Here is a 72,089-nt window from a genome sequence, read left to right on the forward strand (position 1 = left end):
GGCTCAGTAGACTTTTTCTGACATTTCCCAAGAAAGTTAAAGTAATTTTTTGTATTTATTTAATTATTAAGATCTGTAAATGTTCTTAAATGTTGATCAGGAAAGTTGGTTTTTTCTCCCCTCATTAAAGAATATGTTTCTCGTCCTGGCCAGCTGATCAGGCTAATCCTTAACTCCTTCTGCTATGGCTCATCAAGACAGAATCTCTTATGTGTGCATTAAGCCAGACTCTCTGAACTGTGTAAATGGAAATGTGCAATTTTGCATGCAGCTGTCTGAATGTATTATTCCTATTAAACAAGCCACCCTCTTTCCTAGGAGTGTCTTGTTGTCACTTTGAAATGCAGTTAAATAAGAGAATCCTGATACATCACAGAAATAATATATCATGGAAAAATTAGAGTTGTCTGCTTCTCATCTATTCCTTTGTGCTTTTTTCCCCCTGTGGCAAAATTCTTACATGGAATTTCAATAGGACCTTAATAGTTGCTCTAGTAAATAATTTGGAAAAAGGGCAGAATCTAAACTTTTGGTTGTTCAGCAGCATAACTGCTGGCTTCTAGATGCAGGTCAGAATCAGTCCCAGTGCTAGCTGGGTTTGCACAGCAACAATTTAAGCAACAGTTTTATCTGGTGAGGGAAGAGCCTCGATAGACAGTGGTGTCATTTGTTCTTGCTGTGCTTTCATGTGAGCCTGGACCTGCCTTATTCGACCTTCCAGCCGCAGAGTCCATTCCTGGCGAAGCCTGCAAAGAGAGTACAAGTGCTTAGCAGTTATTGAGCCAAATCCTTCAAATGTATCCAGGGCTTTTCAGCAGGGTCGAAGCTTACCTCTCTTTCATCACCAGAGCACTTGTCCTGTATTTATTTACCAATTACACATCCCTCTAGCTTGCTAGATTGGGAATGCAGGGGAGAAAAGGATAGTGCTGATATTATCAGTGGTTGACATTGCTGGATTCCAAATGAGTCAAACAACTGCTGAAATACTGTCACTGTGAAGAACTCTGTTTTTCCCTCTGGGGTATTCTCAAAGCCACACAGATGTACTGCCTATGCAGTAAGGTCATTCAATGTGTAAATTAAAAAATGCAGTTTTTCCTCCAACCTCTCAAGTTCTGCTGTAAAATGTTGTGGAGAAGAGCAGGCTGAACTTAAAATATGCCCTTTTGGATAAAAAAGAAAACGAAGTCAACTCTGTAGACCCTGTACATGTTAAATGAAAGGAATTGATGTCACATGCAAGAGGAGCCACATAGCTTCAAGACACTCGCATAGTAAAAACAGAAGGGAAAATCTCTAGGGACCACTGCAAGATATTGTTGGCTGGGCTGTTTTCTGAAGAAAATGTTATGAAACATCTGACCCAGCAATGTTATAAGATTAGATATTATATGGTGATGCGACATGCATCACAGAATATATGAGGTTTTAAATTACCTTTGGTGTGGTGTAAAGAACAGCAGCCAATGATTTCATCTGAGAATAACTCAGCAGTAGCTCTTTCACATGGATGCTTGTGTTATCTGATTCGGAGTTTGGTTTTACATTGTGTTTTAAACTACCTAGTCTTCAATATCCTTTTGTGCATATAGATAAGCCTCAAATGAGAGGTGAAGTGAGTTAGGAAAAATCTGCCATTGAGAATAATGGTGTTTCTCATCAATGTCCTACTGTCAAAAAAGGAGCACTCACTTTTATGTAAAACCACACTATTCTCCCAAGTGCCTCTTACATGAGGTAGTGGATATGTATGTTTTGTATTGATAGTGTCTATTCCCTCCTGAAAGTATCACTTTTTTTCAAATTATAGAACAGTTTGTGAACACCGGGCTTTGACTGGGCTAGTGACTTTGAAGGAACCTGGCTTGGGTCTATTTCAGTTGTGATGGGTCAGTTATGACATATTGAATATGTAAGTTAAAACATATTCAAGGTTCTTTCACAACATCTCTTTCTTCAGAGTAGAGTTTTTAACATTTTCAACTTTGTGAAGTCAAAAATGTTATCTAAACCACAAATTGCATTTCATTTGCACTGTCTTCTCCTGATAGTCTTTTGTGATCTAGGGTGATAAATGTTTCCAGTGAAGCTGAACACTTTCCTGGATTTTATTATACATGTTTTTTCTCCAGCAGTTTTGTGATTGGGATTTGAAAATACTACTGAACAGTTGGAGTAGGATACTGGAAGAAGGATTGTCCACATCCGACTTTTTTGAGATACAAGGCCTGCCCAGATCTTGATTTCCAAGTATCTAAATGATGACAGTACTTCCTTCTTGGGGACTGGGGTCAAAGTACCTAGAATTTTTTCCAAGAAGTAGTCCTTTAGCAGGACCTTCCAATTTGTTGAAGTCAAATTAGTTTATGTGAATGTCCCAGTTTTGAGAATGGTTTATGCAGAAAACCTTTGTTAACTTCAGGAGAAAAGCACAAAAAGAAGCCACATGAGACATGGTATTTCTTGTCCTCTGTTTCTGCCCATTAGTATTCAGGGAATTTATTCAGTGTGCAAGAGACCCTGGTTTAAAGTTCTGAGTTTTCACAAGTTGAACAAATACTTGAAGCAGTCCATCACACTTGTGCAGAGTTATCTGTACCACAATACAGCTATATAGCTCTCTCTGTAGGCAATTCCTGTTGTTTTATACTGCTTTGTAAAGCTCTCCCCTCCCCCAAACTAAAACAAACAATAAACCCCCAAAACAACAAAAAGCCCACAGCATTTTCCATTGAATGGGAAAATCTCATTGTGTCATTTTTACCTTTGGGTTTATATGATGTGAAAGGCTGTTAAATATGACAAAGGTGCCACAGGATTTTTATTCTACAGATTAGGTGGGTGGTTGTCCCTTTAATGTAATACTGTTTTGTTTATTTGTGAAGCTCTATCAGTTCCAGGTAAAATTCCTGCTATTTTCTGGCTGTCACTATCCATAATTCCAAAGTGCTTTATTTTTTCATGGCAGTGCTCCAAGGCCTTTGAAGAATGCTCATGAGGTTTAGGGGTGAGGGGTGTCTGAGTTTCCATGCAGAAGAGCCATGGTAATATGAGACAAGCAGCTGTGAGAGGAAAAGTGCCAAAGACCCAGAACACAATCTGTGCTATGAATAAAGCAGTACAATAACAGGTTACCTTATTTTAAAACACGTGATGACATGCCTTGCTGTCTTGTGGAAAAGAAAAAATACCACTTACTTGTTCAGGGCACTTTTGCTTAGCCTAGACTCTTCAGCTTCTTGTTGCTTAGTTTGCTCTTGGATGACCTTTTCCCAGAAGTTCTTCAGCTCTTCCGCATCATGACCACCCATCCTGTGGTGTCTAGAGTTCGTATGCTTGCTCATTTTCTGAAAAGCAATTTGGAGGTCAGAGCAGTCAAAAGCGTGACCTGAGGCAGATATTCTCTTACTTAGCCCCTTGAAATTTCATTCTCGGGAAGTGCTATTAAAATAAATTATGTCGCCTGAAAAGAATAGGTAACTGGTGTGTAGTCTGCCTTGAACCAAAATATAAGGCATTGAAACAGGCCTTAGGTGACAGCTGAATGGCATAACGATATTTTTGCTGCTGAGTAATGACTGTGCATGGCACAGTTCACTGAAATATTGTGGATGCCTCAGTATGTGTGATATTTTAAGTAATTTTAGAAGAACTTGTGAAAAATACTTTCAAATATAAAGCCATTGTCACTGGAGTTCAGATTAGATGTGAAGGACTTTCCTATTTTCTATCTTCCATATTCTTAAAACAGATCATAGATGCTTTATCTCAGGGAAATGCACCACTCCTAAATGATTCCTTCCGCTACTCCAAATGATGTCATGCACAAAATATACAAGGGAATTATGAATCTGAATTGAAACACGCAGAGTGCAAAGCCCTGGGGAGCTTGTTATGGTATTGTTCTATTTTTTATCAAAATTTAGTCTTAAATGCTTTTAAAAGTATAGCTCCTTGAAATACAGGGATCAGTTCCAATAAATGATGACAGAAAATAGCCTACTTTGTCCTTGCTAAATGCATGCTATTGAAACATTAAAATTCACATCATGTCTGATGTCCTTGCTGATATTACTGTATTGTGTTGATTATCAGATGGTAGTGGTACTTTGAAAAGTTAGGTTCTGTAGCCTATTTCCTGAATCAGCCTTCTCCATTAAGTCCCACCAGAAAGTAGGAGGATACAAGAAAGAAAAACCCCAAAAACCTAAACTCCAGAGTTTTCTGTGACTAGATCAGCACTTAATTTGAGGGTTGCTATGAAATAAATCCCTTGCTTCCTTGCATTTACCTGTGTTCTGCTATCATTAAATACTTTTGTCAACACGCCACTCTGTAATGGTGATGAATTAATGCCTCATAGACCCTGATATGGACTTGTAAATCTTCTTTCTTGATGATTTCATACTTTAGGAGCTATTCTTGATAAACACAACAAAGACTATGCTAATGTAGGCCAATCTGAAGAAACTTTTGCTTTGTACAGTGCCGTAAAGTAGAAGATCAGAATAAACGTAAAGGACTGTCAGATGTAATACAATTAATGCAGATTTCTGAAAGATTACGATAAAATACAGTATTTGAAACTCCTGGCATCTTAAAAGTAAGTTTTAAGCTAAGTTCTGGGCATCTTCCTAAATTGAATATTTTAGATTTGTCATAATTTTCATGTATCATTTTTTTAAAAAAGATCGGTAATAGCAAATAATTTTGCCAAACTTGGCACAAAGTCTGGCTGGAATGGAAAAACTATTTAACAAAAAGAAAAATCTCTTTGAGATACATTCTTTTTCCATTGAAAATCCAGTTGCTTAAAGACCAGCACAGCCCTACTGGAGTGATAAGCATGATCATGTAATATAACCTTCCGTGTGATGGAGTGCCTTGAGAGGTTAGAACACTGGTCCTCTTCACAGCAAAGCCAGCAAGAGCTGCACTATCACAAAAACAACCAGATATTTTTCTCTGAGGCAAACAGCATTTTTCTAGTGTTTCCCTTGATTTGGAGTGGGGGTGCTGTAGATGCAGCAGTGTGATACAGCAGCAATTGTTGCATTGGTGTGGATAGAGCAGTTCTACTAACACCTTTTGCTAAATGTGTTGTGTTTGGCAATGAATATGGTCTAAATGGGATTATGGGTAATGTTAATAAAGCTTTGTCTCACTCTGAGGTCCCAAAATAATAGCATTATTTAAGGCATCATCTTGCAAAAAAGTATTCCTGTCACGGATGCACTGGAACATGCCCTATCTGTGTCCTAATTCCATAGGCCTTGAGCAGTGTTAAAATAAATGCTCTGGTAATAGCTTGTTACAGCAAGTGATGGAATCTGATTATTTCATCATTCCTGGATCAGCAGGTCACATGGGTCTTTGCACCATTTAGAGGCTCTTCTATCACTAGCAGCTGCCCACTTGACACTCTACAGATAATTATCCCATTGCCTCAGAAGCCAAGTGCAAGTTGCTGACAAACTGAATCAGCGTGCCCTCCAAACCCTATTATACTTTGCCTCATATAAGAATCTGCCATAACACATTAACCTTTAATTAGAGATTAAATTTTTATGATTATTAAACTTCTAGTTGATGTTCTCCAAATGGTACAAAGAGGATCTCCAGTCTTTATCTGAGATTTAAATTAGTTAGATTTTGGGGGGTACATCAGCATTTTGGCTGCCTTAAGCTTTGTCTGCTCCACTGAAAAGAGCACATTGTGATCAGAGAGGTGCCCAAAAGATGGAGGTAGTTCTGCAAGTTTCAGTCTGCTAGGTTTGTGGGTTTTTTTGCAAGACATTTGCTATTAGTTCCTAGGAATGCCAGTGACAGTTAATATTTCACATGGTATTGCTGTGGTCCTTGCTAAGACGGATTCTTGATGTAGAACTTTTGAAGACAGTATTGTCTACATTGCTGGCCAGCCTCTTTCATGGTATGATGTGTGAAAGCATCATATTTTTCAGCCTGGCATTACGACATCTAGGTGTAGAGACTAGGGTTCATGTGCACTGTAATACCTGCTTTTCTTTATGCTAATTGAAAGATTCTTCTTAGGAGCTTGGTTTGAATTTCTGAGTAACCCTTTGTATAAAAAAAAATCTTTATTATTGCTCTATTGATAACATTTTTGTTGATGTGTGATATTTTATTTTTTAGATGTCCCAATAACCTAAACTAAATTTACACTGGCAACTGGACTTAATACTGTCAAAGTTTCTCTTGATTCCTTCACTCAGATAGCTCAGGGCCCAGTAACAAGTAGAACAATTAGATTTTCCCTGTAAATAAAAAGCACACTTTCTTACAGTCACTTGGCCAGTTTTGTCTGGGTGGAGAGAGGGCAAAGAAAATAGGTTCATCATTCCAGAGATATTACAGTAAAGTCAGGGAGGTGTCTTTCTGACTCCTAATGGCAGGTTGTTTCAACATGTTTATATACTGATATGAATGTAAAATAACCAAGAGCAAGCACTTCTATTAATTTAAAATTATTCATTCAGAAGACTTGAAATATTGTAAGTATCATTTATGAACCGAAAATTTATGCTATAAAACTTTCTGCAATATATTTTCTATGAAAGGTTACTAAAATGTGTGTAACACTGGCGCAAAACAGTCTCTTATTAAATATTCAACTAAGATAGTTAAGGAAGAACTATGATTATATAGGTTTTGCTGTCCTACCTGCCCATATGAAGTATAGTTTACTGCTCTTTTAGAGAGCCAAGCTGATAAAACAACATTTAAATTAGAATGAAATTAGATCTTGGTTAAAGTGGTTTATGCATTTGGCAGCTCTGAACCTCAACTGTCAAAAACATGAAAGTATGTACAAAACAGTTCTTACAGCATTCATCATTTACAGAAATTAATTTATATGCTACCATATTATTAATTTATGGAGAATGTCCACAAGAAGAAGTAATTGTAAAAACAAAATTAATGGCACTGTAAAAGAAAAATCTCCTACATTTATAATCAAACCATAAATCAGAGGGCCATGCAGCAATCTGTAAGACAGCAAATCACTTATGAAACACAGCACCTACATATAATACATTGTTTTAAACTCATAAAATCATAGAGACACCGACTATGCTGAATTGAAAGGGACCCACAAAGATCACTGAGTCCAGGTCCTGGCCCTGCACAGCACCATCCCCAGGAGTCACACCATGTGCCTGGGAACATTGTCCAAATGCTTCTTGAACTCTGTCAGGCTGTGACCACTTCTCTGGGGATCCTGTTCCAGCGTCCAACTACCCTCTGGATGAAGAGTCTTTTCCTGATAATCCAGCCTAAACCTCCCCTGATCCAGCCATTTCCTTGAGTCCCCTTACTGGTCACAAGAGTGAGGAGGTTGATATCTGCCCCTCTGCTTCTCCTTGTGAGGTCACATCCCAGAGACAGTTTAGAGGAGGTTTGAATTGTGAATGATGAACAGCTTTCCCTCTACAGACTTATCCCATAAAAGGGGAGAAAATTTTGCTTCTAGCTGTAAGTCATATGCACAACTTTTGTTCACTGACAAAAAACTAGTATAGAAAAAGCCAGTGGTTCAACCTTCTCTCATTTAATCTGATCTGCATCTGAGTGTGCTTTGGTAAGGTGTTAAATTAGTAGGTTCCCACACGTTCTGGTCTTAGTCCCTGCCTCGTCTGCATGTATTGAACTAATGCAATCTCAGTCTACCTCTGCTGAGGTAAAAAAAGGATTTTTAAAAAGTATCCAATGCAAATAATTTCTTTTCTGCACACTTTGTAATTTCTACATTGGACTCTTTCTGGAGAAATTTTAAGAGCCAGAAATGGCTCTTGATGTTTTGAACAAAATTGCTATTTGGAGTTACCCTTATGTGAAATAAACAAGCATGAGAAGAAAATATTTTCTAAAGTCTCAGGAGCCATTTTTTTTACCTTTTTAAATCTTTCTATTTGACACATGTCTTAAGATATCTATAGTTGTTAAAATTCAGTGTTTTATACAAACAGACTTGTAGGCAAAATATTTGTGCTTTTGCTTTTTAGTGAGAAGTATTTCAATATATTCAGTAAAACTGTTAGTTGAACATATTTGGAGAAAAATATCAATGTGATTTTTAGTCTGAATTATGCATAATTTAAAGAATAATTGGCTTGGCTAACAGAAGGAAAACCACTTTATGCTTTACATTACCAATAATGTAAAACAATATTTGAATATTTCCAAAGTTTATTTAGAAAATTTTTGCTGAAAGACAGTCTTTAACAATAATTATATTTTCTATATGTATATATACATATCTTAAAAATATTTCCTTTCTAAAAGATGGAGATAAGTCTAATTTTAACTCTTTCCATGAATCTGATGATTCAGCCAATTTTAATATGGAACATAAGTATATTCCTGGAAGAATTTCCACAGTCACTTCAGAGATTTTTTGGTGACCATTGTAAACAATGGAAAGATTATCTTTGACTTTAACTAGACTCAGTCCCTTGGGTCATATCATGACCATGAGCTGGTTTATCTTTGTCAGGACGCTAATTAATATCCTATTCCTTTTGCCCTTCACCAGGGTTTGTTTGCCTAAGCATGGAATGTTTTCCAGCATTATAGATCTACTACAGTACAGTTCGAAGCCTGTTTTTAGTGGTCCTTAAAAATTTTTTTAAAAAAGCTCAAAGCTCTGAGAAGTTTTAAGTCACACATAAAGAATGCATAATTTTGATGAGTATCCACTTACATGTTCCTTTTATGGTGGTTTTCCTTTCAGTTGAAGTGTGTGTAATACAGAAGTTCTTGTAATACGAAAAAAAGATAATAACAAATAATAGCTTAATAACTCAAGTTATGACTAGAGTAAAATGAAACAGTGGAAGGATACTTATATTTTATAAATCACAGAGGATCAAAATAATTTTCTAAAGGTATACTGAAATATACAGAATTCCAGAATTCCCTCCAGGTCATGGAGGGAACAAGAAGAAAACATTGTTCAAATTCATATGATTTAACAAAACATATGTATATCCATATGTATTAACAAAATTAATGTATATCCATGTATATCTAGGCAGGTTTAATAATCAAGACAGGAAGAGAAAATCTTATTTTGGCCAAAATACAAGAATATAAATGCTTACTTTGATTGTATAGTAGCTTCCTCTTCTGTCAAAGTGTGGTTTTCTTGAGTGATTACTGAATCATGTCAGTTTTACCCCTGGGTTCCCCTTTTCAAGAGAACTCCAACTGCCAGGAATAACTGATGAAATCTTTTCATCCGTCACTCATTTTTATTTGGGAGTGATGACATCTGCTATTATGAATTAGCTTAATGGCAGCAGGGGAAAAAACCCCAAACCCACAGTCTCATTTTGTGAAGCCTGCAACACACCACGAGTTATGACCAGACAGTTACAGGGCACAAACTCTGAATACCACGTTTGATCTGTGCTATAAATTTTGGCAGGTGCCACTGATGTCATAACTTGGCTCTGGAGAAAGTTACTCAAGTAAGATCCCACAAGTGTGGATCACTGTAGCATAACCTCCATAGGACTTGTGAGAATTCAGCACCATCCTCTCCAAGAAAAAGGATAGATCTGAAGAGATCATATTGAATAACACATCTTGTCTCACGTTCGTGCTTCTGAGTGACTGACAGATAAATAGATTTCTTTTCCACCTCTTTTGAAGTGTTGGTCTGTAAAAGCACCTGGTAGACTACATGACAGGATTCCAGCTAAGCTGTTAATACACTCAATAGTGCAGGAATCTGACCAGCTGCAAGCTGAATCATAGTGTATATAATTTTTTACCGAACTTAGCAATTCCACTTCTTGCACATATTCTTCCTTCTTCCACTGGCACTCCTGGGTGAACAGAAAACACAAGCGAGTAAGGTGCTACTTACTCTGACAAAGGGAGAGCAAATAGGGACAGACTTTCTGCTCTCAGTTTTTTTTTTTGACAACCTGAATGCATAACCTTTTGGTAGTTTGGCAAGTTCCACCTTGAATTTAATTATACTTCTTACTCCAGGTATTTTTAGTGAAAGCTTGCTCCAGGCATTTCTGTGCCAACTACTGTAAGTTTTCTTTTAATCTAAAATCTGAATGTATTCAAGAGACAAGTTACCCTTCTCATGTCTTCAAGCTATGTAGGGCAGAAATCTCTTCCCCTCTCCTTCCTTGTTTTGATATTACAGCATTTAAGGACTTTGGAGTCTTCTCATACTCATTCTCTGGATAGAGAGATAGGTATCATGACTCTTTTCTGTGGTCTCATTAAACACAAGCACTGAGAACAGTATGTCACATTCCAGCTAAGTATTAGTCCCTTGTATGCCTCCTTATTTTGTTTGGATAGCACAATTGGAATCTAAAATAACTTTCATCTTTTCCAGAGAAGTACAATGCTCATTACAACTTTCTAATTGATTCATGCACTCATCTAGTTCTCCTCTTATTTTTTGCAACTTACAAGGTTCAACTTATGGCAGAACTTTTAATTAGATCTCAAGCTCACAAACTGCCTCTTGTGCTATTTTCTCTATTCCAATCCTTCCAGTAATATCTTTCTTTTGTTTTTGAAATTCAGTTCTCTATGCTTATGACAACCTTTCTGTTCTCCAGAAAATTTATTTAACTCACTGCTTCATTTTGTGCCAAATGCTGTTGCTCAAAACATTGTTTCTAAGACAGCTCTGGATAAATTCCTTTTTTAAACTTCTCACAGTTAGGGAGCTTTCACTAAAAGATGTTAGCTCATTTTAACAACTTCTAAATTTAAATAGATACATTCTGGTGAGATCATAAGAAATAAAAGCTGGTTCCTCCATAGAGAAGAGAAGAAGGGTAAACAAGAGACATGCAGTCAGCCTTATCTCCTAACATAAAGAGTAACAGGTTATTTATTGTCTGCTGGATGTGGTTAGTAGACAGTGAGAAAGGAAGAGAGAGGGAGATTGCAATGTATCATTGAGTATCCTTATAGAATCCATAATTAGTTCAGATGAACAGCTAAATTAATTTTTCCACTAATCAATCAGTAAAACCTCAGCATTGCTACTGTTAGTGTAGGTGATCCATGAAATGTAACATGAAGCTGGTAAATCACCGTTCCAGGACAGACTGCTCTGACTGATGGCTGATCCTGAACCCTAGACAAATGCCCAAATTGCTGATGATGGTGTCAGACTCACAGTTTCTCATCTTAGAGCTGCTCCTCTTCATATAAATAATGCAGAACTCTGGGCTTGAGAGGCAGTACCAACAGCATTGCTTGTTTGATCTCCTGTATGTCTCAGAGGTGCGTTTTGCACTTTCCAAGACTATCAAATATATTGCTCATATTTTCTCTGCTAGGTATCCTAAGGCATACTTTTTCATGGCAAACAAGTTATGGAATTTTTTTGAAAAATCTGAATTTCACTACAGCCCAGACATAAAACAGATCTTGAAATCCCACTTATATTCTTGCGCTGAAACTGCCCCAGTTCAACATCTCAGAGAACTCACACACAGTTCCACTGTGCAATGTCAGTGGTGCCTAGTGGTAAGAAAGCATAAGAAAGACTAGGGAGAGGATGAGGCTGCAGCAAAGCACACAAAAATAATCAGAGATTTTTGATCATTGTAAATAAAGTGACTGAGAAATGGGAAGCAAGACTGATTGATCACTGCAGTATCAGTCTGATACCATGTAGAGATCAGCAGTATAGTCTACTCCAGCCTTCTTGCTGTTCAGAGTCAGTTGAAACAATGTTATGTGACTTTAGAAGCAGCATAGATTTTCTCTATAGACTTGTCAGACAAATCAATATTTTGAGTAAATTATTTCAAGTTTATAAAGCACACAGACACCACTATATGATCAAAATTTTACAGCCTAACTTGACAGTTTCAACTAAGAATTTGACAAGTCTGCAGTGTAGCTCTCACAGTAAGGCTCTGACAGTTGCTTCTGCTCATTTGTAATGATTTAAATCTATAGGTATCAGATAATGTTGTCTTGCACTGACACAGCCTTTGTTAAAAATGACTGTGTTTTGGATGCTGTATTACAGTAATTCACTTTGTTACCCTTTCACCACCTTGTAATTTTTGCCAGTTGGAGCCGATATAGTAATTTATATTTCTTTTGCTTTATGTGATCTATCGATGCTGTCAATAAAATGCTTGATTGCATCAGGTAACTAAAACTTATCCTTCATTAAAAGGAAGAGAATTAATTTGTTAAAGTCCATTGAAGATTTCAGTGGGCAATTAACTACGGTGATGCCCATATAGTCTAACACTCTACAAAACATATATTTCTTTCCCTCTGTTTTGCTTGGTCATATACACTTAACTACCAGAAAAGGAGGTAGCCTAGTCTCAGATTTTTTTACTTCCATTTCCTTATCAGGACTGTTTGTATTTTGTCTACTGCACATTATTTTCAAGCATGCAGGGAAGACATCAAAAGAAATGAAGGCTAAGTTGGGCTACAGCAGCTGATTCCTGATTTTCACTCATATAAAGCTACTGCCAGCTTGCAGAGCCTGTAGCACATGATGTAGTCTCCCTCATGGAAGGGCTCCGTAACTGATTCAAGGTGCACGAAACAGTCGATGCGGGAGGTCATGATGAAGTATAGATGGTACTGCAGGTTTTGTAAGGTCTAGAAAGAGCTCTTCCTGTGTTATGAACTGGTTTAACACAGAAGGTTTAAGACAGAAGACCAAAGAAAGCTAAGCCTCTGTGAACAAAATGGATCAGACCCAGAAAAGCTTGAAATATACTTTAAAAATGTGGTTAAAACCAAACGAGGTTAGATGTTGCTGCCAAAAAATTGAAAAGTTTTATTTAATAGTAAAAGAGGCAAAGAGAAAGAGAGAAAAAAAAAAGAAAGAGAGAAACAGAGAAAGAAGAGAGTGTGGGGGGATGGCAGGACAGGGAAAGGGTGATGGGGTTAGGTAGAAAAACTTCTGAGGGTCCCAATGACTTCTCGTTGCTCCCCTCCACCTGGTGTTCTTGAGGCTGCCCTGCGGCTGCCGTGCCCCCACGGCACACGGACTGTATGAATCCCGGGCATGGATGTACCTGTGGGCACTGGGGATGTCCAGGCGCCTCCCTTGCAGGCCCGGTCTGACGGCGTCCCTCGCGGCGCTGCGGCTCTGTCGCACCGCGCTGCCGTGCCCCGGGCGGGCTCTGGGAGCCCTCGGGGGATCCTGTGGCGGCCCACGGCACCCCCGGGTCCTCGGTGTGCCTGCGGCTGCTCCGGGGCGAAGGGGCCCCTCGGCCGAGCCCTCTGCACGGCCGGCATGGGCGGCCACGGCCCCTCAGCAGAGGCCTTTTCCCCACAGCCCAAAGCCTCTCCCGCAGCTCTGTGTGAGCCCTGTGCGGGCCTGGCAGCTGAGAGCCCTGTCGCTGTGCTTTCCCTTCCCAAGGTGCTGAGCTTGTGCGCTGTGAATTGATTCTCCTGCCCCAGCCCTAGTTGTTACTTTATTTTTCTTCATCAGTGAGCGGTGTAGGGCCTCAGTCAGGGCCCTGTTCAGGGCATGGTGGTCTTCTCTGCAGCTTTTGTAATACAGTTTTGGCGTAACAGGCAAAAGTCCTTCATGAAGATGTTTAAGTCATGAACTATAATATTTTAGTATTCAATGTACTGTCTCGACATTTTTCTTCTATCTTTAGTACTCAGCAAATGCAGCACCAATTACACATTCAGGAAATTTCTGTGGCGACCACTTGCTTAATCTTGTCTTCCACACTTTCACCTATGCTGTGCTAATTGTCTTTAGTTGTCTGACTTTAACTTGAAGGGTCAAGCTTCTTTAAGCTTGAAAATCAGGATGATCTTCAACTAGACAGAAAAACAATCCTCAGGGGTTTAAGGGTTCTTATTAGATATTGTCTGGGGACAATGCTGCTAATGGTAGGGTTTATTTGAATGGTCTCTGTCTGCACCAGATAGGGAGACACAGTATGAATAATCTGTGGCATAACATGCCAGAAACACTGAAAAGGTAGGGGGGGGTCAAGGTAGAAGCACTTCATCTGGCCCTGTGGATGATATCGCTAAGCTCATGCAAATAGACATCATGCTAGAAGATGTATTATTATTTCATCTGTATAAGCTGGAAAGTATTTATCTCTAATGAAGTCAGGCGTATTATGTCACAGGTCCTATATTACGTCACATTTCCTGAAGAAATGTAAAATGATTGTCCAAGATAAGCAATTGGACTAGCCTGATATCTTGAACATCAGGGCTGTATGGTGTAATACTACTTGATCTACAGCTTAAAGAAAGGTTTGTCTGTGAAATGTGCAACAAAAGTTTAGGAACAGAAAAAGTCCAGAATGGAAGACAACACAGTGGTCCTATGTGAGGGAGATTGGAGGGTCCAGAGGGGAGTGAAAATGATGTAATACCATAAAATCAATATTTGTGACAAAGCTAATTGAAATTTGGCGTGAGCAAACATGAGGGGACCAATATAAAATCTGCTTGGGGTAGGAAATTACCCTGTCAAATTCCTTCGAATTATCTGATTTTGCAATCTGAGTTTACAGCTGGTCAGTGCTATGCACTGTGGAATTGTATTACTGGAACTGAAATGTTGACTTTACAATCCTAAGGAAAAGGAGTTTGGAAATGCTCTCTCGAGAGGTTGCATCAGGCTACCCAGTTTGTTCAAGATTCACTCTTAATAACTCTCCAAAGTAAAGAAGCGGGTTATTATACCCATAAAGTCTGGAAAAAGATCTGGTATATTTCAGCTGGCAGTGTGAAAGAACTTGTATAAGAACAAGTCGATGTTTTATTCATATTAACATGTTCAGATCTACTACTTACATTGTGACTTGCTAAAGAAGTAGTGCAGTATTTTCCTTGTATTTTTAATTAATTAGTTAATAAAAAATTCTGTTGGTATATTATGGAATTTTAACACAACTTAGCTTTGTGGTATTTGCAACCTTTTAATGTTCTGATAGCATGATAGTCACTTCATGGACTTGAACATTCAAATTTTAAATAATTTCTAATAAATAACGGAGGTATTCCCAACTCCATATGACTTATTGCACTGAGCTGTTACTTTGATTTATTCCTCTAATGATTTGTCACATCCTACCTATGTTATTAGGGCACCAAGTTTTTCAGGACTATCTTTTAAATCAGAGAATGTAGCAAAATCTGTCCTTAGTCCTATTAGGCTGTTTGGTGCTTGACAGTGTAATAATATTTCTGTTTAAAAACTTTATTTCCTTTAAATAGTACTTAAATATTAACCTGCCTAAATCACTTGACTGTTGTCGAGAAATATCTTAGAGTTTAAACACACAGACAAATCATCCATGATCTCCAGTATTTTTTTCTACTTGTTATTTTAATCTGTTGCAAGAATGAAGAGCCGCAATGTTGCTTTAGAGCAAAAGGCAGTCTAAGTAAATTTCTACTGTGACAAGGAATGGATAAGAAAAAAACAACATTAAGAGAAAGCAATTGGTGGTGAGGCCCTGAAGTTCAGTCAGTGCATTTCAGGCTCTTTAGCAGTAGTCTATGACAGACTACTTCAATTCTGGTCTGAAATTCTCTCAGCATTTGTTTGATGTGTACTGGATGGGTTCTTAGAGCATGCCTGTTATTTTCTCTTACCTGAAAGTAAGTTCTTCATAAGTACCCTTTCATTTCAAGCACCAGTGCTGAAGAATACCTGAGTGTATTTGAATTACTGTTTGTTGTGGGCTAAGAAAGTGGGCTCACACAACATGAATGAGAAGATGTATAGAAAATTGCAACCCCTAGCAGCATGTTTATGTATCCAAGGTGTTGAAACATTTTCTTCCTTTTTTTCAATAGTAAACTGGGTTAATGACAATATATAAGAACACAAATTATGTAAGACTATAGTTTTCTGGCTTACAATTAATGCTGGGAATTATTTCTTTTCTTATGGGAACCTAGGATCAAAATGTCATTGCCTCAAACATTTTAAGTAAGACTGAACAAAGCACCACCAAGTGCACTGAAGAATCAGAGTAAAATGGGAGAAAAATGTATTAAATTACCCAATTAGTCTTTCCATTTATCATTTTTATGCTTCTGTACCCCTATATATGCTTCCTTTTACCTTTTATTTAATGACAGACAGACTCATGTGGAAGAGCCAAAAGCCATTCTGTGAGGCCCAAAACTGAATAATGGAAGGATCAGCAGCTGAGGCTTTTTACCAGGTATAGTATTTCTCAACTGGGTAAATGAAAAATACATTTTTTAGTTGTTTTTGATCTTGAATCTTGGCGCAAGATTTGATGAAGGAAATCTCTGACCTTAAATAATTGCAACAGTAAGACTGAAAACAAACTAATCAGGACTCTGAAATTGTGGGGAAGATGTGCTACTTTCAAAAAGCAGGCCTTCTAGGTGAAGCTGCTGTACTTTCTATAATCGTATTGCACAGCTGTTCAGTTACTCTGCCAGTTGCCATAATTTGCATTGCTTTTTTTTGAGGCCTAATGAGTACTTCTTGCAACTAAGACCCATCTTACTGAACATTGTCTGGGTACCTGGGTCCTAATTATTTTATAAACAGATACTGACAATGTTGAAATTTCTGGTGGGAACAAAGCTCATTTTCTCACCTTTTATCAGGGACCAGGATTCCTTCTTCCTCTATGGCAACACCATAAAGAGAGGCATGACACGGTAGGGACTCTTGCTTTTGGCTGCCATGCAAGTATCAAAATATACCAGAATAGCTTTCTATCCCTTTCTAAATAAGCATTAGGTATCTCAAGTTAGAAGGCATTTTGCTGCCAGCAGAGGATTAAATTTTCTGTCATGCCTTTGTTTTGGCTCACTTTAAAATAGAATGTTTCGTTCTAGAGCTTCCTACTACCTTATTAATGTCTCCTGGGCTTCATTTTTACTGCATTGCTCCTTTCTGATTTGATTCAACATTATCTGTCAATGTCAGAGGTCCTTCTGACACCCCGTTATGACCATTCACCCCTTCCACACCCCGGATGCAGCTGCACAGGCTGAGGCAGTGGCCAGCACCTCTTGCCTCAGCTAATTATCACCTCTGCCATGCTAGCAGCTACCTGCTGCTCCTCTGCTCTGCCAGATGCAATGCTGAAGGAATTTCCTGAGCTCAGTATCCAATGCACCCCGGAGGTTTAAAGAGTCAGAAGAGTAAGTCCCTGCTCATACACATGTTTTGGTGGAAGTGGTTTGGGGAGAGATCGCCTGAGAAACTTAGGTGGCAAGTTTGACAAGAGGAATGCTGAGGACTCTCACAGCTCTCTGTAGCCAAAACATACCAGTTTTATCCTGTGTTATCTCAGACATGAAAGAAAGCCTAGCTTTCATTAATGCTCTCATTTGCTGTCTCTGGTTACACTGATGAACTACAGGCCATGTGTCTGTATTCAAATATTTGTCTTTTGTCCCAGTTAAAATTTATTTTAGAAAATACTTAACCCCAGGGAACTGGAACTGGACAAAATGGTAAAAGTGGCAAATATTTTTAAAATGAGAAAAACAACATCTGAAGGAGGCAGAAATAAAACTGTTCACAAACATTTAGAAACAGCAAATGTCCATCATGATGATGGACATTTCTAGGTGGGAGAAAGGCTATGGGTGAGAGCATTTACTTCACTGGGGTTTGTGCACATGTCAAAAGATGGTGACCATCCTGTTGCCAAACTATCTTTAGTTTAAAAGAAGTGATAGCCTAAAGGCTGATAAAAAAGATGTAGTCACACAATTGAGCAGGCTTTCCAAAAGCAGATGCTGCCTGAAAACATATTTAAGTGTTACCATCCATTCATTCTCTTTCAAGGCACAAATTGCTAGTAAGAAATTATTCTTCATAAGTGTAAGAGAGATTTGAAAAAGTAAGGATTTTTTTGAGAAATAAAAATATTTTAGTAATTACAGAAATAAAAATCAATTTAGACCTTAGACTTGGGAAACTCCAGGATTCTGAACAGATAATTCAATGACCTGTCTTCAGTCTGCCAGCAGGTGAGAGAAAATTGATTAAACTTTACTAGTCTTATGAAATGGCTCCTGGGTTTTAAATCCAGTGTTTTGTTTTGGGTACCCTACGGCTATTTTAAAGAATCTGTTTCCTTAAGTTTTTGTTGCAAGGAAAAAAAAATTGCCGCAAAAGAGGACAAATAATTGTTTAGAAAAGATTTTCTGCAAAATATGTTTTCCACAAAACAGATAATTTTAACTTTTGGTCTTTTATTAATTCAGCTTACTTTTAATGCTTTCCTACGTCTTTGGAGTGTGGGTGCAAGGTTGCAAGCAGAGGTGTGGACTTCAGGACTTCTGTTTTGCAGCAAAAGATCTCATCAGGTGCCAATGACTGTCAGTTTTTCTAACTAATTTCCATATTAATTATGTAATTAGTAAACTGCTCTAGAAGAGAAAGGTTACAGGTATATTGGGAAGCACAGTGAAGAAAAAAAAAGCATTTAAAATTAAAGGAAATTACATTTGTCAATATATGCTAAAAAAGAGGAAAATAAAATCTCACATTCTGATAATTAAGTTCAATTTTGGTTGGGTGAGAAATATGTTTGTGCTGAGATGTTACAGGTTAATTTCAAATGAGGTCTGACTCTGGTTACGTTCTGCCCAGCCTACTTTAAATGCAGTAATTGCCCTTTATAATCAAGCTATTAGAATAACATTAAAATGTAGTCCTCAGAAACAACATAGTAATTTATCAAATATTACGTTAGTTTCCTTGACATTTTAATTTACAAGCTCTTTATTATTAGTTTGGTCTCTCAGTTATTAATTACTTGAAAAACATGTCATTTTTCATGTCTTATATAAACAAATACAAGTAAAGGGTCAAATCTTAATCTTCATGAAACCAGCATAAATCAAAGATAACTGCACTTAGTTGGTGAAAAGTGTATGACAGAGACACATCTCCTCTCATATCTAGGCAGACACAAAGGAAAGTAGGGAAGTTTGTTTTAAGCATTATGTAGAATATATATAATTTGTTTACAATAAAAGAGATGTTTTTCCCCTTTCACTTTTCAACTTCTTCAGTAATAAAATATACCATTCAATTTCTCAACTGTTTTGTTTCTTTCAGTCAAGTTATGTCTTGAAATATTTTCTGTAACATCTTGGATGTCAGTAGCTGAAGCCTATAAAGAAGGAATTCTCAAGCAAGAAGAAAAAAAGGAAAAAGGAAAAAAAAAGTAAAATCACCTTTTGCTTCTGTTGGAAAAGCAGTCGATCTGTGCTTGCTTATGAGCTCATATTTGTGGCATGTATATTTATTTTATTAGAAACTAGTAATTTTGAGTTTTAGCTGAGAAAACCTGGCATTGACATAACTCTTATTGTCATTTTATTCCATTGCTAGGACTGTGATTACTAGACTACTTAATAATTGCAAGCTGAATGTGAACAAATTCACCAAGACCATGCAGTGAAATTGTCAGTGTTGAAAGAATTTTGAGCACATATAACCAGATGATCTGGAAAACACAGTACTGTACATCAAGTCAAAACTTGCCCTTTACATTCACAACTTTTCTTAGCTATAAAGCTAAGAAAAGAGATAAGCTAACACTGCTGAGGTGATACCAGAGGAGATCTGGCTTTTTTTCAGAAATTTGCAGTATGCAAGGCTGGAACATCAGTAGTGAAAGTATAAGTAATGCTTTTTACTTACAAATGTAGCAGCATTTTATGTGGAATGTAAGTGTTAATGTTTTCATTTTATAGATGGAAAGAATGAGACTTTGAGGAGAAAGTAATTTGCTCAAAGCAGCTCTATAGCTGATCCAGGAATCAATTTATTATATAGCTGCAGTGAGCCTGCATTATGCTATGCTTAAACTGGAGATTAACTTTTTCTGAGTTGCATCTTCTTTTTCATCTTAATGTGCTTTCTCTGAGTCACTGTTGGGCATGAACAAATACTGGGATGAAATATGTTGTTTGTGATTTTTCTAATTAAGGAGAAATCAGAAAACATCAGAGATCTTTAATATTCTGCTTTTGCCATAGATGTTCAGTATCCCTGTAAAAAAAGGCTAATGTGGCTGTGTCACTAGTGAGTAACAACATTTTTCTCTATTTATTCTTTTATTTTGTTAATCTTATTTTATGAATTTCTATTTTATGAATTGCCATAATTAGATGTTGATAATTTGTTTTACTGAGAACAAACCACAAACCCTATCAACATAATATCTGGCTGCCTCCAATGACAACTGCCTTCACTTTTAATGTGTATTTTAGAGAATGGTCATGTGTATTTTAAAGCAGCCTTATTCTGCTCTACCAACAAAAGTCAGGACATGGAAGAACCAAGATATTATTGTCACTCTATATCTTCTACAGACATAGCATGAGAATTTACTGGCTTCTTCTGTAGTTTTTCCTTAGTGTGCTCTTATGTTTCTATGTTCTTACTCTACTTTTTTCCTCTCCTTTATCTCTAGGCAGTCTTAATGATCTTAATTGAAGTCACCCAGTGAAAGAAATTTATGTAACCTTTTAAATATTCCTGATGGCACCTGGCTAAATTCCAGATGGAATCTACACATTTTGTTTTTGTTTTGTGACAGATTTTTATCTGTCTGATGTCCACAAATCTGCAATTCTTGTCTACTTTTTTTTTACTTGGTAAAAAAGAGATCTCCAGCAGACTTCTCCTAAGCAAACAAGGGCTTCTTAAAGACCCAGCCTTAAAACTCTGGAAGTAGGAGAATCCAACAATATATTTTATTATAATTGAAATTCACTGTTCAATCCAGATTCAATGCACAGTATTATGTGAACATGTGAATGGATTTGGTCTGAATGTTTTAAATATGGGAAACTATCTCTTATGGATTTCCTGGACCAGTCCAAATCCTGTATCACTTCCCACCATAGGCAGGAGATACTCATCCCCCTTTTCTTTCTTTAGAAGAGAAATTTCTAGGGTTTAGAAACAAGATTAGAAAGTCATACATGCTGGAAGGTATTTGAGCAGTGAGGATGGAAGAGAATGGGACACAGAGATGGAAGAAAACAAAACTATGAGAGTGGAAAAAGTGAAGAGAGTGTTTTATTTATATACCCTGAGTACCCCATGCGAGGCTTGGAAAATGTATGTTCCCAGCTCCTCTGTTTTGAGTTGGGTTTTCAGGCTTACTATAAATGACTGAACAGGCAGTTTTAATTATAGCAAAAGATGACAACAGAAATGAATCCTCATGGTTAGCAGATCATAAGACTGCATTGCTGTCCTCAGGGACTGAGCCGGCAAGGACTCAAATGCTTGTAAATAGTGCAGGTGTTGAAAACCAATATGAGGTTATATAATTTCTTGACCAGAGAAATGCCAACACATGTCTTATAGCATCGTGGTTTGTGACAGTACATTTATGGTGGCAATTTACAGGCAGGGAAAGACATCTTTGATCTCACTACAGCTGGCAACCTTCACATTTCATAGTCACTCATCACCATCTCAGAATGTGCCAATTTTCAGGAAGAAATAATAACTATGAAAAAATGGCCAGCTGTGTTGCCAATTTTTTAAGAAGAGATCCAAACCATTTATGTGAATAATTTTCAGCCCTTTATATATGAAATATTACTGTTATTCATTTTAATTTGTTAATTAATCTCATGTAATCTTATTCCCCAAACTCTTTATCTATTCCTTGGGGATCTTATTCCCCAAACTCTTTATCTATTCCTTGATGAAATGACCAGAGCTTGACAGAGGAACAGAAAAAAGATGAATGACTTAAAGACTAACAGTCAAAGATAATTGGTATTAAAATAGTAACATTTCTGTGATTGAGAAATAATCCATTGTCCTATGTCCATGAAGACAAAGTGTCTTCACGGGTGTCAAAAAACTGCGTACCAGTAACGTAGGTTATTACTCTTTCTCTGAAGAGACTTTTGTACTATGTTTTTTGGTGTCTGCCACTGTAATTTCTTGTCCTTGCTTAAAGCTGAAATAGTTTTCTCATCTAGTCCAACTTGATATATCATTTAAGGTGATCTTTGGGACTCAGTTCAACCATAAGAAACAGCAGATTTTATGAGGTGATTGAAAATACATGCAGTACTTACAGGGCAAGATTTTCAGGAAAATTGTTCTGGGTTTTAGTTTTAGTTTTCTGTAAGTACTTGTGTTTCTGTAGTGCTGCAGATATATTATGTCTATAATTGCTCACTCAAGCCTCCAAAATGTTACAATAATGTAATTGCAAGTCAAATGATAAGACATTTCATTTAAACCACATTGTTGCTGTAAGCTGTCCTCATGTTCCTCTGTAATCCAGATTTATTGCCCTCCTTACTCTCAGCAAGCATGAGCAAACATGAAATAGTTTTCTATAATTATATAAAAAAGAAATATAAGTAGTGTTACAAAACCTTCTATGAGATGACAAGGTCAGCCATATGCCACTGAATAATTTCCTGAGCATCTGTTCATTCTGGCTATCGCAGTGTCCAATAGTGCAGATATAGTATAAATAATAATGACAGTACCATTTATTGAGGTCTAAATCTACAACTGTATGTTTTGCAAAAGTCCTGCTGAAGGACATGAAAAGTCCTGCTGAAGGACATGGAGTTTTGAACAGGGAAATTTTGTGAAGCTGGGCTGTGCCTTTAGACCTATTATAAAATCAATAACCTGCTCGACCTTCACAGCAGCAACATGCAAGTACAGCGTGAAATCAGACATGTAGATATACAAAGAGAAACACAGAGAGTTAGCATATCCTGGTACAGGGAATTAGCTGTCCTCTTCAAAGATGGGCATTTCAAAGGACGGGGGTTTGAAATGCGATGTCTGCAACACTTGGCAGCTGTCAACTGCACAATAAAAATCTGATAGGAGACCTCAGTCCTAAGGGTGGCTTCTCAAATAACTTTCATAGGTTGTTTTAAATGTTCATAAAGGACATCAAGAAACCCAAGTCCTGTTAGTTCATGACCCCATTTCGGAAGAAATGTCCCGGAAGAAATGTCCCGGAAGAAATGTCCCGGAAGAAATGTGACAATAATTTTTTTGTTGAAATTTCTGCTGTTCCTGATGTGTCAAGTAAGAGAGATGTTCTCTCAATAGCTTTTCTGATGAGAGCTCCAATCTGTGTTCTCTTACAATCCATATTTTTACAAAATTGAGAGAAGAGCATATGTCAGACAGAAACACTGGGTCCCCGTTCAGTATTTTGTAGTTGCCAGGCAGCCATTCCTGTGTCTGTCCAGGAGATGGACACTCTCTACAGACATCAGCAGCACACAGATCTTGTGTACTGCTGCCCACACTGCCTTCCTAACCACAGACTGTCTCTGATGCTGTCTCAGCAGACAACACTGAGCAGGGCTATTTTGTGTCTTCTAAATGCTGTAAAATTGCAGATTAATTTATTGATGTGTCTGTTCCAGGCTTGCTGAGCAAACCAGGAGCTTTGGAATACCTTTGTGGCCAAATATTATGGTAACATTGTCCGCTGGAGAATGCAGGAGCTGGCATAAATCTGTGTGGTTGGCAAGACACACACAGATGTTTCTGTGGTCTAAACCCAGATCTGAGCCTGTTAGTTTTCTAACCTTGTGCAGGAGAATGATAAGCTGCACAGACAAAATGGTCTCTGTGCTTCTCTGAGAGAAAAGGAGGATGGGTTTCCTGCTGAGGGCATAAGGCTTTGATTGTGACTGTTGTAGTGAAATTTGCCTTTTCTCACAGTCCAGAGAGAAGTACAGAGAGAAAAAAAATAAGAATAATAGACATTGAAAAATGCCCATTATTTCAATATAGCTAATACTTAAAGTAAGATAATGAATAGAAAAATAGACGTCTTTCAGAGGAATAAGAAAAATGGCCTTGGTAACGGAAATGTTAAGGAATACTAGTTGAAATGAATAGATTTCTTGAGAAAAGTCAAAGTACATTATTTGCTGTCTTATGGCTAACACTTTGCTAATCTTGTCAACCTCTGCCCCTTCCCCTTCTGTTGTCTAATACAAACTAATGATCACTTCCATGATGGAATAGTGTATTGTGTACAATGTAGAAATTAATTTAATTGTGACTAAGTTAAACAGCATTTTTTCTCTCTGTTAACTCTGATTCTCTGTTTGTGATGAGAAAAATTAATGTAGCCTACACCCCATTGAACTGCCCTTCCCACATTTACATCTAATGAACACTGGGCGGAGAATCAAGTGTTCTAGTTCCTTTCACATTTTGGCTTATTTATAAACTATAAGCAAAAATATACATAAAATATAACCCTTTAAGAACTTAAACCTTACTAGAAAGAACGGGGGAAAAAAGGTGGAAAAAGGGTTAACACAACTTTCTGCTGTTATATTAAGTACATGTCAGTGGTTGCTATCTTATAACAAGGTAAGATGTGGATGGACAGCTGGGGTTTTATGGGATGCCTCATGAGGTGCTGGATTGTTTTGTTTAGCCTGAAGCAATGTAAATCAGTTATTAGATTAGTAAGATTGGGAATATTGCTACATGTTTGTGTGGCTGGGGATGGGGAGTGTAGAGCCAGAAACTGTTGGCAAAGTTAGTTGAATGCAACTGTATATGTGTGTCTGAAAATCTAGCTTAAAACAGAACTTGTCCCACACAAACAAAGAACTTATCCTACTTTAGACTGCGTTGGAGAGGGTGGAATCAATTTCCAAATCCGGAAAAGACAAAAAAGCGGAAAAGACAAAAACTCTTAAGCCCTATGGGGAGGCAGACAATATTTGACAAAAATGTTGGTTAAGATATTTGTGACCTCATTTCTTTACATCTGCTCTCTCAAGATCATCTAACACGTTCTTAAACAAGATTTCTACAGGCCACATTAGGAACAAAATGACTGTTGCTGTGCTTGATAGAACTGTGCATGAATCCATTTTCCCAGCTGTGGGTTATACCTGTGTTATTGGTGGTCTGTACAAGAGCAGTTATGTGTCTAAACTTCGGCATGTAGGGAAGATTTTGGAAGAGAAACCATTGCTTATGCAGCAATCTCTCCTGAGTAGGAACATAACCTAACCTAACCTGTTTTTCAAACGCCTCCCTCACTGATTAATAGGCTGTCAAACATGAACTTCTAGTTTGTGCAGAACTTGATTGAGGGATATGGTACAGTTTTAAGTACATTGAACTATCTCTATTAGGATTGGCAAAGATATCTTATTATTTCTTTGATTCCTTTCTGGAAAAAAAAGGAAAAAAAAAAAAAAAACCACCAAAGCAGCAAACTCCAAACCCCCAAAAAAAGCCTGCTCTTGGGAGTAAATAAATCAGTCACTGAGTATGTTGAGAATTAATGAAACAACCAGGACTCAAGGATATTTTGTGTGCTCTGGATAAATATTAATACTATGAATCCTACATACTAACTATGTGTCAACAAGGACACATTCCTAAGATTTATAGAAAGATCAGGTTTTCATTCAATTGGTGCCAGTTTTGAAGGCATCAGACTTAACAAATAAATGATAATAAACTGTCATTGGGCATATATTTTAGCATTTGACATCAATCATGCGCTAGCTCTGTTGTGATGGGCATAGGTATAAATCTACTCTGCAATAAATTCAGACTCTTCCCTAGATGAAAAATGTACAAAAAGTGGAAATGAGTTTTAATTTTGTGATTCTTCCTCTCCTATTTTTAATTTTAAATGAAACTCTTTGAAGTAGAAGGTAAACAATTTGATCATTTAATTACTTACCAGAACTGAAAAGCCTCTCTGAGTGTGCACAGTAAGAATAAATATATCTTTATCTTAAGGTGTAAGTACTTCTTTTGTGAATTTTCTAGCTCTGAAGAAATAAAATAAGTGTTACTGAGTAGAGACCCCAACAGAAAAATGTTAAAGGTAAGAAAATCAATAATGTTATTTTTGTTTTTGAAGGAAATATCTGGTAGCTCAGAATCTCCCTACTCTGAATTGTCTGGTTGAACAAGCTGGGTTTTACATGATTCACATTTTGAAAATGCATTTTAAATATTCTCACAAGGACCTGATGCTTTAAATTTTTAAGAAGTAGAATATGCTAAATCTTAGAATTTGTTTTGAAATAAAATTTCTTTGCACAGGTAAGAAGTAACTAGAAAGGTGAAATATGGACCTAACACCCTGATAAATATTTAAGATACAAACTTTAAAAACCATGACTCAAAAGGAAAGTTTCCTCTGGGAAAATAAAATACAAAAATTCAACACTAAAACTCCCCACAAAACGAGCCAATAATCTTTAACAACAAAAACTTTACACAAAAACTATGAAAACATCTTCAAGTTCATATTTTTCAGAGGCTGAAATAGGCAACAATTAAAGCTAAATGATAAAAATAAATGATGAAATTTTTTTAGTATGTGTAACTTTTTAGTATGTTAAGTAGCATGTGAATTATTTTTTTCCACTGGAAGAGCTGATCTTTCAATACCGAACCGTATGCCAGCTGCTGGATGCAATAAGGCCATTTCAAGGTGCACAGAACGAGGCGGGTTTCAGGGAATGTGCCCTCCGGTGTTGCAGCCCTGCCTTTTGGTGCGAAGGTGGACATGGAGGTGTCCTGCAATCCTCCCACCGCAGACAGATAATCAGTCAGGTTTGGACCTGCCAGTTCTCTGAAGCTCCATACACAAAGTGTTCCGCTGTTGAAGGACCACGGTCCTGCCGCTGTCTGTCCCTCCTTAGAAGGAGGGACCAAAGGCTCCCACTTGCCAAAGCGGCGGGAGTCAGCTCGGCAGGAGACAGGCGCTCAGCTGAGCGCTCAGTCCTTCAGGCTTGTTTCCAACCTGCATCCGGTCAAAAAGATTCTTTTTGTGAGACCTGAACAAGCAAAAAACCCTCAATTTAAATTGCTTAAATTAAGCAGAAACAAGAATGATTTGCCTGTGTTGTTTCAAGTTCTTCATTGCTCTAAACTGCTTCCTTTCAGCCCTCACAAAAAGTACTTCAGCAGAACAGGCAATGATGGAGGGTCCTTAAACAGTGTTCACAATTTTGAAAGAGCAGCAAACAGCGGCACTCAGAACATTTTAGAAATGACTGATGAGATTTGATGGTGCTTAGGAGAGAAAATATCTGAGTATTCATATGTAAATCTCAGATATTCTCTAGAATGTTGCATTTTAAGTACTGCCATATTTTTCTCTGCAAGTGCATATGGAATAAGTAGCTGGAGGTAATGTTCCCTCTAGAGATCTGAAATTTGTTTTAATGTGAAACAAAAATGTCAGAGTACTAAAGCTCTCAGGCTTTTTTTCTTCTTTTGCAAGGAAAATTCTCAAGGGAACGTGGATAGAAAAAATAATTCTAGAGAGATTAACAAAATACAATTAACCTAGTAAAACCATTAAGTAAATTAGCAAATTTAGTAATCAGAATGTTATTGGGATTTTTTGTTTGCTTAATTCTTGCATTAATAGCTTAATATGGTAAATGTTCAACAAAGAGCCCTCTTTGTCACAACTTAAATAAGTTCATGCATTTAGAAGACTTTTGTTTAAATTGAAGAAGCTCTGAAACAAGCTCACCATGAATCAAATTTGTTGAACATCACTCTGTTGGGATATAGTAAGTTAGTGTTTTTGTATTTCATTATGTTCTGGTTGTATTTCAGTATATTGTGTGTATATATACACTATCTACTGAAGTCAATACAAACTAACTTTGTACACATCTCTGTATATGTATGTATTTTTCTTTCTCATATTTATGTGCGTTTGTATGAACACAAACATATACTCATCAGATCTCATTCTCAAATTTCTGGTAGGCCAGATAAATTAGAATTATTTACTAATGAACATGGGAAAACTGAAGTGTTTTCTGCTTTCTTTCTAACAAAGGATTCAAAGTTCAGGAGGGTCAAAAGACATGGTTTGGATTGTACAATATTTTATAAATTAATAGTAATAATTAATAATAATATGCACGAATTATCTCTACCATATAATACAGGTCAAATGAGCCTATTGCAAAAAAGTTTTGGCAAATTGTAAAACCTGAAGGAACTAGTAACAGGCTGGCCTTTAATGGGACTGATGCTGGCTAGTACAGCCTGTCCTCACATCCTTGAGAAGCTCTCTGCCACTTACACTCAAAAGCTCCAAATCCTATCTGCTCCACTCTAATTTGCCCCAAGCCACATCCACACTCTTTTGTGGGGAGAAACAAGTGCCACTTTTGTAGGAATTATAGCTTTCCATCATTTTGGTGGTCAGTGTCAGGGGCACCTGGGTATGGGGTGGGGGTAGAAGGAATTTAAATCCATTTAATGCTTTGATGTGAAGGAATCTCCGCCAATAGTCTGTCATTGTTTTAGGCGAATTGACTCAGGGGTACTCAGTCATGAATAATATGAATGGACTTCTGGGTGCTGGTTTAAGGATTTCCAACATGCATGGGTGTTCTGTGTCTCTCACCACAGCCATCTCTCATACCATGAAGAAAACAGAAAACACCCCTTGGGCACACTGACAGAGGAGGCAGCTGCCCTTGGTCTACTCCCCAAGCCTCACCATGCCAGAATCTACAGAGTTAGAAAATTAGAGCAATAACAAAAATAATGAAGATGAGAGTAATAATAATAGCCTAGAAAGTGGAATCACATGTGTTGAAAGTAAGTTTGTTACTATTTCTGAGGTTAAAAAACTCTCCACATTTTGCTCACTTCAAATGTTTATCATGTTCCCAATGACTACCAGTGAAATACTTTGGACGTATGCTAAAAGTCCCCAGGAAACTGGTTCCTCCATTTTGGCAGCAGTCCTTGCTTAAGGGCTACAGCCAAAACTCAGAAGTTATTGAAGAAAATTTGCTGAGCAAATAAGGTACCCACTTTAGCTGCAGACAGACATGCCAGCAATTTAAGCTTGATGCTTTTACAATTTGTTTTGGTTGTCTATTGCAAAGATTCTACACAGTTATTCTGACTTGTTAGCACATTCAAAAGGTCAAAGACTAAATTAACCAGCATTCTGATAAATTTTAATTAATCTTTCAGTAAGAAATACAATTGCCTTCAGGCTTTTGTTGTTCCTGTGCTTAATCAGAGATTAAAGCTTGTAGAGGCACTCATTCAAGGACCTGACCTTTCATATGTTCTCTAAAAAACACAGAAGGAGTTACTTTGATCCAGTTTTCTGGCTACCAAGTCTGGAAAAGGCTTGCAAACCCTGGTGTCTGAACAGATGGCTACAGCACTCAATTATATCCATTCTGGGCTAGCAGAAAAGTCACACCAACTCTCTTTACCCGTGTGTCTTTTCAAAAATGTTTTGGAAGATGCTTCCAGATAGTGAAGAGAGACAAAAGTCATGTGTGTCTAGGGAGCAGGCACTGCATGTACATCTGCAGCTGAAGCTGGTAACACACATCTTACTTCGAGTACAAAAACATCAGTTCTTTACACTCTCCATGGGATCTGGGGGAAATGTTAGGAAAACTGAAATGAAATAGCTCCCTCTGAAGCAGGGCAATAGCTTTCAGCATAGATCCTTTCGTTGTCCAATGGCAAATAAAGGGCTCACCTACAGTAATAGCATGGATAGCAGGCATGGGAGAATCTCTATTACTGCAATTTTCTTATTTCCTCTGCAAATTTAGAATAAAAAACTTTGAATATTAGAAATTGTCTTCTCTCCAGGTGAGGGGAAGAGGAGATTTTATAGGTGATGATAACCAGTGCTGCTGGCACTCATACCAAGGCAATAGGCACTGACCAGAGGGTGTCTGAAACTGGCATTTTGGGCCCTGTGTATGAAATACAAGGAATTGTTCCTCAGCAGCTTCTAGTGTCTGAAGCTGCCCTCACATCTCAAAATAGAAGTATGAGGTGAAAAATGGTTTTTTGATCAGGTACAGGTTTTTTGATCAGATACATATTCTTTTTTATCAGGTTTTGTTGGCAGTGCAACCTAAAGCTGTTGCATCACCTGTGAAGTGGGGAGCATTTGACATAAGTTTCTGAACTGCTTTTACTTCCTGTTTTTTAACAAAATTGTCAGCCTTTTCTAACCTTGTCCACCAATTTTCAAAAATCAGAAAATAATGATGTTTCATCTCCCATCTTTTCCACAGGACCAGCATATTGCAAGTGATTCTGTGGATGCTTTAGCTGGCATTAGCAATGACATCAGGGGCACAGAAGGGTGCCCTTCTGCTCATGAAAGGACTTGCTAACTGTGATGCCTGTGGCTGCTTGCACTCTTACCGGGCTTCGAGGGCTCTTTGCTATTTGCTAAAGAAGCCGCACTGTGGTGTCAAGGTCCTTTGCACCGGGTCTACATGCTTCCATAAACATGTATGGCTTTTTGTCTATTGGGTTTTGGCTAATATTTCACTATGTACCAGAGCCAGTCTATTGAGGCCTTCATGCCCTTTTCCTCTGCTAGAAACATCTTCACAGAGGATGTGAAAAATCAACTTATATGCTCCTATGATGAACAATTTACTATGGTTAACTCAACAGAATATGTCAGAAGGATTTCTGCTCTTTTCTGCTTGGAACAGAGGAATTTTCTTAAAGATTGTTTAAAGGTATGCGTTGATTTTCTTGGTTTGGGGAATTGTTAGAGTTTTCCCCTTTACATCCTTTAAACACATAAATTAAAAGAGTACAGTAACGTTCTGTTACAACAACTAAGACTCAAAATTTACATACATCACTACTTAGAAAACTGACAATATGAAATTATTTCTAAAAAGTCATGAGCATCAAAGCTGAAATTTTAGAAAGTCATAGAGAAGCTTATATCTGTTTACATGTCATATTAGCTTTTTTCTTTCTGCTTCACAATTCAAATCAGTACTGTTATATTGGTTCAGAAGATGAAATGGTAAAATAAAAAATACTAAAATGTCTAGATTCTTACATATTTTTTATTTGCAAGAAGAGTCACAAGGGATCAAGACACACACTGTGACCCCTAAACAGGCAAAAGAGATGACACAACCAGATTCTGCTCATTCTGAAGCTGAATGTGGGAATCCTGCGTCCTTCTTGATGTGAAGGAGCCTGGTTCTCTGAAAAAGTCAAAAGAGAGCAATATTAGAGAAAATAATAGCCCTATGAACATGAGGGCAATGCCGCTCACACAACTAATGCCATTAATGCATGAAGGTGCCTGAAAACTGAGGCTATAAGACAGTAGTGAATTTAATGCTTGATATTAAGAGGAGGTGAGGGAACACCAGCTTAATAAAAGCAAAGTATTTTCTTTGCTTGGTAGAACTATCACCTATAAAAACGCAACAACAAACATCCCCCGCCCCCCCAGCAAAACCAAATCAAGAAATAAAGATTATGTCTCACTAGTTTCAAATTTGTGCACTTGAAAAGATATTGGTGTACTTTATAAAAATCTGCACTGCAAAGATAAAATTACAGGAAAAATGAATTCACAAAAATATTATGAATTTACCTTATGAAGTTAGTGAAAGATAATTATAACTATGGTTTTGGAGCACGTGGGGGAGGGAAGTAAATAATTCTCTGTAGATAACATAAGTATTAGGGGAAAAGTGATTCCCTCACCCAGTTTTAAGTAACTACTAGGAAAGGAAATGTGAAGGTACAATATACAAGAATTTACTAAAGAAAATTACCAGAGTTTTTTTTTTCCCCCTGTAAACAGTATCAAACATTTAAAAAATCTGCATTTTCATTATTTTAGAAAAGTATTTCCTTACCTAAAAAGCTTGATATGTTTTCTCTCTGATCTGCCTGTATTTCACTCCTTTTTTGCATGTGAAATTCCTCTACCATAACCTTACACTGCTGGGTACACAAAAATGAATTAGTTTGAGGGGGAAGTTTTGGTGAAATATAGTTATGAAAGTGAAGTAAATCCTCTGCTTATCATCTAAGAAAAAACGATGTATTTCACTCTCTGAGCTTTAACATGGTATGCCCTGCAGCAAGTAATTTACAGATGATCAGCACCTTGCTACTCTCGCCTCTCATTTCCCTACTTGAACTCCCTTCATTAACCCAGCAATTTGCAATGGCATTGGGTGGTGGATTTATCACAGGACCTGCTCCAAATTGGTCTCTAGCGGCAACAGAGCCTAAAGTAAATTGAATTTCTCGTGTGAAAGTCTCTTTTTCTTTCTTCCCTTTTTGTGTTCTCTTGTCTTAAAATGTAATATCATTGTCATGACTCAGATCTGGTAAATGATATAGCTAGATGGTCAACGTACTGTGATATCTAGAATAAATGAGAAGTCGATTTGAAAGGTAATATTTTACATTAGGTTCTATTAAAAATATTTTCCATGTGGCTTCTTGGTTTAGAGTACATTTTTTATGTTACTGTAGTATTTTTAAGATTCGTTTGTTTTTGCTTGATAATATTAAGGTCTGAATATTACTGTCCTGGGAGGTTTGAAAAGAATTTTGAACCTAGTCTATTGTGATCTAATCTAAATCAAAATGTCCCAGGACTTGCTATGCTTTTGCTAAGCAAATGTCTCTAAGCCGGGGTGAACGTTTTTGTGGAAAGGAACACAATGAAAACTGTTACCTTCCTGCACAGCTGCATGCCTCAATGTGCATCTTTCATGGATCACCTCAGTAATGAAAAATCTCCACTTTCTGAAGCCAAAACCTTCTTCAAGCAGCTGAGTTAGGCCCGAGTGTCCATTTTAACTTCGTTTGAATTCTGATTCTTGATACTGCTTTTTTTTCTTTTCTTTTTCACTTTTTGAAGATTACTCTGTACTCACAGAAAAACCAATGGCTGAATTATTACTCAGGGCAGAACAGGATGGTTATGTCACCGTGTGATACCAGGAGTTTGGATTAACAGCCGATTGACACACCCAGGAAGAAGGCCCACAGGCTTTACATACAGGTTTTTATGAAATACTAAAAAAACATTCTTTTTGCATGGACTCTGGGAACTTGATCACGGAGGGAACCAGGATAACAGCCCTACTGATTGTTTGGTTTTATCGTTGAAGCTCAATAGGGAAAGAGCACGTATTTAAGACTCATAATGAGCATAGACTATCTTTGCTCTACTGGAATAATGTCCCTGAGCAATTCCTTGTTCCTCCAAAACCGTTGCTATCTCTTCCCACCATACCTTCTGCATACACCCATACAAAGGACTTTGAAGCAATTACCATCCTTAACATGCTGGAACACTTTAAGGAGAATAAGGCTTGCAAATTAAAATAGTGGTCATTTCTATCAACTTTGATTTAGTTCAATGATTGCAAATAACAATTAGTAGTTGGTATTTGAACACATTATCATTGAAAACTCCTCAGTGATTACAGTACATCTAGGTCGTTTAGATGAACAGTGTCACCTATTCCAAGGCAAATGAGCAGGATTTGTGGCTGAAATCCAGGGCCTTTTGCATGCCTTGAATAATCCCTGGAAGTGATTCAGAACCCTCTTATCACATCTCTCTTGTGTGAATTACTGGCTCACCATTTCACCTCTCAAGAAGAAAATTCTGCCAGCATGTTTGATAGACGAGTAATTTCAAATCCTTAAATTTCTTTTTTGATTCTTTACAACATCTGTCTGTTTTTAATATTTAATTAAAAGTTAGGATAAATATGCAGTTGCTGCAGTGAGCCCTGAGGAGTTTATGGATACCACAGGAATACTAAGTGCAAAACGAGCTTGTGTACTTACCAGCCATTATGAAGACGTTCAAAGCCCTTGATACACTAATTGAATTAAATTTTTCTCTAATATCTATCATTTCTTTTAAGCTTGATTTTTGCTAAGGTCTGTTAGTAAAATATTTGTATTGATCAGCTATTTTCTTAGAAAACTTCGTGTAAAATCAGTATATTGAACACTGTTTCAAAATATTAACCACTATCTTAAACTCTCCTTTTTTTTTTATATATATTTTTTTTTAATAAACAAAAAGTAGCAGGAAATCTCAAAGATAAATTTGGGGTTTTTTTCCTAATTTCATGTTAAAATAAAAATAATTATTTCCTGCTCACTCTTTTGATTATTTTTTATTTTTCTGCAAGGCAAACTAGAAAGGCTGTGCTCTTGGATAGGTACAATTGAGATTTATTTTAAAATAAAGTTTATTTTTAAGCTTTATCAGCATGGTTTCCCAGGACCACAGATTAAATATCAAGAACTTTAGAACGTAGGGTAAACGCATTAGTTTTTCCAGTTTCATCCATATAAATCACAAATTTCCTTAACTTACTTCATTCTTACATGAGTTTTGCAGCTTTGGTGCATTTGTATGCCAAGGGTATAACCAAATCTGGTATTCCTGTAGTGCAGTAGTGATTGAAACACCTCAGCTGCATTCTAACCACAACAGCATAAGGAGGGTGAGAAATGCTGGTAAATTGCACCTCTTCCAAAGACATAATTCAGAAAGTGCTGATGTCCTCTTACCTGCATGTTGTTCCATACTTCTGTCTGTGGTTCAGTTCAGATTTTATGAAAAACAGATGAAAGTGTTCCCTTGCAACAGAAAGATGTTATGAGCCTATATTCATTCATAAACACAATGAGTTACATAAAGATGTTCATAAACATATTGCTGAGAAAGTAGTGTTATAAATGGCTTCAGGATAATGGGACTGCTACCTAATGGATAAAACCATTTTCAAAACAGTTGCTAGGGTTATGTTTTTCATCTTTTTGATACACATATTACACCAGGAAAAGATAATGCGTAATTCTCTCCTCCGTAAGCTGATGGAAATTTTACCTGGGTCTCTGATGTCAAATACCAATTCATATTCTACCTTTGGCTAGAGATAATTTACTGACCTGCAGTGCATTTTGTGCAGCTCAGTGGCACCATTATCTAGGCATTTCTACGTGTGTTTTTTGAAGGCAATGAAGGCTCCTAGGATGCTGGAATCATTATGGGTTCAACAGAAGGAGAAGACAAAATTCTAAAAGTTGTCTAAATGCAAGTTCTTTGTGTTGGGTAAGTTCGTGGTGAAGGTAAGCAAAAGGAAATAACAACAAACCCCCAAAATGTTAAGGTTAATATCGACAGGTAAAATTGTATGTGGAAATTATAAATAATTTCGGTATATTCTTATGTCTCCTCCTGTTGTCAAACTTTTTTTAAATGAACTGGAAAAATGTCCCGTCAGTGGGCTTAATTAATTCTTTCTGTGCATACTTAGGAATCTCACAGTTTTTTTCAGGTTTGGCTCATACTGCAAGTTTGTATCAACACTGCTCAGCCAGTCATTTTGTTTGATCCAACAGGACTTTATGATTAGACTAAAGAACAGATTCAATGATAAAAACGGGATTCATTCAGCCTGTACAAGGCCTCACTTTGTAAAACTGAACATGGTTGTTTCTGTGATTTCTTCTTGGAGTATATCTATTCTAAATGCAGGTAAAACGCAGGTGTTTCATTATTTTGTACCACACTGCCACAGTAGGTTAATGGCATTGTCCATTCAAACAAATATGAATTGAAACTTACTAGCTGGTGTTTAGAAAAATCCATTTCCTGGTCGAGTTCAGAATGAGAATATAATGCCTTATTTTTCAAGAGCTACCTATTTCAAGGAGAGGTCATGCATGGTACTGACACAAGTAGAGTGAGAGTTAATTTCTTGTCAAAAATGTCAAATGGACAAAGCTTTAGGGCTCAATTATGTCTCTGTAGAAGCAGATGAGAGTGAAGAGCAATCAGTTAAGTTTTTTCCCTACCCAGTCATGTTTTATCACAGAAATGTCAATGAATTCCTCTTTTTGAAGTCTTTTGGGCTCACACATGCTGTTTCTAGAACGAATAATTTGTTATTTGAGAATGTAGATTAAAGGACTTTTTTTGAAGTGTTTTAATACAGATTTTTTTTTCTGTGATCTGTGTTACAAATGTTTGCATTGTTAATCTGAAAAGATCCAGATTAACAATGGAAACATGAAACACTCTGCAGCTCCACACCGTAAGTGTGCCTTCCTGATGCTACTGGGCACAGCCTTTGCCTCCCTAAGCAGTGTCTTCTATCACAAATAATCAGGAAGCACAGGAGAATGCAGAAGACTATCTACATGTCTAATATAAGTTGCTGCCACCTTCGCCTCTGTGAGGGTGACTGGCAGAAACATTAAATGTATCTCTCCAGGGCTATAGGACATGACACAGTGATCATGCACAAAAATTTTACACATACTCTGAAAGAAGAGAATGTAGAGGAGGTCTCACTAACAGCCTGTGTGAAAGTATTACAGCGGGAACTTTTTCCTCCAAGTGCTTTGTGCAATCTTACAGTTCAACTAAAATCAAGGTGTTCAGACTTTTCCTTCAGGGATTAATTATACACTGCTATAAGAGATGAAAATAAGAACATTTTTCTGAATTCTCACCGTATAAACCTCAGTAGAATCTCCATCACTGTCTTGAAGTTTTATACCTATTTCCCTGGTATATTTAATTGCTCTTGTTTATACTTGCAGCCTTTGCTTGCTCATTCTTGTCTTTCCTGTTCTGACCCCTCCGCTCTATGCACTGAATCCCTGACCACATGTGTGCAGCAAATGTGTATTAGTGGGCCTGACAATGAAATGTATCTCTTGGCATTATCTTTAAAGAATATGCAGACATAGAGAAAGATCTTAAATGGTAATAATGCCATCAAAAATACCCAAATATCACTAATGCAGGGAGTGTTTAAGAGTGGTTAAGATTCCACAAAAAAATTTTGAAATCAATATTGTTACAGATATTTTCAGCTTTGAAAAATGATCAAGGAATTCTGCTTATTAAAGCTGATAACAATGGTCTATATTTTCATAACTGTGAAAGGAAAATCTTTTTTTTTGAGACTGAATATGCAGCCACTATTTCTTTTGCTCCTCTTACCCATACTGAGGACACCTACTACTCTTCCAGAGTAATCTTCAGGATTACCCATCTTCAGGATTTTTCAACATTTTGACAAGGTGTCTATAAATTATTCTCTTTTAAGGTTGAAATTTTCCAGCATTGTCCATAAAGACTTTGTGTCTCCAGATACTTGCACACTACTCTCGTGCGCTATCCAGAGCAGGCAAAGATGTGACTTCTGCCAAATGAGGAAAACTTCCCTTCAATTGGCTGCAAGAAGTGATCCCTCACATTAACAAAGAAATGAGGGGCCCAATCCCTCCCTCCTATCCCCCACCTTACAACAATTATTATGTCTTAAGACCAACAGTACATGACAAAGGGGCTGAGCTGTCTGTAGCGCAGCTGCAGCCAGTTTGTGCTACTTTGACTCACAGGCAGAAGGTTGCCCTTGTGTTTGTTTCATTTAAGGGGAGGTTTCATGACAAGTGTCCTGGTGCTACATCTCTGGCTGAACCGGTTTCATGTTTCCATTTGGCCTTTGTAAGCTAGAAGTTCTTCTGTTTCTGCAGCTCTTCCAGCTCTTCATCACTACCCTACCCTTTTGTGTAATGGGTTCTAGATGATAGCGTCCTGATATGTCCCTTTCCAAGTCAGATTGATCCAGATACATAGTTTGCCAAAGTAAATATTAAGTTTAAATCCCCTGCTCCTCTTCTTCTTTCATTAGTCGAGTCAGAGTAGCATCTGCATCCTTATGAAACAGCTGAGTCAAAGTCAGCCACCTGCATCACTGCAAATACATTTACCATCTGTTCCTTATTAAAGGTTGTCAAATTTACATCATCCAGAACTGGGACTTCACTGCCAAAGAAGCTGTGCAGAAATAGCACTGGAAAAATAATGAATCCCAAGAAGCTAATCAGAAGAATATGTTAGTTTTACTTCTCATAAAAATTTTATATTATTTGTAGATGTGCTAGAATCGTGAGAAGAGAGATGGTAAGAGGTGGCTTTCCCACCCGAGAATTCTGCCTGTAATCCAAACCAGTTTATATGAACAAAGGTAGAACTTCAAAGAGGCAAAGGATTTACTAGGAGCAGTTTGTAAGACTAAGATAAGGTATGGTGGATGCTACTATGCTTAACCATTCAATTTTTTCCTGCAAGTGAGAAAAGTAGATTTATATAGTATTGCCATGGAGCCATGGCCTTAATGACACTATCTCAGTATCAAATAGATTGGAAAATCATCATCCTGTCTCCACACAGTATAAAAACTCAGAAGTAGAAAGGAGAGAGGATAGCCACTAAAGGACTGAGGCAGGTTGAGCTTGACCTTGGTGAGGATTTCACCTAATTTTTGTCTCAAATTCAGAAGGTTGTAGTTCAAAGACTCGCTGAAAGATGGGAATATGTCCGTGAACTCTCATGAAGATGAAAAAAGAAGGACTGTAATTTGGTGAGGACAGCCAGGTAATCACGAGCTAAAGGAGACAACTGTGCAGAAACTCACAAAAAGAAATGGTCTAAGAGGCTCAATGACTCAAACGCATAAGCCACAGTTACTCTTCTCTGTCTTGTTTTTGCATTAATCAGGATCAGGTTCAGTTTAATGTGTTCCTCTTCATCCTACATCAGAAGCAGGTCCTCTCTCTGAGGAGAAACTTACAGTGGTGGGTTAGTGCAATTTGGACAGTAATATTAGGAAGCTTCTAGCCATTCATTTGTGGTGTTCTTTACTAATTGCTTCAGAGTGAGTTTGGAGTAATTTTTAAACATGGCAATTAATGGGGATTAGAGTCTTCTAAGGAAGCAGTTTATGTCAGAACACTGTACTGGGTCACTATCCTTGTTACTAAGGTATCATGGGGAGTAGTGCATTGTGCCTTCATTGTTTGATGAAAAGTTGCTCTTTACCCATTATTGAAAAATAGCTGTTACAAGTGAGCTGAAAACTTGTATGAGGAGGGGATAAAATGAAAGAAAATGGCCTCTGAAACATGAAACACTACAGTCATAAATTCTCAATACTAATCTTTTGTGATCTCAGCCTGGACTTTTGAAACAGCTTAAACCTCTCTTTGGGATTTTGTCATAACACTATCAGCAGGATTGTGTTTGGAAGGGAAGAAGAATAGGGTGGATTCTTGCCTGTAAGGGACATAAAACTGCTATACTCCATTTCAAAATGAAGCCTTGAGATTTTTAGGGGATCCTGGAAGCCCTCTTCCATCAATTTCCAAGTAGGCAAAGATTTTTTACTGCAACTGATTGGTTTAGGAAAGCTTGTTTCCTTTCACATATTGCTCATATATACACATGCTCAGTTTCATGGTAGTAAATCTGTTTTTTCAAAACTGAAATCAAATGCCATGAAACAGCTGAGCTTTTTTTTCACAGGGAGGTAGTCAGGAAACTGCTGAGGAAAACCTGTGTCTTCTCATATCTGAGAATTTGCCATAACTGTTAGGTATAGTCCCTCAGCTAATGAAACTGACAGGTTTTTCCTTGTATGTTTGTTCCAAATCCCTTCTGTCCAAGGTGGTATTGTGTCTCCACTATGTTCTTCAGAAGAGGGGTTAATTCTGGCACATGTGAGAAATATGCTGCCCACTCTGGTCCTGTTTACTGCATTTCCTATATTCATGTCTGACTGAGGCATGAGTGAAGTACCTGATGGCTTAGGCAGGGCCAGTTCTGAGCAGTCCAGTAGAAGAGCTTTGGACATTTAGGGGGACATTTAGGCTGAAATGACAGAGGTTTTGGAAACAGTTCAGGTCATGTAACTACTGTGTTTTGATCTCACATGTCTTAATCTAATCTTTTTTGGCTCAGCATGTTGGGTCTCCTGAGCCTTTGGAAGAAAAAGATCAAATTAAATGAGACACAAGTCTAAGATGAGTTTCAGCATCTGGTGTTCTGAGGAAAAACTAGTAGCACCATACTTAGCTATATAATTTTTCCAGCTCAGCTGAAGCTACAAAAGTAAAATGCCCTTACATCAATATTACACTACAAGGCAATCTTTTGCTCCTGAGAGCCTATCTACTCAGGTAAAGCAAAGACTATTTCAGATAATTTCTACTGTGAAGTTGAGAAGCTTTATTTCGATTTTCTTGAAAAACTATTGCTCTTGAACCAAAATAAATTATAGAAGAAGAGATCAATATCATCATCATAATAAAAGTAATTTGTGGTGTTCATAACTTTTATGTAAAGAAGGATTATTTGTTTTAATATAATAGTCTCTGACTTGATGGCTCCTATCTTGAATTTCAATGTGAAAAGGTGTTGGATGAATAAATGCTTCATACAGAAGGTGCCCAAAACTATGAGCTTCCAACTAAGCTTTCCGTAAACAGTCTTCAAAGAATTCACCCTGTATCAGTTTTCACATAGGATTGTTAGCGCTGTGTTGTATATATGCTGGAATTGATTTTTTTAGTTGTTTTGCCCTCCAAAATCTGGAGAGCTTAGATTGCAAAAGCAATAATGGGAAAATCCTGGTTTCCCCCATCTGATCAGAGGAATGAAACATAAGTTTAAAGAGAACTGAAGAACTTGTCCAGGACAGATTTGTTGGGAAACAATAAATGGAGTAAACCATAGTTCTGGGACATGTGATTTAGAAATGAGCCAAAGTCATACCTGCTATAAGTTTGCAATGTTTTGGCCATTTTGCATGCATTTTGATTGTGTTTATCAAACAGGCTCTGTTTCCTGGTGGATAGAAGGCTGTTGTGCTGTGCAGAGCTTCAACTATATACACCACTGACTGGTTATGTGCCCTAAAACACAACTCTTCCCTGCCTCATTTTCCCTATCAGTGAAAGAATGTGGTAACAATTCACATTTGTAAATGCTTTGAGACCTATAATTACAAATCACTATCTGAATTATAGGTGCGCTATTGTTTAGTAGCATGATTTTTTTTTGTTGTTTTTGAGCACCTGAAACAGCTATTAATGAAGTACTTTTTATTGAAAGAGACTGGAGCATGTTTAATAGGTTGGGTATGGGCAGATCAGAGTCTGCGTTGACTAGCCAGGATTTCCTTTTCAGCTCTGGTCTCCATCAGCCATACTGCTGGCACTCTTTTGTCTCCTGTGCAGGTATGTGACCAGGGAGAGAATAACATCCGGGAGCCAATCTGTCATAAACCACCTGAGCAAAAATATACGTATATCTGTTTATTTCAGCAGGATGTGTACTCAGGCTTGCTTCAGTGCACAGCCTCCCCAGCAGCTCTGCCAACACTGGGAGGGAGATGAGTAGACTAGAAGGGAGGGCAAGACTCATGTCAAGTAGTTGTTGCCTGCTCACTTACTTGTTAAATTGCAGTCCATGGATCACCCTGCGATCACTTACTTGTTAAATTGCAGTCCATGGATCACCCTGTGAGTTTGCTTTGAGGAATTTTCAGGAAAAGACTGGTCTTCTGGCTCTCCAAGATTTCCATTCAGTGAAGTGAAACCTTAAGAATCAAAGCAAAGCTCTCATTGAGAATCTTGCAATAAACAAATGACTGGGTACTGAGAGACATTCATGGAGCAAATAGGCTCTCTTGTAGAGGGGCTGTGCTGTACAGCATCCTCATGAGTCCAGCTGCTCCTTTTCACACTGCAAATTGTTTGGGATAAAAAGTCTCTGTATTCTCTCAGGTCAGGAGGTCCCCAAGAGCTGTAAAAAAGCCTTTGTTTAGTGGCGTGTATACAACACTTTGTATTTCTAACTCACCTGTCCTTGTTAATCTGACAGACCTTGGGCTGTTGTGTCAAATATGAATTCCAATTGCAGGTGCCCATGGCTTTTGGTACCATTTCAGTATGCAAATGTGTACCTGTGTAGCTCTAGTGAACACTGAAGAGCCCTTTGCAGAGCTCTTTTTTGGTGGGGCAGATGATACAATTCTTGGGATCATTCCACAACCTGCATAGTCCCACTGCTCTTGCTTTTGACTCAGCTGATCCTCATCTTTGAAGCTGCTCACTGTAGACAAAGACACTACTCCAAGGTTTGGCCTTCAGTGTTGCACTGTCTATTAATAACCTGCAAACAATATGAGGATTTTATAAGCTGATTTCAGCTCACATTTCTTTTTCAATAGACTACCCATGCCTCTGCTTCAAAAGGTTATCTAAATCAAGAAACGCTGCTTAAATATTCTAGCAACAGGATTTAATCTAGGTAAATCAAGTAAAATAGAAATAGCATTTTTTCCCACCTGGCTTCTGCTCTCAACTCTCTAATCATAATAACCTTAAGCACCTTAGGAAGTTTCATTCACATCACTTGGACATCAAATGAGCTATTAGTTAGTGTAGGATTAGAGTAACATCAAAGACCTTATAGATCTTCAGCATTATGCAAAACCTCTCATTTTCCTTTTGACTTAGAGCACCATGAAGATGATAGGTTGCATTCAATAATTACACCAGCAGCGTTCTTTCCTGTCCATGGGTAAGGCTGAGTCAGCATTTCTATTATAATCCCACCATTTCAAAAGATTTTATTACTCCTCCATAAAAATTTGTTCTGGGATAGAATTTCATCCTGGGATAAAGAGAAGAAAAACTGTTTAAACACTCGGTGTCTGCTTCCTGCTTTTAGAGATATTATGTGCATTTTAAAGCAGTCAGTCAGTGCCTGAAAAGTCTCTACTGGTTTTGCAATTCAAAACCAGCTCTATTTCCTGCAGTGAATGTTGGCAGGTAGCTATTAGTCTGCTTGGTGGATTTGTTCATTCTCCTTCCTGAAGCAGAGAAGGGACAAAGGGTCACAAATACAAAGCACTCAAATCTCAGAGTAAACTTCACCAGTGACCTCTGACATCAGGGCTACTGCACTGAACCCTCTGACACAGAACGGTGGTGAGATTGCAAAAAGGAATATGTGCAAGGAGTGAGAAGGGAATTAAAACAAGCCTCTGGGAAAAGTTCAATGCTTTTAAAGCAGCTACATAGATCTTGTGCACTGTGTTCACTAAAAAGAAAATGGTTACAAGAAGAGGACAAAAGGCTGAGGGAGTTTTTCACTTGTGAGTAATGCTCTGGTAGCTTACATTAGTAACACGTATCCTAAAAGTTGGATGAATTTTCTGAGGTGAATTGTATAGGGTTGGTTGAGGATATCATACTTATTCATTAGAAAATAATTGTGTGTGCAGCATTTTATAAATCCTTCCTGTAAAGGGCTAACTCTTTAAGTGGCTACCAGCAGCTATAGACAGCAGGTTGTCAACAGAGAGTGGCCCTGCAAACATAAAGAGCTGTGAGGTAAGTGCAGCACAGCTGTCTTCTCTGGAGGTACACCAACAGAGCATGTCTTTGGGTACTGTAATTTGATTTTCCCTTCTTATTGTAGGTTCTGTGCTGTCTTTGCTCTAATTATAGAATCAGAAAAACAGAGAATCATAGATGCATAGATTTGCTGGATTTATCTCTAAGGATCATCTTTTCCAACCCCTTTCTCACAGGCAAGACATCTTCCACTTACTCAAAGCCCCATTTAACATAACCTTGAACACTTTCTGTGATGGAATATCCATTACCACTCTGGGCAATGTGTTTCAGTACCTCATGACCCTCACTAAAAAAAAAAAAAATCATGCTCATGTACAATCTAAATCTGCCTTCTTTCAGTTTGACACTGTTTTCCCTTGTCCTGTCACTGCAGACCATGATAGGAAGTCTCCTTCCGTCTTTCTCATAAAGCCCCTTAAAATACTAAAATGCTGTAACATATTCTTTCTAGAGTGTTGTCCAGGCTGAACAGTCCCAACTCTCTCAGCCTGTTTTCATAAGAGAGGTGCTTCACTCCTGTGACCATCTTTGTGGCCTCCTCTAGACCCATTCTAACATATTTTCCTCTGCTGGGGCTCCAGAGCTGGATGCAGTGCTCCAGGTAGGCTCGCACTAGAATGAAGAGAGTGGCAGAATCCCCTCTGTTGCACTGCTGATCATGCTGCTTTTGGTGCAGCTGACTTTCTGGATTACAAATGCACATTACTGACTCATATCCATTTTTCTATCCTCCAATACCCCCAGATTCTTCTTGGCACGGCCTCAAGCACATCCCCCAGCCTGTATATGGGGGTTGCCTTGACACACAGGGCCATTCTCAGAATGATGGGATTCTCATCTGAAGGGGCATTCAAGTCAGACCCATAAATACAAAGGCCATTCAAAAAGCTATCTATATTTTGACATAAATTGTAATGGATATGAGTACTTCTCATCAGCCTGAAACTTCAGAACTCCATAACCAGTCCTGCATGTAGGCTAAGTCTGTTTGACCCAAACTGAGTTGTCTTCATGCAAGAAGAGAGTGGCTGCAGTTTTTATCATATGGTAATATTTTACATGAGTATAGAGAAACTCACACAATGCTCTGACTTAGGGTCCAGACCCACCTGCAAAGTAACTTCTATGGAGCAGTGACTGCAGGTCATGTGTAGTTAACATGCACATGGGTTGGCTGACACCAGCAGTCATGCCTGGGTGAGGCTCCATGTGTAACCTAGAATGGTGAGAGATGAGTTCCAAGCAATAAAAGCTGTAATCAACATTAGGCCATCAGCCAAATCTCCTCAAAACTCTTTATTTTATGACATTACCTGTCTTTAATTTCTCTTCCCAAAGTTATCTTGCCCCTCCAAACTCTTGAGGTGAGAATCCAGTCACATGAATAGTGATTCTCTTGACATGTAGTATATTTTACCACATCTCTGGCATCTTTCCTGGACCAGCGCTGAATGCTTTTATTTTTCAGATCTGTTTCTTAAAAGAAATTATCTATGTATTTCAGTTCCAGCTGAAGCACTGGGCTACTGTGCTGCATAGTGGATCATGTTATCTGTGTACAGCAACTGGACCTTGACTTTGTACCCAACACAGGTAACATGGCTCTTTCCTGACCCCTGGCTCTGGCCCATCTTTCCACTGCCCCTCCACTGTTTCTGTACTGTTTACACAGTGAGCTCTATGTGCCTGGGATTATCTTTCACATTGCTTGAGTATAGGATCAAAGTCTGAGGTAGCCTGTCGGCTTTTCTAGAGTGCAAAGCAGCTCAGCTGAAATTAATTTACACTAAACACAGAACGCTGGAGGTGAACTTGGTATTGTATGGTGGATTTATTTTACTGCTGGGCACTTCAGGCACCTCAGAACTGGCCAATACATCCATTTCCTCTCTAACGAATGCGGCTAGAAGCCCAAAGAGGCATAGCTGTGCAGATGTGAAGTGGCTGCGTAATAGGAAGCACCAAACTTTTGGGTGTCACGTTGAACACAGCCTGCTGGGTGACGCTGCATTGGTCTGCAGGACCATCTCCCATTTGCCTGACCTGGGACAATTGTTCAAAATCAAAATCTGTCTGCAGTGACGGTGTTATGCTTATTTGCTCCTTAATTAGAGACCTACAGAGAGGAGATCCTTGGTTAAGCAGAAAGGATTCCTGAGTGAACAACTGTATTTAAGCTATCTCAGCTTGAGCTAAGCTGCTAAGAAGTCTGTTAAGTTACTGACAGAGTCATTCTTCACAGCTGTCAGCCTGTATCCATACACTAGGAGGATCATTAATATGACTAAAATGGAGCATCTGTCACTCTTGTGCTAACATGGAGCATACTTACCATAAATTCTATGTAAAGGGAGCTGGGTGATGAATATTTGGTGTTTGCTTCAGAGAACGGTAAAGCTTTACTACATTTAGCTTTTGTCACTGTTGCAAGCTTTTCCAAAATGTTCTGTATCATGCATTTGTAATGAGAAAGTGACATGCATTTTCTTGCTACTCAGTGTCAGGATGAAGCAAAGGAGTGGCAAAATAATGAAAGCTAGGAAGACAAGCAAGTATCTACCACATTTTAATTGCAAAGCTATTAAAATCAGGTTGGCATAAGTCAAAATCTCTTGCTGTTACACTGTTACACTCAAAAACAATGTGAAAATCTGGATAGAAAAAAAAGAAATCAAAATACATGAAGTGTGTACTCAAGAAGCTATTTTATAAACATTTAAGTTAAAACTGTTTAGTTGAATAATGCACTGCTCTGAAACTGCATATTGGAGGAAAATTGTCTGAAGAGTACCTAAGCATCCTCTCTAGCTATAATGAGTTTATAAAACCCAGCTGATTTTATCAGGTTTTAGTTGATGACTTTTCCAGTCCTACAGAAATGTTTCTCTAGTCCTTTTTATAATGCCGTGGCTTATTTCCGAGTCTCACAGATATTGCAGTGGTTTGGGGTTTTTTGTTTTGTTTTGGTTTTTCCTCCTTTTAATTTCTCTTGTGACCTTCAAAGTAGAGAAAAGATTAATATTTTTGTTTTGAAATTGCCAGAACCACTTTTATCCTGGAGTCTTCTCCAGCTTCTGCTAAGATTGTTACTTGACACTTAGATTTAAATTTTCATGCTTTCACACTCTTTAGTTTTGCTCATTAACTCTAGATTATATTTATTTCCTCAATATGTATTATGTTTTGTGTGGTAGTTTACAAAAATTTTCAGTAGATTACCCCTGCATTACCCTGGTGAATTTTGATCAAAACACATTATTACTATTCATATAAATGAAGGTTACATGGCCCAAAGTCCTGAATCTAGCACTGTGGAAACTGAGTCTGAAATAATTAATCTAAACACTGTAGGTGGAATTATAAAGCTCAAAGGAAAGTGGCTTAATTCTGGAAACATATTTTCAGAACTCCTCTTGGCTTTGAGCTGGAATAGATGTGTTCTGTGAAAAATAAGTTCCCTTTTGTCATTTTAAAGAGGTGATTTTAGGGTGTTCTAGCTTGATAGGGACTTATTCCAGAGCATTCTTAAGTGACCATGTAACCATGCATGAGCAATGAGGAACTGGCATGGAAGTCACTTCCTGGCACATTTTCTTCCCAGCTCTCTATGGTTTTTCCTCATTCTGATTTACTTTATGAGAGGAATAGTAAGATGGATCTAAACTATGTGAGAAGCAAACAAAAGCTTATTCCAGGGCTATGGCTTTAATTTTTAAAATATGCCAACTCTGACTCCCTCTTTTGTACCTCCCTGTTTGTGCCATAACTTACAATGAATGAGGGACTGGAAAATGTTTCCCATAGATCAGTTCAAGCTCTAATTTTGGCCAAACTGATATAAACCCCCAAACTGTTTAATGATGGCATTGGATTAGATCTTCAGTAAGCACCAGGCATTGACAGGCGATGGGGGATTTGAAACTTCTTAACTGACATTTTCAAAGAAATCTACTTTTTACTAGAGCCCAATATTAAGTTATGGTGCTATCTGGTGATTGTTTTCTTAGGCCCAGCTTTACTTTAATTATGCTATGATCCTTCATATTCACAGTTGGTGTTACTCTTAGAATAGCTTAAGAATAAAAATAAACCAAAGAACATGGACTTAGCGGCTTTTTTCTGGTGTTTGGCAAACTCTGCTCTTAAGTTTGGGGACATACCTGCTGACACCTTGATTTCTGAATTAGTGCTCCAAGGTTATAATTTTTTCATGATTTTATTATTTCTTCAGGCTTTCTAAGCATTATTTACATGTTCAAATTCACATAAATTCTGTTTGGCCTTGCCATCCACAAAAGTGGATTTAAAAGGTGATAGATAAAGAAGGAAAAAAATAACTCTTCAAATATTTTATTTAAGAAGAGCGGATTTTCTACATATTTTAAAACTCCAAGCCCTTCTATTGTTCTCTTCTTGCCTCACTGACAATTCAAATCTTCTTTGCTTTGAAGCAATATGAACTACCAGAGTGGTAATGAAAAAGTCTTATAGAAAGGGACTAAAACGTTAAGTGATTCAAGGAAGAGTTTTTTAGTGTCCTCAAAACAACCCCTCTTGCAGTACATTACCCTAATCATTTGGTGGCAACAAAGCAGTCACCTTAAAAAGGAAGTGATTTGATTATGCTGGCCGACTGAAAATCTTTCATATTGTTGGAAGAAATGTTACGTTTCCTAATGAAGCATTAGGAAGGGGACAAGAAACATTTTTGACTAATGACAAATGTGGCAGAGGAAAACGGCTAAATTCTGAAAGTATGGGTCTTTAAGGAATAAATATTGGGTCTTAGAAGGAAAAGGTGCTAAAGAAAAAACCTGCTTGTCTCTCATGAAGACAGAGAGCTGTGAGAGTGCACCAAGCTACTCTGTGAAACAAAGATATCAATCCGCCTCTAGACAAGCCAGATCAGGTACCAGATCAGTGTCAGAGCCCAAAGTTATTCTACCAATGCTGGTATAGTGTCTCAAGTTAGCTACTATGCGTTAACCAAGTTAATGTGGGTTAATCAGGCGGCTCTTGTAGTTGTCTCACAGAAGCTGCTTATCAAAACATGTATGGTAACAAGTTAACAGGTGACTTCTAAGGTGGCAGCTAGGATCTATAGCTCCCACCAGTCTGGGCTTTACTAGAGGGATGTGGTGGCATTGTACATGTCCTATATTCCTTAGTTTGAACTGGGCTGTGTGTGTAAAAAATTAAAATCTCTACTATTCATTAAACCATCTAAATTTATTATATTACAGTCAGTTTATACAGAAACCTAAAATATTGAGGAAATGTTTTGCAGAGCACAACTGTGTAACTAAACTCTTTTCCCAGGTATCTACATCTCAGTGAACCATGATTGATTAGGGTTAAATACTTCAGAGTACTACATTCTCCATTTATCAAATGAAGGGACAGATGTGCAGTCTTGAAAGCAACAATTGACATTTCACATATGAAACTTCAAACAATGACAGCTAATTAATTATAGCTCATTTAAGCTACAGAGTAAAACTGACTTCAGCTTTTACATCATGCTTTCCTACAAAACAGGTTTGTTTTCCCCCAAATGTGTAATGAGTGTGGGCTCTTCAGCTGGATGAGTCTTCAGATTGGGTCCTCAACATCTTTATCCGTTTTTCCAGCCTCTCCATCCATTCATTTCTGAGCCTAGGGACAGAAATATGGATCAGCTTGTCCTCATAATTTTACATGGAATGGATTTTATACTCTTCATCCTTTCCACTGATGATATTCTTTGGTCTTCTTTCCCAATTGTCATGCAAATTTTCCTGCCGCTTTAGATCTCTTTGCTGAATGGTACTTCAGGACAAGCTCTTAAATCCCAGTGAGAGATCACCTGTGCTTTGTGGTTCATCTCCATCTCCAGCGTGCCCTCTCTCGAGTGCCAGAGTGATTTGTCACCTGCACTGGAGATTGCCTGCTGCCACCTGCTGGGTCACATCACCCCGCACTTCCCCAGCCTCCCTCCCTGGGTCACATCACCCCGCACATCCCCAGCCTTGGAGACACTGCACTTCTTGAAGCTTCTGTCAGACACATCTTGGAGCTTCTCTTAGGCACATAACAGGTGGCTTTCAGTATTATGCGGCCCTTTATTTTCTTTTTGATAATATCTAGGTACCACAAAAAAACTTAAAGAGAAAGGAGATTAATTTCCCAGTTGAGGAGCTGCAACATTGAGATGAGATTAGTCACAAATGGATAAAACATGCTGGAGACCTATTCTAATGTTCCTTCATCCAGGGTCAGTAATGTAAGGCTGTCCTTGCTCTAATTTTTCAAGTATCAGTGCAAAGACAGCTATGAGGAAGGCTTTGGGAAATTGCTTTCTTGCTAGATGAGTTCAAGCCAAAATACAATAAATACCAAAAGTATACATCTTTGCATATGCCTTCAACTAATGGAGAATTGATGTGAAGTAAAACTGTGCTGTTCTTGCTGCAGACTACTCTTTCTTGCAGTGACTGATCAAGGGGAATGTGGCTGAATAAGGTCGATATGGCTATGAATGGTGGTTGCCTCAGTCAGTATGCTTGGATCATCCGCTTTATAGCGGATTTACCATATACAAATTAAACAATCTTAAATAATTCAAACTATTTGCTTGTGAAAGAAGACTACAGAGTAAGAATATGGGCCAGGTACACATCTGTGCTAGCTTCACTCTGAACAGAAGCCTTTATGTTCAAGACAAGTCTGCACTGTTAAATATTGTTCTGGTAATTTCAGAAAGTTCTATGTTTTGGACTCATTATGGAACCAGAGTGAATTATTCTCCTATCCTATGATGTCATAGCTTAAACACGTTAGCATTACATCCTAATTTGGGAAGCTTTATTATTTTCCATAAATCTAAATTACCTTCGGACTTCATTGCATGACTTAAGTATTGGTATTACTTTTGAAAGAAAAATAATTACAGTGCAAACTCAAGTAAGCTTTCTGGGTGCAGATTACCCACTTTGTCAGAGCACTTCTTCGCTGACGTTCCTTTTCACTTTGCAGATACTGAGTTTGTTGTTCGATGGTCTTTTCCCAGAAGTTCCTCAGGTCGCTGGTTTCACAGCCCCGCACTTCGTGACGCATATACTGGCTATTCATTTTCTCTAAAGGAAAAATTTGAAACAACTGTATGGTAAGTTACTGCTTCCTCATCCATTTTCATGGCTAAAGCAGATTCTTGATGTTTTGGATTTTCATCATTAGGGTCACACAGTCCCTTTTTTGGTAGGATCAGGATAACTATGGGCATGACTCATTATTTAAGCTTTTCTTTCCTAGCTCTGACACTTAAGGGTATGCTGTCTACAGTGATCTGAATTCTTACTTGTGTACTTAATATATCTCTCACATCCATCTGACTGTGACATTTATGTTCACAATCAGGACAGTGCTCTTGTATTCTGTAATTTAGCAATTAGGATACTTTTTACTATACTCACAAACAAATAAATTGCCATATTAATTGAGATTTTTTGGCCCCATTATTTTCATGTCTCTAAAATTTTAAAGTAACTATTGTTCTGATGATTTGCCTTTAATCATTCTGGCACTTAGCTTTATTTGGAAATGTAGAAAATTTATATATATAAAAGTAGACACATAATTGCATAAGATGATGACTTGCAAAACCCACCTTGTTTACTAATTATTTCTTCAAATAGATTCAAATTCATTGAATATATTCTTGTATCTGCGGTGATTCTGCACTTTCAGCTTTGGTTAATGTCATCTTAAAATAAATTCTGGAGTGAATCTTATCCTAGGGAAAGAATATTTGCCTCAAGATGACTCTTTGTGGGCTAACAGTAAATTCCCTGTATGCCACATTGCAGCCAGAAAATTGTGTCTTTACTTTCAAAACTTCATTAAATATGAAATTAGTATATTCATGCTGTCTTTCAAATTGCTATGTGTTTTTGCATGAACATGCCATTATAATATTTTCCAGATAATTTAATTTTTTTAAAAAGTATTTAGGGCCCTCTCATCCATTGTTTGAATTCATGGAAATAATTTGCAATTTATTTTAATCAGAGCCATAGAGAGATAGTAAACAAGGCCCTCAAGACCAGCTTGGAAAAGCTGGAAGAAACTGCTGCCATTCCCCTGCCAGGCATCATAAGAAAACACAAAACTGGGAACAGAAAACTGGGAACTCTTCTTTACATAATTGGCTGTTTTGTGAAAAATTGACAGACACATTATAGAGACACTGTAAGCAGAGGCCCTTTTGAAGAGGAACCCCCTTTTTGCTGGGATTTCCCTGTAACTCCCCTGTGGTTCCCTGTAAAGCCTTCACATGCCAGCTCATGGCCTCCAAATAACAGAAGCACAATGCTTGAGCCCAACTCTTGCAGAAAAGAATTATGGAGAGTATTTTCTGGTCCTGAACAAATTATAGCTGGATGTATAATTGTTGACATTAGTCTGTAATGTGAATTGCAAGTATTGCTGTGCTAGGGGATAACCAATTTCAGGTCAAAAAGTTCACTTAATTCATGCGCATGTTTTCATAAAATTTATGTATTCTATAAATATACACATATATATCTATGCTAACCCAAATATTTCTTCCCAGGTGGCATTTACTAGCCTTTTAAACTTTTTGTGTACGAGGAGTAATCTTCAAAGGTATGAGAAAGATATGGTAAAAGCCATCTAAGTAAAACTAATGGACTTTCCACTCTAGAAGTTAATCTCTAAGAATAACTCATTCTGAAGTGCAGGAAGAAAAATTCCCCTATATACCTGGGGCTCCAACATAAACTGCCAGGAAAAAATGTCTTCAGGTTTCTTTATCAGAAGAGATAGCAAATCATAATAACTTCATCCTTCTGAACTATTATGAATTCCTGTCTAATATACTGTGGATGCATCTTTTATATATATATATATATGAGGGTAAATATCACTCCTGAATAAGGCAAAATTATGGAACTCATTTTTACGAGGTGTAATTGAGCCCTAGCATATACTTTCAGAATATACATATCCCTTACTGGTTTTTAATGTTATGCCTCCTGGTATGATTGGACATGTTCTTCGTACTGGGTTTAATGCATTTTGTAGATGTGTCTTTGTAACACCTGCCCCCACAGCAGAAAAAATCACAAGGAAAAAATTTAAAGCCACTAAAAGAGATATCCAGAAGTAGTTTCCATTGCTATTTGCTTTACATCTGGTGCTGGCAGTATTTAGAAGAATGTTAGAACTCTGTTGAGACTATAAAGTGTGTGTAATGCTATCCATTATAGATTTGGGGGCTTCTTTTTCCTTCTTTTTTTCTTTTTTCCCTTTTCTTTTTTTTTTTTTTTTTTTTTAGGTGTGTGAGGTGGGGCAGGACAGGAATTAGTACTTTTCTCTGTTTGTGATCTGTGATATTTTCTCTGTGTGTGTTTGATCAGGCACACCATTGTCCAAGTCATTTTTTCCTAACCTTTTATACTGTCTTAACATATGGCTATCTTGGTGCCAAATTTTCTCTTCCTCAGTTCTTAATATTTGTTTTCATTTCCCCTATGGCTAGAGAACTCTCAAATATGTACAAGTAGGATCAAAGTTACTGAACACATCAGAATTTCTGCATCATTACTAATACTTGTATGTCATTGATAAATGCAGTATGTAAATATGGAAGCATTTACTTCTCTGAACTGTAGAATCACCTTATCCCAAATTACCTTATATTTTGAATTCATCTGTTTGAGCCTGTTCATGGTGACTGTAGGAACTGCCCAATACCCCCACTGAAATAACTCACATGGTTTCTTTTACCTTTATGTATCACGTGCACAGATGTTTGAATTGACCTCTGTCCTGCTATCCATTTTATAAACCATAAACTTTCAGTGCATGTGAGCAGTCAGGGATATCAGACCTAGTCTATCACTATTTCTCCAGCTCTCATATTTTTCTCTCCTACTTCAGCTGTTTTCAGAGGAGCGTAACAGGGCTTAAGCCTGTATCATGACTTTGCAGCAGCAGTTATCACCTGGAAACAGTTTATTTTCATGCCTTGAAGCCTCATTCAGATTAGTTAGGATAAGGGGCCTCATTTAACAGGGAAAGAGAAGAATGGAAAAGATTTCAGGGAAGCAGCCTCCAAAGCAACCTGGACAAATAACCTCTGTATGATGCAACAGGTGAGCAGAAACATGCTATTAAAGCACACAGGCAGCTGTGATGCACTTTTATAGACCTTGAATTTAGTTCTGACTTTAACTGTCCTGCCACAGCTAGGACTAAATATTTTTAAGCCTCTAGTGACAATCCTTCAAGAGAACAATAATGAGAGGCTCTTTCTGGTAATCTTCTCTGACAGGCATGGTTGCAAGCCAATGGACAAATGTAGGCACTCTCAAATGAAAGGAATAACATGATAACCTCTAGGAAGGCTTTATCCAACACATGATAACGATGACTGCTTATTTTTAGATTTAATAATTTTAGAGGAATTTGGTATTATCTGGCCCCAATTTGCTAAAGGAGGTCTTTCAAAGTTAGGGAAGCTGTGACACTAGTACTATTAGCTGGAACTCAGAAATTATATTGGTTGAACAAAAGAGGGATGTCAAATCAATTTGATATGACATCTCGACTTCTATGTAAAAGAAAAATCAATAGTTTGAGGCTAAAATTCACTGATTCTGAGAGAAAATACTACCACCACCAGAAACACTTTTTCACGTAGAGAATTGGAAGTCAAAAGTTTCTTAGGCAGAAGAAAGAATGTAAAGAAAAGTGTGGAATTTCTTCCTCAAGTAGAACACATTGCTATATGAAATGTAGTTTTAAAATTTATAAAACTTTTAATGAGTCGGGAGAGCTATTTTTCCTCCTTCTTGTGTTTCTTACAAAGCACAGTCAGTCAGAGTTTTCAGGGTCTTATGCATTTCACTAGAAATAATACAATATTTTATTGTTGTGACTTTACTTGGACCCTGCTTTGTGACTATGGTTATTATATATTCATTGAATTATAAAAATTGAATTATATATATAGGAGAGAATACCATCTATGCCAATGGTACTGTTTGATGTAAAACCAGTCAGAATTCTGTTTTGATTTTGGAAAAGAAGACTAGTGATCATATTCATGATTCTCCTTTTTTTCCTTGGGTCTAGGATATGTCATTTATCTTCTGCTTCTGCAGCTCGTAGTAATTCACATCTCAAAGGGTTGACTTTGATATCCTGCCTAAGGAAACATGCTGGTTTCAAGTCTAACTTGAGTCTCCAGACTCTGGTTAAAACTCTTCAGAGGCAGGAGAGAGCACTTTAGTATAATGCCCTGTACCCTTTGGTTTGTGTGGCATGTTGTACAGCGCAGTTTCTCTCATGAGTGCCACTCGTGAGCAGCTTGTGGGAGAGGTTTCCCACAGCTTGCTCTCCCAGTTTCCTCTTCCTTTCTGCCTTGTTTATGAGCAGTTTTGGGAGGACATTATCTGGAGCAGCAGCCTGAGGATGGGGAAGGCTGCTATGGTCTTCTGGTGCACACAAGTCCCTAATTGTCCCAGCGTCTTCCAAAAATTGCTAGTGTATCTCATCAGTGAAGGTGTGTGACTTTCCATGTGTACTGTGCAATCTTATTTCCATTTGCAGTTCAGCATTACTACCAATCTGTGCTTTTTCCTTTGCAAACAGTATTGTCTGGAGTTTGCTATGAAATGAGGGCATTCTAGGTAAGTTATTTATTCTGCCACCAGTATTTCATAATTTGGCAGAGTTTGAAATACATGCTCTTACCAGAGTGTGTTCAGTGAGGGAGTTATTCGTTATTCTCTGGGTATAAATTTCAATCAATTTAATTAGATTTCTCCACATACTGGGAATTTTCTGTGTGTGAAAATGACAAGCATACTGACAGATGACTGAGCAATACTAGTAGGAGTTACAGGTGTGCACCTAGCAAATTATTTCTAGCAGATACATTAAGCAGTTTTAATATTTGACAATGTTTTCACTCAAGTACTATGTAGCAATCTCTATTCAACCATTATCCTTTCTCCTAATTCCTACAATCCTTTATTGCTTTTCTGTGAGAAGTGATGGATCTGAGTCTATTTTTTCTAATAAGGTGAATAGTTATTCTTCAAATGCTTTTCAATTGTAGAAAATTTGGACAAACAAACATATTAAGACAAGGCTTTGCAGTAGCTACATGTATTTTGCATCTCATACTGCTATGGTGTCAACATCAATGCCTTTGAATGCCATGCACTATATTTTATTCTGTCCTTCTCATCTGATGGGCTTCAGTTCTTTTCATCTGCTTTCACTTTTTTCTGGATATCAGACATCTGAACAATGGAATTATCAAACTGGAGGGAACTGATTCTGTGCCTTGATTTTCTGTACTAGAGGGTTCAGCAGTCCTCTGGCTGAGGACTAAAATTCTTAAAACTTTTTGAACAAAACATTTGAGGAATCAATACTTTCATTTTCCTCCAGGTAACCCATTCATTTATTACTATCCTAGTTCTGCTCCCATGCCTGTTTTTTTATATTTTTCTACTTGCTGCCTTCCATTCTGCACTGCCTCTTCTCCCTCAGCCTGCAGCCGAGGGATTCTGTGAAAGATCCCTTTGATTTTCCCCTCTCTGGCATCATGTCTATTGAGTTTCTCATCACATCCTTTTCACCTCCCATGCCAGCCCTCCTGCATAACCTGACTGACTTGGACCTGTGCTTTCAAACACCTTTCTGGCTGGTTTCCTCACCTCTGCTGTTCCATCTGGAAAAATCTCTTTCCACTTCTTGCTGGAGCTGCATTTGACAGAGTGATAGAGTAAGCTGAGTTGGTAGGGACACACAAGGATCATCAAGTCCAGCTCCCAACCCTGCACAGCACCAGCCCCAAGAGTCACACCATGTGCCTGAGAGGACTCTCTTGAATTCTTCTCGAACTCTGTCAGGCTGGTGCTGTGACCACTTCCCTGGGGATCCTCTTCCAGTCCCCAGGCATCCTCTGCATGAAGAACCTTTTCCTGATATCCGATTTAGACTTCCCCTGGCACAGCTTCATACCATTCTCTTGTGTCCTGTCACGGGTCACAAGAGTGAAGAGATCCGTGTCTGTCCCTCCTTCTCCCCTCATGAGGAAGTTGTAACTGCATTGAGTTCTGTCCTCAGTCTCCTCCAGACTGAACAAATGATGTGACCTCAGCTGCTCCTCATAAGGCTTCTCCTTCAGACCCTTCACCATCCTTGTTGCCCACCTTTGGATGCTCTTTGATAATTTAATGTCTTTTTCACATTTTGATGCCCAAAACTGCACCCATGCAGGTATTACTAAATGATCCCTGGATAATCTTTTCTTCACCCCTCTGCTGCCCAGGTTTTTCTACTCCCTGCACCTGGCTCCCTGTGGGGGCTGCCTGCGTTCCCATGCATCCTGCCACCAGCACACACAAACAGGGCTGTGGTGGCAGTTGCATAGAGGTGAGCAATAAGCAAACAGGTATTCAAAAGTGATAGTCCAAGTGCCTTTCCTGAGCTTTCTATATATTCATTTGACTTTTATTGACTTCTAATTTTCAGTATCTAAGGCATATTTAAAGTGGCTGTGGTTTGCTCAGGAGATCAAATGTTGTTTCTGATCATTAGACTTTCCCCACTGCTGGATATATTTGAAGCCTGATCCTATGAACTACTGAATTCATAATATCAAGCATATAGAATAAATTAATATTTATTGGTCAAGGATCTTGAATGCACTTTGCTTTGTTGTTTGATTTTTGATTACAGGAAGACTCAGTGTAGGATCAAAGAAGATAAATTTTGCCCAGGGCTCATGTCCTTTATTAGATCATCCAGTTCAGAGAAAACATGCAAGAGAAATCTTTCCTGATTCATGTGAAGGTGCCTACCATTGAATTAAAATGCCTCGAGGCAGCAGATCACAGTTAAAAAGCCTTTGAGAGATGAGTGAGAGAGAAAGAGAGTGTATGTGTGTGTGTGTGTGTGTGTGTGTGTGTGTGTGTGTAACCTTGGCTAGCATTAGCCCATCAGTTGAGAATGTACAGCCATATCTCTTGGTGTTTTATTCAGGATTGTGACATGGAAATTATCTGTAAATATTTCTTCTGTATCAATGCTACTCAGCTTCCTTAGAATTCTGCTAAACTGGGCACTCTTCCCTGGCATTTCCCTCACACTCTCATCTTTCCTAGAATATATTTTTGTGAGAATTAAAGTTAGAGAACAAATACATTTCTTGTTGACATTATTAGGGAAAACTCACTACAAAAAACAAATACTTTCTTACCTTTGGAGCAGGACTCTTGCAAATAAATTCTCTGTGTGACACAAACGAGGAATATTACCACTGCAGCCGTGGCTTCTCCAGTGTCACAGAGCAGTAATGAAATGCATCCCTCGGTACTTTTTATTTGAAGTGTGGGTAACATAAATCCTTCATCATATCAAGGCTATTTTGAACAGAACCAACAGAGAGATAAGATCATTTAATGAACTTTGCAGCCCCCTGCCTGAGATGACCGTGAAACACAGGCCCCCTTGAGACCATGCATCCCTCCCACACTGGCAGATACCTCAAAGAGCATGACTTGGCAAGTGATGAGAATTTTCTTTAAAATGCCTGCTAGTGTTATCCATTTTAATAATCTTCCTATGAAGCTTGAAAAATTCCACACTAGCGTCTTAGCTGTAATGGAGGCTGAAATGGTGTGACAAATTGCACTCAGTTTTGTATTACAGGGTGACTTACAGAAGTATGCGCTACCTTGGTGTTGTTTAATCTAAGGATGTGTGCTTGATTATGACCTATCACAAAATCTGTTCTCTTCAAGGCAATTGTCATAGGAATTGTCTGTATATTTAGCATTAGCTCACAAAATGCGTTAAAGCAGCAGTACTTTTACCATTTAGAGTTGTTGTAAGTCTATTACAGATGAATGCTTATATCATTACATTTCATTTTCTGAGGAAAAGGTTTTGTAGGTTTGGCTGATGACAGATGCATGCACTTATCTCAGTTTTCATTAAATCCATCTACATTGCTAATGTACCATATGTGATGATGGCTTAAGCAGTTCTTATACAACTGCTGATTATCTTAACCTTACCTTTCTTTGTTGTAATTTTTCAGACCCAAAGTAGCAAAAGCAGCAGCCATTAGATGGATGCTGCTGTAGTTCATATTTGCTTATTTACTTTTCTGCAGTTTCCTTTACAGCACAAAAAACCTGTGCAAAACCTAGGAGCTACAGCCTTTGTCTGTAAAGGAAAATTTCAGTTATTTCCAAAACCTGGTCAATAAATTTAACTCCAAAGAAACAGTACCTATTAGCTTTCTCCAGTGTGTCCAATTCCACCTCATATCCTATGAGAACACAGAAATCAACTTGTCCCTCCACACATGTGATAACAATGGTAATGTGGTCTCAAATCTTTAGGACCATTATACATATGTGGCATTGAAAAAAGGAAACAACAGCAACATATCATAGGTAAAACTGATTGCTCTATTTTTGGAAAAATAGCTCAAATTCTGGCTGGCTTTAGAAATCACAAACAAATACAATCTGCTTGGTGAATATTAAAATAATATGGTGTCATAAAAGGAAGCCCAGGCTTGATGAAGTGGCGCTGACCACCATGGTGCTGCAGACCAACAGAACTGCCTCCTTGCCATTTGACTCAGAGCTTGAGTAACATTTCCTGTTTGCTAAACACATCTTGTTAAATTTGCAATGAATTTGAAGGTTTGTTTGGTTTCTAATGTTATAATGTTGTCAATACCTTCCATAAACATTTGCAAAGATGGGATTTTGGGGGGGAACTGCAGTGTCCAGGCTTCAGACCAGAACATGTGTTTCTGGTCAGATATTCTCTAGAAGCATGGGCATTTGTGAAGTTTAGATGCCCTGTGCAAAGGACGGCCAAAATGTGATAAGGCACTGCACATGCTCTGGTCATCTGCAGTAGATTAGGTACATTGTTTATTATACTTGCTGATTGTATTTACGATGAACATTTCATCTGTGCATTCACAGTGACTTCTAGTGAAAGACAAATGGTGCATCCAGAAATCCTGGATGGAACTAGTACTCTGCTGGGCTACCCATATGTGAAAACAGTTCAGGTGACAGGTGATTGGAAAAACATGGTTCACTCTCAAAAGCGGGGCAGCCTTTATACACAGTCCGAAAACTATTCAGGCTGTTTGTGCACCTCAGCCCTTGTTTACTTCATAAGCATATCTCACAGCTGCTTACCAGAAACTTCTTGGATAACAGCTCTCATCTCTAGTATGCAAAAGTTCTTGCAAGCACCTGCTTAATATCCTTAGCAGAGACCACAGAAGAATCTGCAAAATAATGGATGGAATGTAGACCTTTGGCGTTTGAGGTGTTACTTATCTGCAGGAATCAAATCCTGTCTTAATGTGTGCTGTTGTTCATGTGTGGGAGAGTTGGAAATAAAAGTAGCAGTCAGCTCTTACTCTTACACAAGTAATCCTGGTACATTTAGTCTGTATTTTGTCACCCAAGACACGTCACTCTATGGGTATTCTCAGACCTGATGCTAAAGGAGAGGGCGTGAAAGGAAAAGATATTTCACAGAATCTTGCAGATTAAGAAGATTTCTCTTTAATGTTAGAGGAAAAAAAAATCAGGAGAAGTAAGTTTTTTAAGGATAGACTGTACCATGTTCTTGGGGTAACTTCCTTTGGTATTCACTGTGCACCTGGTATTCACATCCTCCTTGTTCTGGATTGATGCAGTGGCAGCTGAAAAATTGCGAGGAGGGATTTCTGTCACTATTGGACTATGTCCTCATTGGTCCAGGTGGAGTACAGGTCACAGAAACTTTAGCAACCCTCTTCAAACTTCACAAATTCTAGAATGGAGCCAATTATTTAGATGGAAATTAGGAGTCTGATCAGTTTAGGTGTCTTTCTGTAGTGGCTAGACCCTGTATGGATTCCAGACACTCATTAAAGCCTCTTTATCACTCTCCTTCACAAAAGGACAGGGGAAACAAAATATAATGAAGGTTCATGAGCTGAGATAAAGACTGGGCTCTTGAAGAGCTCACTCATCAAATAGCATCACAGGTAAAACAAACTCGAATAGGGGATATTAATTGTATATATTACCCACAAAATCAGAGCAGGATAATGAGAAGTAACATAAATCTTAAAACCACCTTTCCCTACTCCTCCCTTCTTCATGAACTCTACTTCTTCCCCTCCAGCAGCATGAGGAGATGGTGAATGGGGGCTACAGTCAGTTAATCACACGATTGTGTCCCTCTTCAGGGAGAGTAGTCCTTCCCCTGCCCCGGAGTGGGGTGCATACCACAGAAGAGAGTTCTCCACAGACTTCTCCAATGAGAGTTCCTTCCATGGGAAACTGTCCTCCACAGACTGCTCCAGCCTGGATCACACAGTGCAGTCTTGCAGGGACAGGCCACAGGGTCACAGATCCTACCAGAAAACCTGCTCCAGTCTGAGCTGCTCTCTCCACAGGTCTGCCAGGGGCCTGGGCCTGCAAGGGCCTCCCAAGGGTTCACAGCCTCCTCTCAGGCATTCACCTGCCCTGACATAGGTCTCCTTCCTTCATGGGCTGCAGGTGGATCTCAGCATCCCCATGGACCTCCATGGGCTGCAGGGACACAGCTGCCTCATCGTGGGCTACACCGGGGCCTGTAGGGGAATCTCAGCTCTGTTGTTTGGAGCAGCTTCTCCCTCTCTTTCTGCACTGACCTTGGTGTCTACAGGGCTGTTGTCTTCTCTGGCCACACTTAAATCTGCACAACAACTCCTTTTTCCATCAAATATGTTATTCCAGAGGAGTTATCACCATTTCTAATTGACCCAGACTTGGCCAGTGGCACATTTGTCTTTGAAGCTGCCAGGAATTGGCTCTACTGAATACAGAATTTCTCATAAAGTACCCTTGTGTCCCTTGCTGATACTAAAACCTGGCCACACAAACCCAACACTGTACCTTCCCAAGATAGCTGATTGTTAACTGATTTTCACGCTTCTGTAAATACTTGCAGTGTAAGTTTATTAAAATCTTCCTTGGAGGACCACCACTAGTCCTTTATCAGGTCTAGTAGCCCAGAGTGACAAAGCAGGCAGGATGATCATTGATGGACTGCCCTGCAGCCAATACCATGCTGGGGACACGAGGTTTCCATGTCCCCCTCTCCCACATGTGTTGGTTTGAACCAATGTTGTGTTGGCATCTCTGAGAGTGCATCTGGGGAAAACACACCTGCTTAAAAGGTTTTAGCTCTGCCTGCTGGGTAGGATACTGAGTGTTGGACTAAAAATTGTCATGACTGGATAACTAATTTCACTGAGGTTTACTCATTTTTCCTCTCTTGGGCAAAGACTTGGATTGGGTGGTTGGGACATTTTTAAATAACATTAAAAAAATCAGGATTAAGTAGGAACTGGAATTCCACTTCACATGGAATAAAATAATATCTTTCATCTAAACAGGCTTTTTCCTCTGAGTGCATTCTCAATGGTGCGCACATCGCATCATTCATGCCTATGACACACAATTGTTTTCTTTATAAATACCTCTTACAGGATAATCTCAAGGTCAGTAAAGTGGCAGAATGAAGAGCCTTCATGTTTTATTAGCTGAATGAAACTTCTTATTGGCACCAGTTACATGACACCTGAAAGATTTACAGAAGCTGCTTAGTGTTTATTGTAATCATGATATTGTCTTTGTGCAATCAGAAAAATTAGATATGTAAGATCCACTAGTAGCTTTTTGTAATGCTCTTATTAGTGGCCTATCTGAAGCTTTTCCATGCTTCTATTTTTTTCCCAGGATTGTAAAGTTTTCAAGCAGTTTAAATTGTATCAAGCTGATATTTAGACATTGGAGCTGCTAGATGCACAGATGCTCCCTATGGAAGTGTAATTAGCCTGACTCTGTGCACTGCAGGGGAGAAGTTTACTGCAAAAAAGGAAAAAGCTGCTAGCATCACCTGCTCTGCCCTAGTGTTTCTGTGTGTTTGACACTGCCTTCCAGTCCAAATGAAATTCTATGGTGACCTGTCCAGAAAGGCTTCTATGACGTGATGAATTTGCCTGCAATTTTGACATGGATGATTTTCCGTTTTATTATGACAGGTGAGTTAGGAAAAAAATTGTTCTAGACACCCTCAGGCATCAGTTTAATGAGCGCAGGAAAGAGATTTTTGATCCTCTGTTAAAATCAGCCAATGCAGATCCTGCTCCTGTGCATATATTGTTTGAGCTGGGGTTGAGGCATAAAAATTGCGGAGAGAAACAATATCTCAGTGGAGTAAACAGCATCTTAAGGGTTTTTAAAAATAGCATTTATAGTTCATATATAGCCAAATTTTCAGTGCTTCAGTTAGAAATAGTTGAATGGGTTGAACTGGAGCTGTTGGAGACAGCAAACTTACTGCTAACAAATTTATGAAGGTTCAGAGGGATTTTGCTGTTGCTATTAATTTCCATGTGATGATGTCAGATACTTCAATGATAGGGAAATAGAAATTTAGGGTGGTGTATTGATTGCATGAATTTTTATAATCTTTTCATCTCCCATAGAACTTAAATATTTGAGCACTCTGTACCTCTTATAGAGGGAAATGCTACTTCACCGTTTTCTCTATGGAAGCTCAAACCACCTTTGGATGAGTTTGAACTATTTTACTTGGGAAGAAGGTAAGGTAAGCTAAGGTAAGCTAAGGGGAAGGATGATAGAGGCCTTTAAAACTGATTTTCATGGTCGTGGATTAATCTGTGGTTGTAGTTCCTTCGTGAATACCTCAAGGATTGTGTTGCTGTACCCTTGCTGTGCACCAACTGAATCCCAATTTTAACTCAAACTTTACTTAGAACCAAGCACAGATGTACATACTTTGCTTCTACCAATGTGTCAGAGATCTGTGACTCAGGGCTTTACCATGTCAGTTAAACAAGATGATAAGCAGGCTGTCTTTTGCTGCTTCTTTTCTCCAGTCAAGACTGTATCCTCATTAAAAAAACAGACCAGACTTTATTCTGGCTGGCCTGAGAATTTGAGCATGAATGTGGGATCTGGGGTCTCATTCTGCCTTTTGTGCTCTTCCCGGAAAGAAATCTGGTTTAGCTCTTGCACTCAATCCAGCAATGCAATGTAATTCGGATATGACAGTCTGTCACCAACATGTTTCTTTAAAACACAGACCTAAAACGTCCATTAGCTGCCAGAAGTTGCCATTATAAAAGTCTCTTGCTAATACAGCCCTCATGGAGCAAGATTGCTGGCAAGATTACAAAGGCACAGGTATGTGTTAAGTAAAACCTAAATTGTGGCAGATTACACTGTAGCAGACTCAGGCAAGCCCAGCCCTGCAGAAGTTTCTTTAGTCAACCAGCGTGGAGACACCGAGCTATCATCAAACAGACAACTTTAAGGAGGGATGAATGCCCATAAAAATGGAGGGGTGTTTTTGTTTATTTCCCTTTGCATTAATGTATATGGCAAATGCAAACTACAAGAGAGGATAGTTTTAAGTGTGACTGCTATGACCATTTAGGCCACTTCCTAAGTACGGCCTTAAATGCCTAATATTTTGTATCAGAAGTTGAATCTTTTGTTCATAGTTGTTGAGAGAGGACCACAATAACTTTATATGAAACAAAAAAAAGGAAATAATAAGTTGCATCTCCTACAAACATTTTTCTGAATATTAACAGAAAAAATTCTTTCCTTGTCTGTTGTATACACAAGTACTGATGATAAAATTTTTAAATGAGGAACCTGAACTTACATTAGTTTTTGGGACCTCACATGATATATCCCAGAAAACCCCTGAGGAAATTGGCTGATGTAGCCACCAAGACACTCTCCATGATGTTTGAAAAGTCATGGCAGTCTGGTGGAGTTTCAGATAACTGGAAGAAGGGAGACAATGCACCTGGTCTTTAAAACTGATAGAAAGGAAGATCCTGGAACCTACTGACCTGTCAGCATCACCTCTGTGTCTGGGAAGATCGTGGAACAAATCCTCCTCGAAGCTGTGCTTGGGCACATGGAGAATGGGGAGGTGATTCAAGACAACCAGCATGACTTCACCAAGGGCAAGTCCTTCCTGACTGACCCAGTGGCCTCCAGTGATGGAATGACAACACCAGTGGAAAGGGAAGGGTCGTGGCTACCTCAATGCCTTCTTAGTAGGACCTGCTGTGCAAGAACAAGGGGTAATGGTTTCAAACTGAAACACAGTATATTTAAACTAAATACAGGAAGAATATTTTTATGATGAGGCCAGTGAAGTACTGGAATAGATTGCCCAAGTACATGGTAGATGACCTATCCCTGGAAACATTCAAGGTCATGCTGGACAGGGCTCCAAAGAGCCTGATCTAGTAAAAGGTATCAGTGCTTGTAGCAGGGGCATAGGATTAGATGGCTTTGAACATCTCTTCCAACACAAAGTATTCTAAGATTCTATGACTCCATCTAACAATAGAGGATAAGGACGATCTTCTAGGTTTGCAGAAGAATTAACAACTTCATTAAATGAACCAACAAAATTAGAAACATCTAAGTATTTAAAGGTTATTTAATGTCTGAAAGAAGACCTATAAGCAGCAGGAGGAAATATACTTTTTTGCTTTCCACCTGTGTTTAGAAAGTTTTTGTCTTGAAGGGAAGATTATTCTTGCCAGCATCTGTGTCATTGTCACTTCTGATCAGGATGACACAATACTCATGGGCCTTCATCACTCAGCAAATATGTTTGCTGTATTACTTTATGCTCAAAGCAAGTATGTTTTTCTTTCTTTCTCTCTTTCTAGTCCTTCCTATAGGCTAACTGCTCGGAGTTTCTAGCCATTATGTTGTACATGTACATAAAAATTTACCATATAAATAATTTCTGTGAAAACACCTATTTTAATGGGATAAGAGAACCTGACCCTATTAGACTGTATTATGTATCAGTTGCCTTCTGGCTGTGAATACCATTAATGCTGTACATTTGCTGTACGTGCTGTACATGTCTTTCAAGTAGAACTCAGGCATCTGAATCACTCACTGACTTTCTTGTCAGAGAGCTGCCTCATGGATGAAAGTGTTGGATGACTGTAGAAATTCCTAGTGGAAGTGCATTAACTTGAGTGCTTTGAACTAGTAGGGTGAAAACAAGAACATGTGGAAATCTCTGAGAAGTCCTTAGATGGGTTGTCTCCTGTTGCATCTACCCTTTTACGAAATTGTTCCACAAGTTGTGCAAATTTTCTTGGGAGCTTGGGGTCAGCAACCAGAATGCACATTGGTCACGAGTGCTCAACAGCTCTGAAAATGAAAAGCCATATGGACCAAGGAGACTGTTGATGCAGAGAGTCAAAAAATCCCTCTTACGTGCTGGTGTTAAGGTAACTACACAAACCAATGACCCTATAAAATAAATAGGTCTGAAATAGAAACCTCCTTCAATATAAAGTAAGCCCCGTGAAATCAGTACCAATGGTTCCTCTGATCCTGACAAGAAGGCTGCCAGTGCCAAGAGTGCAGGTGGAATCCCTTGTTACTCCCCCATTTGACTTCATACTCATGATCTTGTGTAGGCAGTTGGGAGACATCTGTGATTCTCATCACAAAACCAGATCTTGTTTATGTTCATCCTTTGGAGCTATTTTTCAATAACCCCACCACTATTTTGAAACTTAAATGTTTTAAAGAGAGTTCACTATTTATTTTCAAGGACATTGAACCTTTTGGGGAATTTGATAGGCAGCACCTTCTCTTTACAACGATGAGCTCCTATCACACATCTGCAAAGTGACTACTCTTATATGACCACTTCCTCCTTGTCTGCCATGGTTTCTCCATTAGCTGAGGCTGCAGTTACCTACCAACAGCTGTGTGAGCCCGTGAGCAGCTGCCTGTGTCCTTGAGCAGCTCCTCTGGCTAGCTGCACTGGGTGGCTGCATGCACCAAGGCAAAAAAACCAGGAGGTAATAAAAAAATGTGCAACCTAACACACAAGTTAATTACTCCTTCTTCAAGCAACGTAGGCCCTACTCCCTGCGACTTCACCCCTGTACCCATAATATATTCCTATGTGTTTTGTGCATATCTCAGTATTTTTAGGCCTCATTAAACAAGAAGTAGTTTGCTTCAGAATACCACCACACGCTATTTGTACCAGGTACATGTGAAGAAACTGGCCTCTCCTTTGGAGATTTATCTTTGGAATGAATTTCCATGCTTGTGGTCACCACAACCACTTATGCAAAGAGATATTTGGGGTGATTTTTTCAACCAGGTTACTCAAAAATTGTTAAAAAACATATAAGCTGTATATTCTGGGTTGTTATTCCTTCCTGAAACATAAAAGCTGGTGGAGAATAAAAAGGGGACCAAAGAAATGTCCTGCAAGTCAGTCTGTGTGGGAGCATAGACCTTTCAACCAAAATGAATCCATCCTACCCACAATCTATAAAATAATCTGTAGCAATTTTCAGCCATAACTGGAAAATTCCTTTTTGTTATTTTAAATTTCTGTTGGTTAGATTAAGGATGAGTAGTAGCATTTACCAGGCTTAGAAGTATATTACTGCTCCTGCACTTATTCTTTCCTAAATGTGACCTTAAAAGAAGAGTTACTCAAATTTCTTGTTTGATCAATTCTTAGAGCTGACTCTTTGGCTCTTAGAGCTGATCTTTGCCTACTTCAGGCTGTTCCTAAAGCTCAGCTCTCTTGGCTCTTCTTGGTGACTTCTTAGAAGGAGTAGAAATCAGATTTTGGATCTTTTGAGCTCAATCCAAATTTGTAGGAGAGGGCATGCTCTGTGAGAGAGGATCCTTCACAGGCCTGTGGGCATGTCAGCTGCATGTGACAGCTAGAAGCATTTTGGGCAGGAAACACTTTCACATATCAAAATTGAAGATGAGTTGACTATGCTGTTTGGAAATGAATGGATAGCACCGTAGCAAGGAGAGAACAAATATGTAGTGAGACTTTATTATACCAATATATATATTGGTATAATACAGTCTCACTACATATTTTATACCAAAAGTATTCTTGGAAGAACAGATAAAAACCTGAAGGTTTTTGTGCTGCTTTTAAATGGGTGTATAGGTATGGTGTTAGCCTAGCTGGACCCTCAAAGATATTGCATGAAGCTGGAAAATGGACAGCCAGCACAGGCCTTTCATCAACTCACTAAAAGAAAGTTCACCACCCAGAGCATCATATTGTTTTTTCTCACCTTAATAATTCCATGATTTGAGATACACTGGCATAACTGACATACTAGTCTATTTTATTCTTAGTTCCTGAAAGTGTTTTCACAGGCAGAGCTATTTACTCATAGCTTTTTATAAGGTTAAAGCAACCCTTCAGTTTGCCTAGCAGCAATTCTCATAAGTATTCAGGAGCAGAAAGACACGGTAAAAGAGACCAGGCAGCCAATATGACAGTGCCTATTCCAGTATATTTTGAATTATTAAAGAAATATTTTTTATATCTAAGATAATTACAAAGGCAGAATATCAAGGTCAGTGCATGACAATGTTAAGGAAAAACAATAAATGCCACAGATAACTAATTTATCTCTTGGGAATGTTATTTCACACACTGACACATTTTCCTCTTTATCATCAATCTATAAGACTGAGTTCTGTGAAGTACTTTAATTAAGCTATCATCAGGTACTTATTTATGGTGTCTCCAAATGATGTTATCAAAATGCAATAGTTTTTTTTCCTACCTCCACTCTGTAAAATATCCTAAGACCAGAATATTTTACAAACAAATATTTTCAAGCCTATTTTATATGTTTATCTTGAAAAGCTGTCAAACTTTAATTGCCAGCAGCCAGGGAAAGCATATACTCTTGAAAAGTAACAAGTCCCTGTTACTTCTTTTCATCTGGCTATCTGATAAAATTCCTTTAAAATTAGTATTCAACACCTCAGAATCCATGCACACAGGGCTGGTATAATTTGTCTTTCTGACACACTTAACCCAGCAAGTGAGTTCCTTAGTCTCTTTGATAGAACAGTAAGATTAAAGGCAATTATTTCACTTTCTCTAAGACTTTGCACGGTGATACAAGAATCACTACTCATCCCTGCAGTAGGTCAGACCAAGCTTATTCACTTTCTGCAAGTTTGATTTAGCATGAGTAGAAGGATCATATGAAAACCACTCAAACAATTATATATTATTTCCCATAACTTTTATAAATGTTGTCTGTGAAAACATTTGTATAATTGTATGCTACTTTTACCAGCCCAAGATTTTTCTTTTTCTTAATTGCCGAGGAAAAGCTGTCTCTCGTGGATTCCATAGTAAGAACAGTCTTCACTATGAGCTGACAATATGCTCAGCCTTAGTTCATACAGAGAGATACATGGTTAGCAGCCAAAGCAGCAGATAATAGCAGCTTCATCTTTTGAAAATTACATTTGAGAAATCCACACCTTGCATTCGAATACTCGCTACGGTTTGCTTTGAGAATGTTAGTTTTTATCAGTACTGTGAGGCTCAGGAATCCAGTCATTAGTGCTATATTCAGTCTCAGACTTGTATCTCCCTGCAAAGTTTAAAAGTCAGTGTTGTTAACTTCTAATGATGCCATCTCCTGGTGACTGGTGCTTATGCTGATGTTGTTATTGAGGAGCAGTACAGAGGAGATGGAAAATAAACAGTAAAACTCACAGGACTCATGAAACATGACTGAAGTAGGTGTGTGTTCACACTAAGGATTTTGTCTTGGAATATGGAGCCAGACTGCAGTGGCAAGTGCTCTGTTAACTGCAAGAAAATAATCAGTGCATCAGTTGCTGAGGGCAGGTTTTCTCTTTCTATGCACTTGCGCAGTGCCCAGCACAGAAAAATCTCAACCTTGGTCAGGGCTTGTAGGCACATTAGAGACTACACGCTGTAAATACTATGACTGTGTTTTAACACAATGGTGCTGATTGTAATTCATGTACATGGATTTTAATGTTAGTGTTTACAATTAATCAGCCCACAGCTACCAAATAATGCCTCATATTCTTTTGTTTTCTGCAGGATTTCTCTTTCTTCACTTGTGCAACCTCCATTGATTGTGACATCAAACCTGCTCCAGAACTGCCCTCATTTGCTGGACATGTATGCATGTACACACACTCCCCGACATTCATGCCACAGTGCCAGCTCATTTGCTTTATAGACTTTTAACAAACAGCCTTTCTGCAAATACTAAGTGAATCTAAATTCTTAACACTGGTGTTAACACTGGCATTTTTGCCTCCTGGTGAAAGCTGCACTGTCTGCATTGGAGTAGTTCTGTGTAAAATAGTAAAAATGGCTCTGTCATTTTAATAAACTTATGGGCTTCAGTATCTTCCCATGTGATCCTCTGGGAGAACAAGTTACTCATAATTCTTGCTTTTATAATTAACTGAATTGCTACATCTTTCACTGGAGTGTCTATTTTTGTATGTTAAATCATACCTGTCTATTTTTTTTCCTGAAACTTCTACACATTTCAGTATCATTTACAAAGAGAAGATGACAAAATGCTATGTAATATTCTGTTAATAGTGTCACTACTGCCAAGTAAATAATGACCTTTTTCTCTTGTTCCCATGGGATTTTGTACTGCCTAGATACTATAATGGAAACTCAGGAGCAGATTTTTTGCCCACTGGCATTTAGTTTTCACATTGTCTCTGCATGTTGATGTACTTTTGAAGCTAAGACTGACAATCTTTCTAACTAAGCTGTTAACAGTAAAGCAATGGTTACATAACCAGTTTTGGCTTGTCTAACTGTGGCCCCCCCCTTCACCTTTGTTGCCTGTCTCTGTTGCATCCCTCTGTCAGTAAAGCTCTGGGAATTAAGCCAACAGAATGAGAAAAGAACATTTTGGATGGAGAAGTGAATGGACCTGTCTGACTGTGGAGGATACAACAACAAAGAGGACAGTGGACACATGCCTCTGTGGTCCTGTTGTCTACTCAAACTACTTGAGAAAGTTGTAACATTGGGTACATATACTTGGCTCCTTGAATTCATGTTTGCTACTTTGTTTTACCTGCATGGGTGATTTCCTTTTCTGTGATTCCCTGAGTTGTTAGACTGGAGTTTGGCCTCCATATATTTTAGCACTGTTGAACTTTTGCAGTTGTTTTTGGTTAGCATAGCTAGTGATAAGCATATCATGTGTACTCAGATAAAAGAAGAACACGCATAAGAATGAACTTAATTGGCTTTTGTTTCAGGTTATTGCATTGCTGGAGACATACTGCACAGCACATCTGCACAAGTCTTTTTCCACACAGAGAGTGTCCACACAGAGAGTGCTGGGGTATAGCCTCTGTGAAGAAGAGTGGAAGGCAGAGACACGGAGCTAAGAGCATGCTGCAGTATTATTTCCACTAAGAACTGATGTTAAAAGCAATAAGAAATTTCTGTCTCTGTTACCAAAATGCATCATAAATATTATTGACATGATTTAGCAAACCAACACCAGCCTAACAGAGAGGAAAATCGAGCTCAACCCATTTTAACATCACATGGCCTCCATAACACACCTTCAAAGCTAATTAGGTGTACTGGCATATTGTTTTCCAGGAGATTTCCTTCTTGCGCAAGAAATATCTTCAGTACTGGTGCTATATTAAACAAATTTGAGGTGAGGAAACATAATGTGGGGATTGGAAGAACAAGACTGACATGTAAGCATAGGACTTGACAAGTCTGATAATATTTTGGGGTTTTTTTAAAAGGTTTTTGTCCAAGAAACTCTCCTTAAAAGAATTCACGTACAGAGTCAGGTGGGAAGGTTCTTTGACACCAGTTTTTAGTTTTTATCCTGACTGTCTGCTTGTAGTGCATAAAGATGCTTTTGCAAATAGTGTCTTTTCATCATTGTACCACTTCTTTAATTGATTTTTTTCCTGATACTCCTTTTCATATTTTTGAAAGGACTTAATTTTGGTGATTCAAAAACATGTAACACTATTTTCCCCACAAAACTTCTTAGAATTTGACAAGAGCTTTTGTCAGCACAGGAGATAGAGCTATTTGTTTCTTTGGTGAGAAAAAGGTTTCTTTGTTCTTTTGTTTCTTTCTCATATATATGCATATATGAGATTTATTCTTGTTTGTAACACTTTGTAATGATTTATAAGTAGGATGGATCACAGGAATCTTTCTGTTTATTGGGAAGATACAAACATCGTATTGTAGAGAACAGGCAGAAAGATACATTGCTGGTAAGAGATGCAGGATGTTATGTGCCATGCCTACAAAGGAATTTGATGATCAGCACGGTTTGCTGTCCAGTGACAGAAAACTCTGTGAGGATGGGTTGAAAATGACTGTCATAACCCTGCCAGAACCAGTTCTTTGATTTGGAGCCTCACAGGTTGAATGTCTATTTCTGCTCACAGAAAGCCAGTGAAAGGTAACAAGCCATGCCCCAGACAAAGTGTGAAGCTCAGAGAGGTGTCTCAGTTGTCGGAGAAAGAGATCTGAGTCCTTGGGACCAGCTGCTGGAGGCTCAGCTGGACAGTGTGCTTCCTTTAACTGTAATGCCAGTGCCTTTCTGGCTGTTTGCTTTTGAGACTTTACCAGTGCTTCTGCCCTCATAGTACATTCCCAGCATTTCATCCAAATGTTATCAAACAAACAGTACCTGAACTGAAGCCTCACTTCATTTTGATTATAAATTGTAGTTTTGTAAAGATATGGTTGGGTTGCAGCAGATAAAGACAGCTGCTAATGCAGGCTATTTCTGTACCACATGTACCTGAAGACAAATGCTGGACCCAACATGCATGAGGCATCTGGTTTTATTCCAGTGACATATGGCAGCTTCACGACCTTATCAAGAAGTCACCCTCAGAGCAGCATAGACCAAGGGCAAGGTCAATCAGCCAAATGCAGGGGGAATTACAGGTTTTATTATCTTCTCTGACCAAGAAGGTGCTTTACA

The 72,089-nt window shown here is 38.3% G+C and overlaps 2 protein-coding genes across 2 annotated transcripts; both read right to left on the bottom strand.

Moving 5' to 3' along the window:
* Positions 1-595: 595 nt before the first annotated feature.
* LOC134431794 (protein FAM240B-like) lies at positions 596-9,337 on the bottom strand. Its single transcript, XM_063179983.1, has 3 exons — positions 9,129-9,337; positions 3,202-3,350; positions 596-746 (listed from the first exon to the last, which is right to left on the bottom strand). The coding sequence occupies exons 2-3, from the start codon at positions 3,345-3,347 to the stop codon at positions 614-616; spliced, it is 279 nt and encodes a 92-aa protein (XP_063036053.1). The 5' UTR covers positions 3,348-3,350; positions 9,129-9,337; the 3' UTR covers positions 596-613.
* Positions 9,338-48,642: 39,305 nt separating this feature from the next.
* LOC134432419 (protein FAM240B-like) lies at positions 48,643-57,470 on the bottom strand. Its single transcript, XM_063181104.1, has 3 exons — positions 57,399-57,470; positions 50,091-50,235; positions 48,643-48,775 (listed from the first exon to the last, which is right to left on the bottom strand). Exons 2-3 carry the CDS (start codon positions 50,228-50,230, stop codon positions 48,697-48,699), a joined length of 219 nt encoding a protein of 72 aa, XP_063037174.1. The 5' UTR covers positions 50,231-50,235; positions 57,399-57,470; the 3' UTR covers positions 48,643-48,696.
* Between the last annotated feature and the right edge of the window lie 14,619 nt (positions 57,471-72,089).

This window comes from Melospiza melodia, chromosome Z, assembly GCF_035770615.1.
Source record: "Melospiza melodia melodia isolate bMelMel2 chromosome Z, bMelMel2.pri, whole genome shotgun sequence".
Lineage (NCBI taxonomy): Eukaryota > Metazoa > Chordata > Aves > Passeriformes > Passerellidae > Melospiza > Melospiza melodia.

Excerpts from the sequence above, each read along its gene's own strand:
- LOC134431794 (XM_063179983.1), bottom strand. The coding sequence starts at position 3,347 with ATGAGCAAGCATACGAACTCTAGACACCACAGGATGGGTGGTCATGAT. Across the intron at positions 747-3,201 it reads AGCAAAAGTGCCCTGAACAA|GCTTCGCCAGGAATGGACTC; the intron begins GTAAGTGGTATT and ends CTCTCTTTGCAG.
- LOC134432419 (XM_063181104.1), bottom strand. The coding sequence starts at position 50,230 with ATGAATAGCCAGTATATGCGTCACGAAGTGCGGGGCTGTGAAACCAGC. Across the intron at positions 48,776-50,090 it reads CGAAGAAGTGCTCTGACAAA|GCTCAGAAATGAATGGATGG; the intron begins GTGGGTAATCTG and ends TTCTGTCCCTAG.